This window comes from Meriones unguiculatus, chromosome 4 (genome assembly GCF_030254825.1).
Source record: "Meriones unguiculatus strain TT.TT164.6M chromosome 4, Bangor_MerUng_6.1, whole genome shotgun sequence".
In the NCBI taxonomy this organism is placed as follows: domain Eukaryota; kingdom Metazoa; phylum Chordata; class Mammalia; order Rodentia; family Muridae; genus Meriones; species Meriones unguiculatus.
Genome location: NC_083352.1, coordinates 42328276 through 42400364, shown reverse-complemented (window position 1 = coordinate 42400364; position 72089 = coordinate 42328276).

Here is a 72089-nt window from a genome sequence, read left to right as displayed (position 1 = left end):
ACCATAGCTCCAATTCCTTCTGTCAAACCTTTCTCGGATTTCTTACTTTGTCTGTCATTCAATTTGACATCACTTTCAAACATGGCTGCTTCCTTCTATCAACTAACTCTGAAGTCATTGTTTGGGATTAAAGGTGTGTACTAAGCCTGTCAGTATTTCAAGCAGATCCTGCTGTAATCCAGAGTATGCATGCATTCCAGGAGGTCTTTGGATATGATCCCTTGTCAGAGAAGCCTTGTTGTTGGATTAAAATGCCTTCCTTTAAAATTCCTTAAATTCAGTGAGGGGATGTAACCTGTAAACTGAAATAAATAATTTTTTCTTTAAGTTGTTTTTTGGTCATAGTATTTATCACAACATGAAAGCCACTACCACAGAAGGAATATGGGACAGTGGCTATATTAACAAGAGAAAAAGTTAAGAGTAGAAATCATACAGCAATTAACAAATCAGGACTCCAAGCTCTTTAAGAATTATTTCTTCACACACACACACACACACACACACACACACACACAGCTTCTTTGGTATCTAATCAAACTCACTTATGAGATATGAAATTAATTGAACAATTGTTTCATGGCTCAAGATTCTTCTGTTCTTCATTGTGTACTTCTTCTTTAAATATTTTTATTAATTTATTCAGTTTGTATCCCAGCTATAGCCCTCTCCATTATCCAGACCCAATCCTCCCCTTACTCCCTCTTCTCCTCCCATGCTCCTCCCCAGTACACTGATAGGGAAGGTCCTCCTCCCCTTACATCTAACCCTAGCCTATCAGGTCTCATCAGGACTGGCAGCATTGTTTTCCTCTGTGGACTGGTAAGGCTGCTACCCCCTCAGGGGGAAGTGATCAAAGAACCAGCAACCGAGTTCATGTTAGGGACAGTCCCTGTTCCCCTTACTAGGGAACCCCTCCCTATGTCTCTCTGAAATCTTCCTACCTCCTTACCAATCCAAATTCTATGAGTCCTATTTCTTGAGTTCTCATTCTGTCTGTCTGCCTCCTCTCTCTCTCTGTCTTTCAAAAAATCAAAATAGTATTGGGTAGGATCATAGGATTCTTTTGGGAGAAATACTAATATTAGTCATTCAGAAATACAGAAGTCCAGGTAAATAGCAAATCAGTAGCAAGCTGTCCTCCAAGAAGCTGCTCCTTCTTCCTCTGGGCTGTCATATTTATACTCCTTAAAGTCCTCAGAATTCAACTAATTCCGCCTGGCAAAGACCATGCTCCACAGGAGACACTTAATAGATGTGGGCAAACTAAAAGAGCCAACTTGGAATTTTAACAAAAACATGTTTATATACAATAAACCAAAACATCATCCACACACCAAGCATGAAAAGTCAAAAATTACCGGATAAAAAGGACACTAAAAACATAGAATCTCTTTTGTGTTGGCCAGTTACTCCTGAGAATGGGACTTGTTCTAGCCTGTGGTTGATATACTCAGTGTCACTCATTCAGAAAAAAACTGATTTTTCATCTTCTAGCAGCTGTCCATAGCAAACAACTTTTGGTTAAAGGGTTTTTAGCTAAGCTATACTCACTAAATTCTCTCTCTGGCTTCCCTACTGGAAGCTCTAATATTTCAATAATCCAGGCGTTGGTTGGATTTTCCATTCCATACGTTCTAACTTTTGAAAGCTGATTTTTAATTTTTTTCCTCTGAGATTATATTACCCAGCTTTTCTTGCCTTCTCAATTTCCTCACTCAATGTTTTCAAGTTTTATTGCCAATATCTATTCAAACATCTGCTTTTAAAATATTGTTCCCAAGTCTCTACGTCATATATCTTCTCTATCATATGTCTTGCATGTTACTTATATCTTTATTTCTTTTCTTCCCACTCATTCTGTTCTCTCAATTTGACTACTTTATTCCTACAAATTTTGTGATGATCTCTATAGAAATAGGTTCAATCAATGTTTCAATTCAGAGCTGTATTGAACTTGGCCAATATATGAAGGTGTTATTTACCTGTTTAATTTGATGGGAAGATTTCAAATTCAGCAGCATGTAAACAACTCTCATGTCATTTCTAAATTTTCTTTTTTCTTTTTCTTTTTTTTTTATTTACTACAATTTATTCACTTTGTATCCCAGCTGTAGTCTCCTCCTTTATCCTCTGCCAATCCTGACCCCACTCCCTCTTCTCATTCCATACCCCTCCTTTAGTCCACTAATCGGGGAGGTCCTCCTCCCCTTCCACCTGATCCTGACTAATCAGGTCTCATCAGGAACTGTCTGCATTGTCTATCTTTTCAGCTTGGTAAGGCTGCTCTATAATGTATAGTACACAATTAAAGTAAACTACATTCCTCAAAAATGTTCAAACCAGAAAAATATAAGGATCAATATAACTTACTGATGTAAAATCAATAACAATATAATTGATATTATATGTCAGCTGTCACTTACCTGTGACATATAAACACACATCATCTTTGGGCCTTTAAAACACCTAGCACAGCTTTTGTTTTGCTTTTTAAGTAAATAACATTTCTTTTTTAAAATTATTTTTATTTTTTATATTAATTATAGTTTATTTACTTTGTATCCCAGCTGTACCCCTCTCCCTCATTCCCTCCCAATCCCACCCTCCCTCACTCATCTCCTTCCTGCGCCTCTCTAAATCCACTGATGGGGGAGGTCCTCCTCCCCTTCCATCCTGCATTCTTATAAAATTTAATTATTGGTTATGGAAACTGTTCTTATTAAGGCACCATATCTGAAAAACACAATTTTGTACTTTTAAGTCATTGTGATTTCACAGCATCTGACTGATTCAAACCTCTGCTGAAATTATATAAATAATTATTCAGTGACATCAAGAATAATATATTTTTATATTATATCTTAATATAGCAAACAAAGAAGTATCTTTCTTTTTTAATTTCTTTAGTTCTTTGTTCTTATTCTTCTGATTTATCTACTGAATTTATCTTCTGACCTCTCTCATGTTGGTCCATTTTCTCTCCCTCAGGGATCTGCCTCTGCTTCTTGTCCACATATACTCCATTCCCTCCCTTTGCCTCTTTTCCTCACTTTAGCCCCGCCCCCACCTTTTGCCACATGGTTTCTACTCTTGTTCAAAGAACAATACAAATCATGTACACACGGACACACAGGATTCATATGACATACAGTGTGTTATCTTCCCTTTTATTGAAAATATATTCTTTTCTTATATAATATATCCTGACCACAGTTTCTGTTCCCTCTACTCTTTTCAGATTCCCAATTTTTTTTCCCCTAGATCCACTCCTCCTCAGTCTTCTCTCCAGAAAAGAGCAAGCCTCCAAGAAATGAGAGCTATACAGCAAGAAACAACTACACAAGACAAAAGCCCTCACACAGAGGCTGGACAAACATGGATATCTGTCTTTTTGAGTTTGGCTTAACAACAGTTTCTACTTGCACACATTTTCCTGTAAATTTCATAAGTTGCATAATTTTCTTTGGGCTGAATAAAATTCCACTGTGTGTGTTTGGTACATTTTTGACATGCTTCCCATTGTAGTAGATCTAAGCAGTAGTGCAGGAATAACCACAGATCTGTAAGAACTGCTACGGTAGGGTAGAACCTATAGTCCTCTGTGTTTTTCACCAGGAACTAGTACCAGCGGGGAATATGGTATTTTCTACTTTTTTGGTTCGAAGAGAAACCTTTGTAATATTTCAAAATATTATTCATAGCATCACTAGTTTACACACATATCCCCAGCAAAAATATCCTTGCCAATATGTATCTTTTCCCCTTAATCACATTAGTTATAAGTGAATGATGATAGAATTTCAATTCGGTTTAGTTTGCTATTTCCTGGTGGTAATGATTATTGAACATTTTATCAAAAGTTTATTAGCCATTTGAGTTTCTAAAATCTATTCAACAATTTTTCCATTCATTGAGTACCTTGTATATGTGTATTCATTTTTACATTTCTGTATATATTCAACATATTAATTTTCTGTTGATACATAGTACGTAAATATATTTTGCCATTCAGGAAAATTTTCACTCTGGAGTTTTTTCGCTTTGATATGAGGAAGGTATTTAATTTTCTGAAACTACTGGAGTCCTTTATAAGAGGTTTCTGTTTCTGTTTATATTCTAGAGTGTTTACTTAGATACTCTTCTAGCAACTGATAATTTTCACATCTTTCATTAAGTTCTTTGATCCATTTTGGATTGATTTTTGTATTCTGTAGGCAAGATATACCTAACTTGATTTTTACATGTGAATATACCTTCCTCAAAACTATTTGTTAATGGTTTTGCTTTTTACCCAATGTATACTTTTGACACTTTCTTCAAATATTATGTTAGTATAGCTTGTGTACTTATTTTTTTGGCTACTGTGTTTGATTCCGTTGGTCATGCCTAGTTTTATGACAAAACTATGATACTTTTGTCACTATGGCTCTTTAATATAATTGGTGACGAGACAGTAGCTTTTCTGGTAAAATTTCTTTGCATTATTATTATTATTATCACTAATTATAATTTATTCACTTTGTATCTGGGCTGTAGCTCCATCCATCATCTCCACCCAGTCTCACTCTCCCTTTCTCTTTCCCCATGATGTCTCTCTCCTAGTCCACTGAATGATAATTAAACATCTTCCCTGAAGTCCTCCTTGTTGTTTAGCTTCTTTAGGTCTGTAGATTTTAGTATGCCCAGGTGTAGTAAAGCTGGATCTTGAGGTAGTGCTCTTCCCAATTTTCTGAGAAAGCACCAGATTGATTTCCAAAGTGGTTGTACAAGTTTATATTCCCACCAGCAATGGATAAATGTTCCCCTTTCTCCATATTCTCTCCAGCATATGGTATCTCTTGAGTTTTTGGCTTCAGGCAATCTGATGGGTGTAAAATGGAATCTCAAAGTGGTTTGGATTTGCATTTCCATGCTGACTAAAGATGTTGAACATTTCTTTAACTGTTTCTCTGCCATTCAATATTCCTTTGTTGAGAATTTTCTGTTTAGTTCTGCTGCAATGCTTTGTTGGTGTCTAACTTATTGAGATTATATATATATATACACACACACACACACACACACTCTGGATATTAGCCCTCTGTCAAAAGTAGGGTTGGTGAAGATCTTTTCCAAGCCTGTAGGCTGTTATTTTGTTATGTTGACAGTGTCCTTTGCTTTACAGAAGCTTGTCAGATTCATGAGGTCCCGTTTCTTAATTGTTGTTCTTAGAGCCTGTGCTGTTAGTGTTCTGACCAGGAAGTTGTCTCCTATGCCAGAGAGTATAAGGCACTTCCCCACTTTTCTTCCAATATACGTATTGTGGGGGGTTTTATGTTGATGTAATTGATCCACTTGGAATTTAATTTTGCAGGGTGATAGATATGGTTCTATTTGCATTTTTCTACATCAGTATACTTTTTTCTTTTTTTATTATTAATTACACTTAATTCATTTTGTATCCCCCCATAAGCTCCTCCCTCCTCCCCTCCCGATCCCACCCTTCATCCCCTTTCTGCATGCATGCTCCTCCCCAAGTCCACTGATAGGGGAGGTCCTCCTCTCCTTCCTCCTGATCTTAGTCTATCAGATCACATCAGGAATGGCTGCATTGTCTTCTTCTGTGGCCTGGTAAGGCTGCTCCCCCCTCAGGGGAAGGTGATCAAAGAGCAGGCCAATCAGATTATGTCAGAGGCAGTCCCTCTTCCCATCACTATGTAACCCACTTGGACACTAAACTGCCATGGGCTACATCTGTGCAGGGGTTCTAGGTTATCTCCATGAATAGTCCTTGGTTGGAGTATGAGTCTCTGGGAAGTTCCCTGTGTTAAAATTTTCTTGTTCTGTTGCTCTCCTTGTGGAATTCCTGTCCTCTCCAGCTCTTGCTATTTCCCACTTCTTACATAAAATTCCAATCACTCTGCCCAACAGTTGGCCATCAGGCTCAGCATCTGCATTGATAGTCTGCAGGGCAGAGGCTTTCAGAGGCCCTCTGTGGCAGGTTCCTAGGTTGTTTCCTGTTTTCTTCATCTGGTTTTCAGAGGCCCTCTGTAGCAGGATCCTAGGTTGATTCCTGTTTTCTTCTTCTTCTGATGTCCATCCTCTTTGCCTTTCAGGATGGGGATTGAGCATTTTAGTTAGGGTCCTCTTTTTTGCTTAGTTTGTTTAGGTGTACCGATTTTAGTGGGTTTATCCTATGTTGTATGTTTATATGAGTGAGTATATACCATGTGTGTCTTTTTGCTTCTGGGACAACTCACTCAGGATGATCCTTTCCAGGTCCCACCATTTACCTGCCAATTTCATGATTTCCTTATTTTTCATTGCTGAGTAATTCTCCATTGTATAGATGTACCACAATTTCTGCATCCATTCTTCAGTTGAGGGACATCTGGGCTCTTTCCAGCTTCTGGCTATTACAAATAAAGCTGCTACAAATATGGTTGAACAAATGTCCTTTTTGTGTACTTGAGCCTCTTTGGATATATGCCTAGGAGTTGTATGGCTAGATCTTGAGGAAGCGCTATTCCTAGTTGTCTGAGAAAGCCCACCAGATTGATTTCCAGAGTGGTTGTACAAGTTTACATTCCTACCAGCAGTGGAGAAGGGTTCCCCTTTCTCCACAACCTCTCCAGAATGGATATGTAAACAAAACCCAGCAATCTGTTGCATATAAGAAACACTCCTAAGGCACAAAGATAGACATTACCTGAGGGTAACGAGTTGGAAGATGACTTTCCAAGCAAATAGACCCAAGAACCAAGCAGAAATATCCATTCTAATATCTGATGAAATAGACTTTCAACCAAAATGAATAAAAAGAGATGGGGAAGGACACTTCATACTCATCAAAGGAAAATTCCACCTGGAAGACATCACAAATCCTGAACATTTATGGCCCAAATAAAAGAGCAGCCACATTTGTTAAAGAAACATTGATAAAATTTAAACCACATATAGATCCCCACACATTAATAGTGGGAGACTTCAACACTCCACTCTGAACAATGGATAGGTCAACAAAACAGAAATTAAACAAAGAAACAATGTCTCTGACAGAGGTCATGAATCAAATGGACCTAACAGACATTTACAGAACTTTACATCCAAGCACAAAAGAATTTACCTTCTTCTTAGCACCTCATGGAACCTTCTGCAAAATAGACCATATAGTGGGTCACAAAACAAGCCTCAACAGATACAAGAAGATTGAAATAATCCCTTGTATCTTGTCTGATCACCATGGAATTAAGCTGGACCTCAACAATAACAGAAATAGCAAAAAGCGTACACACACATGGAAACTGAACAACTTGTTACTAAATGACAGCTGGGTCAGGGAAGAAATAAAGAAAGAAATTAAAGTCTTTCTAGAAATCAATGAAAATGAAGAAAACATACCCAAACTTGTGGGACACAATGAAAGCAGTGCTAAGAGGAAAGTTCATAGCACTAAGTGCCTTCAAGAAGAAATTTGAGACAGCCCAATTAAGCAACTTAATGGCTCACTTAAAAACCCTAGAAAAAGAAGAAGCAGACACACCAAGAAGGAGTAGACAGCTGGAAATAATCAAACTCAGGGCTGAAATCAATCAATTAGAAACAAATAAAACAATTCAAAGAATCAATGAAAACAAGAGCTGGTTCTTTGAGAAAATCAACAAGATCAACAAACCCTTAGCCAAGCTAACTAAAAGGCAGAGAGACACCACCCAAATCAACAAAATCAGAAATGAAAAGGGGGACATAACTACAGACACTGAGGAAATCCAAACAATCATTAGGACTTACTTCAAGTCTATATGCCAGAAAATTTGAAAATCTAAATGAAATAGACAATTAATTTTCTTGATCGATTTGACTTAGCAAAGCTGAATCAGGACCAGGTAAATCAACTAAATAGTCCAATATTCCCCAAAGAAATAGAAGTGGTCATCAAAAGTCTCCCATCCAAAAAAAAGCCCAGGACCAGATGGCTTAAGTGCAGAATTCTACCAGACCTTCAAAGAAGAGCTAACAATAATTCTCTTCAAACTATTCCACAAAATAGAAACAGAAGCAACATTACCAAACTCATTCTATGAAGCCACAGTCACCTTGGTACCTAAACCTCACAAAGACTCAACAAAGAAAGAGAATTTCAGGCCAATCTCCCTTATGAACATTGATGCAAAAATACTTAACAAAATACTTGCAAACCGAATCCAGGAACACATCAAAGATATTATCCACTATGACCAAGTAGGCTTCATCCCAGGTATGCAGGGGTGGTTCAATATACGGAAATCAATCAATGTGATCCACCATATTAACACACTGAAAGAAAAAAACCACATTATAATCTCCCTAGATGCTGAAAAAGCATTTGACAAAATCCAACATTCATTCATGTTTAAAGTATTGGAGAGATCAGGGATACAAGGCACATATCTAAACATAGTAAAGGCGATATACAGCAAGCCTATAGCCAACATCAAACTAAACAGAGAGAAACTTAAAGCAATCGCACTAAAATCAGGGACAAGACAAGGCTGCCCACTCTCTCCATATCTCTTTAACATAGTTTTGGAAGTCTTTGCTAGAGCAATAAGACAGTTGAAGGAGATCAAGGGGATACATATTGGAAAAGAAGAAGTCAAATTATCACTATTTGCAGATGATATGATAGTATACATGAGTCACCCCAAAAACTCTACCAGGGAACTCCTACAGCTGACAAACACCTTCAGCAAAGTGGCCAGATACAAAATTAACTCAAAAAAATCAGTAGCACTCCTGTATACAAAAGAAAAAAGGGCTGAGAAAGAAATTAGGGAAAAAACATCCTTCACAATAGCTACAAATGACATAAAGTACCTTGGTGTAACCCTAACCAAGCAAGTCAAAGACTTATATGAAAAAAATTTCAAGCCTCTTAAGAAAGAATTAGAAGAAGATATGGGAAGATGGAAAGATCTCTCATTCTCATGGCTTGGCAGGATTAACATAGTAAAAATGGCCATCTTACCAAAAGCAATCTATAGATTTAATGCAATTCCCATCAAATTGCCAATACAATTCTTTACAGACCTGGAAAGAAAAATTCTCAGCTTCATATGGAATAACAAGAAACCCAGAATTGCTAAAACAATGCTCTACAATAAAAGATCTTCTGGAGGTATCTCCATCCCTGATCTCAAGCTGTACTATAGAGCAACAGTTATAAAAACTTCATGGTACTGGCATAGAAACAAAATGGTGGATCAATGGAACCGAACAGAAGACCCAGAAATAAATCCACACACTTATGGACACCTGATTTTTGACAAAGATGCCAAAACCATACAATGGAAAAAAGATAGCATCTTCAACAAATGGTGCTGGTCTAACTGGATATCTACTGTGGAGAGCCAAGAGAATGCAATCGCCATTACGAGATGGCGCCGACATCCGGCCTCGGCCCTAGTGAACAAGTAATAGAGCGCATGTGCAAGTTGCGAAAGCACTCCAAGTCACTGCCCAGCCTGGGGCATAAGCGCGGCAAGTCACTGCCCAGCCCAGGGCATCATATGGGGCAATGAGCAAGCACCCAACCAGCGGAGTACACACCACCATAGGGTGTATTTAAGCAGCACCATTCTGGGGCTTGGGGTCTTCCTCCCCTCATCGCTTGACTGCAATAATGCTTGCTGCAGAAGGATCCTGTTGTCCGTGTGCATTCTTGCTGGCGAGACGACTACGTGGGTTGCAACAACTGGTGCTGAAACCCGGGATGCCGGGCAGCCTTTCATCGCCAGACCTGAGGAGAACCCCCGCTCGCGGGGAGGATTCAGAACTGCAGCCCTAAGGTAAGTTCTGAGAGGTATGTTTGGTCTTGATTTGTCTCATCTTTCACCCCAGTTGGCAGGAGCACTTCTAGCTTTACCGTTTGTGATCATTGCTCTCATTCTCTTCCTTTTGGTTTCATTTTGTTTTCACAAATATTCATGCTAAAACACCCTATTTCAGTGGGACACAGTTAGACGGATGTAGATAAGCCGCAGTGTCCCCCTTTTGGTGTGCCGTTGGGTACTGTTAGCCAGATGTAGATAAGCCGCGGTGCCCCTCCCTGTGTCAGTTTCTCTCCTAGATAAGGGAGCAACATGGGAGCTACACATTCGGTGATCACGTCACTTCAGTCACTTTTAAAACAGCATGAACTAAAGCTTTCAAAAAGAACGTTGGAAGGATTTATTACGGAAATTGATTGCATCGCTCCCTGGTTTGTATGTTCAGGGTCGCTGATGCTTGCTTCCTGGGATAAGCTAGAAGGTGATTTACAGAGGGAGGAAGAAAATGGAAAGCTAAAAGTTGGAACTAGGTCATTGTGGATTTTAGTAAAATCTTGCTTAGAAGATGAGAAATGCCGCTCATCTGTGGCAGCTGGCCAAGGGGTGTTAGAGGAACTACAAGACAGCATGTCAGAAACAGAAAGGGATAAAAGGTTAGGGGCCCTTAAAGAAAAAGAAAAAGACGTCTCTAAGAAAAAAGGCCCTTCTGTGGACGGTAGGTCTACAGACAGGATAGACAAGGGAAAGGACGCCCTGGGAGAGAAAGGTGAGAAGGGAAAGAAAAATCCAAAAAAGAAGCCTCTTTATCCGATAAAAGAATTGGAGGCTTTGGGGCTTGATAGTTCTGAATCTGAGGAGCTGAGTCCCTCTGAGGAAGAGGACTTAGAGGAGGAAGCGGCTCACTACGAGGAAGAGAGGTACCACCCTGATGAGCAGCCGTTACCACGAAATCGAGAGCAAAAGAGGGGAGGAGCTGGAATTCGAGGGGCTTTCCCATTGACCCCTAGTGCTCCTCCACCTTATGTTGAGAGGCACTGTTTAGATTCCTTCTTTTTGAAAAGGGATAAAAAGAAGCTTTTACAGGCCTTCCCTGTATTTGAGGCCGTGGAAGGGGGCCGTGTTCATGCACCGGTAGAATATCCCCTTGTTAAAGAACTTGCTGAATCGGTTAACAAATACGGGGTAGATGCTAACTTTACAATCATGCAGCTTGAAAGACTTGCTAGCGTGGCCATGACTCCAAATGATTGGCAAAATACCATAAAAGCTGCTCTCCCTAGAATGGGACAGTACTTAGAATGGAAATCCTTGTGGCATGATGCTTCCCAAACTCAGGCAAGGGCCAATGCCCATGCAGAAGACAATCAGCAGCAACAGACCTTTGATTTGCTAATGGGGCAAGGCCAGTTTGTTCATAATCAGACAAATTATGATTGGGGGGCATATGGTCAGATCTCTGCTGCCGTTATTAAAGCATGGAAAGCCCTTTCAAAGAAGGGCAAGGCCGGAGGACACCTGACAAAGATTATACAAGGCCCTCAGGAGCCATTCTCAGATTTTGTGGCCAGAATGACAGAAGCAGCAGGTAGAATATTTGGAGATCCGGAGCGAGTTAGGCCAATGATAGAACAGATGGTATATGAAAATTCTTCCCCAGAATGTAAAACAGTCATTACTCCTAGAAGGAACAAAGGGCTTACAGATTGAATAAAGATCTGCCGAGGACTCGGAGGTCCACTTACCAATGCTGGCCTTGTAGCGGCTATACGACAGAGCAAGAGCCGTTCAAGTCCCGGAGGCAATAAAACCTACTATAGTTGTGGCAAACCAGGCCATTTGAAGCAAGATTGCCGTGCTACTGCACAAAAGAAAGTTCCAGGATTGTGTCCCAAATATAGGAAGGGTAATCATTGGGCCAATGAATGTCGTTCAGTTAGAGATATTCAGGGAAAACTTATTCAGCATGAAACCCCCCCTAATGAGAGGAATGAGAATATTCCAAAAAACGGGTCTCAGGGCCCCAGGTCTCAGGGCCCCAAAAGATATGGGACACAAGCAGGCAACAGGAGGGTCTATCCAGCTGTAGAGCAACAAGAGGATCAGCAGGATTGGACCTCCGTTCCACCTCCCAGTTCTTATTGATGCCCCAATTGGGTGTTCAGCCCGTTCCAGTTGAGTTTGAGGGCCCTCTGCCCGAGGGAAGTGTTGGCCTGATACTCGGACGCTCCTCTCTTACCCTAAAGGGGCTTATTATGCATCCTGGAATAATAGATCAAGATTATACTGGAAGGCTTCGAGTTCTTTGTTCTTGTCCACAAGGAGTATTTTCCATTTCCCCTGGAGATAGGATTGCCCAGTTAGTTCTCCTTCCAAGCTTGCAGGATATTTTCCCATCCACAGGAATAACAAGGGCAACAAAGGGTTCGGTTCTTCAGGAACTGACTTTGCTCACTTGGTGGTTGATTTACAAACTAGGCCCACCTTACAATTACAGATAGAAGGGAAACTTTTCACTGGCATTTTAGATACTGGGGCTGACCGGAGCATTATCTCCTCAAATTGGTGGCCTAAGGCGTGGCCTGTTACAAAATCATCTCATTCCTTGCAAGGGTTAGGATATGAAGCCAGCCCTGCAGTCAGCTCACGCCCGTTGACCTGGCAAGTACCAGAGGGTCAGACAGGAAGTTTCATACCTTATGTACTCCCTCTCCCCGTTAATCTCTGGGGAAGAGACATCTTGCAAGACTTGGAATTGGCATTGACCAATGAGTACTCTCAACAAGCTGTTGATATCATGAAAAGGATGGGTTATAAGGAAGGAAAAGGCCTTGGTAAACAGGAACAAGGGAGATTACACCCGATTTCACAGGAAAGTAATACAGGGAAACAGGCCTGGGTTTTCATTAGCTGCCATTGAGGGTTCCATGCCCATATCTTGGCTCACAGAGGAGGCCATATGGGTTCCTCAATGGCCCCTTTCCTCTGAAAAGCTGGAAGCCGCTACAAGGCTGGTTAAAGAACAGGTACAACTTGATCATTTGGAACCATCTACTTCCCCCTGGAACACACCTATTTTTGTTATTAAAAAGAAGTCTGGAAAATGGAGACTTCTTCATGATTTAAGGGCCATTAATGCACAGATGCGGCTCTTTGGCTCTGTTCAGTGAGCCTTTACTTTCTGCTTTGCCTAAACAATGGAGAGTCATAATTATAGATATCAAGGATTGCTTCTTCTCCATTCCTCTGTGCCCACGAGACAGACAGAGATTTGCCTTTACTCTACCTGCTGTTAATCACCATGAGCCAGACAAAAGATATCAATGGAGAGTTTTACCTCAAGGCATGGCCAATAGCCTCACCATGTGTCAGCTGTATGTTCAAATGGCCCTTGAACCGGTTAGAAAACAATTTTCTTCTTTACTGTTGATCCATTATATGGATGACATTCTTTTGTGCCATAAAGAGTTAGCTGTCTTGCAGACTGCATATCCTCTACTGCAAAAAAACCTTAAGGCAATGAGGCTTACATATTGCTACTGAAAAGGTCCAAATTTCAGAAGTAGGTTCCTTTCTAGGGACTGTTATTTATCCGGAAAAAATAGTTCCTCAGAAAATAGAGATTCGCAGGGACCATTTGCATACCTTAAATGATTTTCAAAACTTATTGGGTGATATAAATTGGTTGAGGCCGTTTCTAAAAATTCTTTCTGCTGAATTAAAACCCCTGTTCGATGTTTTGGAGGGGGATGCTCATATTTTTTCACCCAGAACTTTAACACCGGCGGCAAGCTGTGCTTTGAAATTAGTAAAAGAAGCCTTACAAGATGCCCAGCTGAAACGCATAGATGAAACCAAAGCCTTTGAGCTATGTGTCTTTAAAACCAGAGGTTTACCAACTGCTGTGCTATGGCACCCTTGCTGTGGGTTCATCCCAATGCCTCCCCTGCAAAAATCATTGAATGGTATCCAGATGCAGTTGCTCAACTTGCCCTTCGTGGTTTAAAAGCAGCCACCACTCACTTTGGAAGAGAACCTAAGGCTTTGATAGTGCCTTATACTGCCCACCAAGTCCAAATTTTATCTGCTACTTCAGACGTTTGGGCAGTGCTAGTCACCTCCTTTGGTGGTTTGATAGATAATCATGATCCTAAACATCCCATCTTACAATTTGCTTTGACGCAAGCAGTTGTGTTCCCACGCATCACCTCCGCGGAACCTCTTCGGGATGGGTTAGTAGTGTATACTGATGGATCAAAGACAGGTGTGGGAGCCTATGTGGTTAATAACAAGGTTGTTTCTAAACAATATCATGAAACCTCGCCCCAAATTGTGGAATGTCTAGTGGTATTAGAAGTTTTGGAGAAATTTTTGGGTCCTTTAAACATTGATTCAGATTCCTGTTATGTGGTTAATGCAACAAAGATTTTGGAGGCTGTTGGGTTAATTAAGGCATCTAGTAAACTTGCAAAAATTTTTCAAAAGATTCATTTTGCCTTGATCTTAATAGAAGATCCCCTGTTTTTATTACGCATATTAGAGCCCACTCGGGCCTGTTGGGGCCTATGTCCCATGGGAATGATTTGGCAGATCGAGCCACAAAATTAATTGGGTTCGCCCTCTTATCAAAACTGGAAATGGCTAAGGAGTTTCATAAAAGGTTTCATGTCACAGCTGAGACGCTGCGTCGTCGATTTGACATAACTAGAAAAGAAGCTAGAAATATAGTAACCCAATGTCAACATTGTTGTCAATTCTTACCTGTGCCTCATGTTGGAATTAATCCTAGGGGAATCCGTCCATTACAAATTTGGCAAATGGATGTTACTCACATCCCATCATTTGGTAAATTACAATATTTGCATGTTTCTATTGATACCTGTTCTGGAATTATTTTTGCTTCCCCATTAACTGGGGAGAAAGCAGCTTATGTCATTCAGCATTACCTCGAGGCATGGAGTGGCTGGGGAAAGCCTAAAATCCTTAAAACTGATAATAGACCAGCTTATACTTCCCCAAAATTTGGACAATTCTGTCGCCAGATGGGGGTGACCCATCTGACAGGTCTCCCATATAACCCTCAGGGACAAGGCATCATAGAATGAGCTCATCGCACTCTCAAATCTTATTTATTAAAACAAAAAGGAGGAGTCGAGGAGGCTCTGCCCTTAGTCCCATGAGTGACTATCTCCATAGCACTTTTCACTCTTAATTTTCTAAATTTGGACAGTCAGGGCCACACGGCGGCTGACTGTCATTACTCAGAGCCTGATAGGCCAAAAGAAATGGTTAAATGGAAAGATGTTTTGTCCGGACAATGGAGAGGCCCGGATCCTATTTTAATAAGATCCAGTGGAGCTGTTTGTATTTTTCCACAGGACGAAGACAATCCATTCTGGCTGCCTGAGCGATTGATGCGTCGCCTTATGATATCTGAGAATGACACTTCAACAAATGCATCTACAGAAGACCTTGACCCATGCCTGGATCCTCCTAATTTGGGTTCCTAGTATTCTGGGGGAACAACGTTGGGCCATTTTGTCTGCCTTCCCAAAACCTATGCCGGTTAGCCACAATTCATTAGTCTTTCCCAAAATTTTTACATCCAACAAGACCTTGGGTTTACCTTATTTGCCTTATGATGGGACTCAAGCACCATTGGGGGAAAGTCATATGTTCCCTGAGGTTGGCTCACTTTGTTTTCAACTTGATGATGATGAGGGGAATTGCATTCAACTTGGTAATAGAGCCCTGGGATCATTTGACCATAACCAACAGGGCGATGTAAATATCACTCAGAAGGAACGAAGCTCCAATGAAAATATTACTGATGTTTATTGGACCTTTTGGCAAAAGGTCACTTGGATAAATGGTACCTTTTTAACACCAAATCTTATGGATAGAGATAGGCCTTCACAACCTAGGGTGCCCCCCTCTTGTTTGTGGGAGGATGGAAACGTTATTCCACCTTGGTCTGAATGTCAGTCACGCATCATTCGCTGGGCTGATAAGAGCAAAACCTTTTCCTTCTCCCTTAATATGATGGTAGACCCAAAGAATGGATGGATCATGAAACAAGGGCTTTTTATACAAGATCAAAGAATGGACCCCTTTCATAAGTGGCTACTTTGTGGGATAAACTGAAGCTGCACGGATCTTAACCCCTTGGGATTTATCCGTGGAGGCGCAGTGGGTGTGGCAACATTTACAGTCACTGCGGTGTATACTGAAATAGGAGCAGCCGGTGGAAAAAAGACAACGGTTAATGAAACCGACCAAGTCGTAGCTTGGAATAATACTCTTGTTAATTCAACAAATTTCCCACCTAGCCCTATTTGTGTTTATCCCCCTTTTCTGCTCATACTTTCCAATGCCTCCTTTACTAATTGCAGAAATGAAACTTGCTGGATGTCCCAATGCTGGGATGCAAGGCGCTTTTCTCGTGCTTTGGTTGCTAGAGTGCCACAGTGGATTCCGGTCCCTGTGGAAACCCCATCTACATTATCTTTATTTAGGCAAAAGAGAGATTTTGGTGTAACCGCAGCTGTTGTAACAGCTATATTTATTAGTGCAGGTGCCGCAACTGCGGCTGGATTGGCCATGGCAAATTCTGTACAAACAAGTACTACTATAAATCAGTTATCAGCTGCTGTAGCAGAAGCGATGAGTTTACATTCATCTGCGAGTGCCCAATTAAAGGGTGGCCTTATGATTCTTAATCAACGCCTGGATCTAGTGGAAGAAAGATTAGATATCCTGTTCCACCTGGCGCAGTTAGGTTGTGAAAGAAAGATGGGAGTGCTGTGTATTACCAGCGTACAATATGAAAATTTCACTCGAGCAGCTAATCTGTCCAGAAAATTGTCCTTTTATCTTGCAGGAAACTGGTCAGAAGGGTTTGAGGAAACGCTTGAAGCATTGAGAGCAGCAGTAGTGACGATAAATAGCACCCGAGTAGACCTGTCATTGATGAATGGACTGTCATCTTGGATTTTCTCAGCATTTTCCTTCTTTAAGGAATGAGTGGGGGTAGGGTTGTTTGGTGCCGCCCTATGTTGTGGCTTAGTGTTTCTGCTCTGGTTGGTCTGTAAGCTCAAAGCTCAACAACAACGTGACATGGTCGTGATCCCGCAAGCACTTGTGGCCTTGGAGCAAGGATCATCTCCCGAAATTTGGTTATCCATGTTAAAAAATTAAAACAGACTGTGACACTCAGTCGATGCACCTCAGGGGTTTTACCCATTGCACTGAGTCAATGAGTGATCCAAGTCACAATGTTGCCTTTGCCTAAGCGGCTGCGGTACCAAGATAGGAGGATGACAGCCCTTGTACTCCCTGGAATTTTATTCCATTGCACAGGAATGGGTGTCACCTCCATTTTTAATCTTCTCCCTTAGCCCCTGCACCCAGAGGACTTGTCTCCATTGCACCTGGTGGGGTAAGGGAGTAATCTAAAGCTCTTGATCGCTTCTCCCCAAAGAAGGAGTTCGCTTGATCGAGCTTAGGGCTTTCTTGTGCCTCGCTTACAAGGCTTTGAGGCAGTTTTCATTTATTAAAACAAAAAGGGGGAGATGTGGAGAGCCGAGAGAATGCAATCGCCATTACGAGATGGCACCGACATCTGGCCTCGGCCCTAGTGAACAAATAATAGAGCGCATGTGCAAGTTGCGAAAGCACGCCAAGTCACTGCCCAGCCCGGGGCGTAAGCGGGCCAAGTCACTGCCCAGCCCGGGGCGTCACTGCCCAGCCCAGGGCATCATATGGGGCAATGAGCAAGCAGCCAACCAGCGGAATACATGCCGCCATAGGGTGTATTTAAGCAGCACCATTCTGGGGCTTGGGGTCTTCCTCCTCTCATCGCTTGACTACAATAAAGCTTGCTGCAGAAGAATCCTGTTGTCCGTGTGCGTTCTTGCTAGCAAGACGACTACGCGGGTTGCAACAGTACAGTCTACATGTAGAAAAATGAAAAATGAAAATAGATCCATACTTATCACCCTGCACAAAACTGAAGTCCAAGTAGATCAAAGACCTCAACATAAAACCATACACATTAAATCAGCTAGGAAAAAAGTGGGGAATACCCTAGAACTCATTGGTACAAGAGAGAACTTCCTGAATAGAACACCAACAGCACAGGCTCTAAGAGCAACAATCAATAAATGGGACCTCCTGAAACTGAAAAGCTTCTGTAAAGCAAAGGATATTGTCATCAAAACAAAGCGACTGCTTACAGATTGGGAAAGAATCTTCACCAACCCTTTATCTGACAGAGGACTCATATCCAGTATCTATAAAGAACTAAAGAAGCTGAAAAGCAGCAAACCAAGTAATCCACTTAAAAAATGGGGAACAGAGCTAAACAGAGAATTCTCTGTAGAGGAATATCAAATGGCAGAGAAGCATTTAAAGAAATGCTCAACATCATTAGCCAGTATACTTTCTTAAACAACTAAAGACCACTGGCAGTGAATTAGCACTGTCCATGGTGGAGTGGGACCGTCCATAATGTCCCATTAATCATGAAAATGTCTACACAAACCAAAAAATCTAATCGAGGCATTTTTTTTTAAGTCGGTGTTCCCCTTCCCAGTAGATCCTACTTTTTATCACATTGACAATGAAAACAAAACACACAAATACACTCACACACACACATAAACAACAACAACAACAACAACAAAGTAAGAAGTAAAATGGCCAAATAACACTTATCAGTACAAGAATAATTTTTTTCTGTTTTACAGAAGTAATATTCAAGCTACCAACATTGATAGACTTTACTGCTATAGAGAAGTAAACCAAAATCTAACTTTCTAAATAGAAATTATTTCTTTACAATTCTCATTAAATATTTTTTTAGGATGGGCAGGATGGCTCACAGAGTAAATATGTAGGTTGACAATCCTGCAAATACACCTTGTTTAATCTCCAGGACCTAAGTGATATATATATATATATATATATATATATATATATATATATATATGTATGAGAGATAGATATAGATGACAAATGATAGATAGACAAGTTTATAATAGGTGACAGACAAGTAGACAGATCACAAATAGATATAGATATGTAGATAGATACTTATAGATGATAAGTATATAGATAGATACATACATCATACATATATACATTCATATGTAGATAGATAGACACAAGATAGTTCATTTAAGGGTCTGTGATTGATAGAATATTCTTAAAATCCAGAACATGAGAACTCTTCTAAATATAACTAAAAAGAAAATGAAAATCAGAAGGAACAATTCAAACCAACAATCGCACATAGCCAGAATTTAGAGAATTTGCTCAAATATTTTTCTCACTTGTACTTCAATTAGATATTGATACACAAAACTAGAAGTAGATGCATGGGGTGAAGCAGGGACAAGGAAGGAGAGGAAGACATGCAATGCCATGTTTCTCATCAACAGATCTGGTGGATTAATATTTAAATTCATTTTCATTATAATATTCTTAAATGTAAGACAGATGTTAACATTACAAATAACAACACCAATGATAATAAATTAACTTAACATTGGAATTCTGTATGCTAATACCTATAATGCTAGTAATTAATTTAGTTTCACAAGATCACATCATAAATACTCTCATTTTACGAAAAGGAAAGCATTAAATACTGGCAACCATTAGATTTATCTTAATTAAAATCAATATTAATTTAGGTCACAACTTCATGTATAAATACTTATATGACAAAACTGCATCACATTTAAATAAGAAGTCAAACAGAGTGAAGTTGGAATATCTGTCCTGATCCTTTTTATATTGAAAATCATGGAATCTTTAATATAGTCTTTGACAACCTGACATCACAAAGACTTTAAATGTTAAAACATTGAACTTCTAAGCTCTCAAAGAAAAAAAAAATATTTAACCTTCTAATTTAATGCCCAAATTTTCTGTTATACTGGGCATTGACACATCTTTTCTGTGAATTTATAAAATCAAAGAGTCTTGGAACCTGAGATAATTCAACTTTAGACGGTTTTAAAGGTTAAAGGCATAGAATGATTTAAGTATTTAGAAGAGTAAAGGAGTGTTTTCTGAAGCAAAGAAATCACTCTAAGTTATTCAAAGGCTTCCTTTTCCTCAGGGCAGCTTAAATAATTGGATTCATGGATATCTGAATCACTGGCTGGGTATAGGGAGGAACCAATGTCACTTTCTATATTCATCCTGAAATATTTGCTTCATTTTACCATTTTACTTAAAATGAATTTTTGACAAAAATAAATACTAAATATGACCAAGACCTTGGGGAAGTTATTTCAACAACATGCAAATATATATCAACCACCTAGCAACTTAAACTATAGCCAGTTTAGAGAAATTATCACGTAAGTTACTGTATTTAACAGTCTGTTTGAATAATTATTCCATATCTTTAATTCATGATGAAGAGGTATATTTCTAATCAGAAATAAATACAAATTTAGCACAAATATTAATTACACTGGCATATATATTTTAGGTTAAGGTGATAACTAATAGACAACTTTTACTTCTAAGAAGAGTTAGTAAAAGAGTTATAAAATGAAGACAAAATATAGCAATTTGATTAAACTGATGTTTTATATATAAATGCCAACTACACAAAGAAAAATATATACACATCATAGCTGATTCATATTATACACATTTTTATTTAAGACTTAAATTAGGATATCATGGATGAATGATGAGAACAGAAAATAATGAAGAAGAGTGTGGACTTTAAGAAAGAGAGTGGACTGGCATAGGAAGGGAAGAGTGCATATTACTACAAAGGGATTGCTGTACAAATGTTTCCTAGGTTGATTGGTGATACTATTTTTCAAATAAGAAAGAATGAATTTTTAAAAGTATTGGAGAATATATACGGGTTCGGACATTTGAATTAGAGTATGTGTGGTTGGTGTTCTCCTGAATATTTAGTTGTTAACGCTAGTAATTCTGTTGTAACTGGTCACATCACAAAGAAAATATTGGCCCAGCAATGCATTTATATGCTGCTTACGGATACATGAACCAGAAAAGGAGCATGCACTGCACTGTTCAATCAATCATGCTTGGCCAAGTGGGAAATAAGAGCTAAATAACAAACTGGTGAAGTATCTCTGTGTCTTTGTTACTCTGAGAACTCCAGAGCAGTCATGATTATTCACAAAGGTAATTCTTGTACTATTGAACCTCACTAAAAATCATTATGTCAGACATCAGTCATGTGATTTGGGACAAACATTAACTCTTCACACCTATCATATGTTTCATGCAATGATTTTCACTTACTATGGACAACTAATTGACTGTAATGTGCAGTTACTTTTTATATGTTCATCAATACATAGGCTGATATTAAAAATAACAATATAAAATAAATGTTAAATTTTCATATAAATATAATGAAAGTAATGAAATAAACAGTGACTCTGAATGTAAACTAGAAAAGCCACCGTAGCATATCTTACCACTTAGGATTGATTGGCTGTATGTTTTAATTCCTTATGCGAGAGAAACTGCATTAGGGAAAATATTATAAAGATTGATGGATAGACAGAACAATTTAAATCTGGTAAGCGGCAATATTGATGAGTTCTTCTATCTGACTTGTTGACAATATATTTTCAAAAAACAGAAAAAAATTTTGAAAAGATCTCCTCTCCATGTCAAATAACCTTATTATGTTAGATTCATACAGTATTATCTTTTTAAAAATTATTTATTTTTTATTAATTACAGTTTTATTCATTTTGTATCCCTACTGTAGCCCTCTCCCTCTTTCCTTCCCAATCCCAACCTCCCTCCCTATTCTCTTCCCATCCCCTCCCCCAGGCTACTTATAGGGAAGATCCTCTTCTACTTCCATCTGATCTAGTCTCTCATGTCTCATCAGGACTGGCTGCATTGTCTTCCTCTGTTGCCTGGTAAGGCTGCACACTCCCTCAGGGGGAGATGATCAAAGAGCAGGCCACTGAGTTCATTACAGAGACAGTCGCTGTTTCGCTTACTAGGAAACCCACTAGGACACTGAGCTGTGCAGGGGTTCTAGGTTATATCCAAGAATGATGCTTGGTTGGAATATCAGTCCCAGAAAAGATCCCTGTGCCCAGATTTCTTTTCTCTCCTTGTGGAGCTTCTGTCCCATCCAGGTCTTTCTATCTCTCCTTTCTTTCATAAGATTCCCTGCACTCTGCCCATACTTTGGCTATGAGTCTCAGTCTCTGCTTTGATACCCTGAAGGGCAGAGTCTTTCAGAGTCCCTCTGTGGTAGGCCCCTGACCTATTCCCTGTTTTTTCCCTCGTTGGATGTCCATCCCATTTGCCTTTCTAAGTGAGGATTGATCCTCTTACCCATGGTCTTCCTTCTTGATTAGCTTCTTTAGATGTATGGATTTTAGTATGTTTATCCTATGTTATATGTCTAATATCCACTTATAAGGGAGTATATACCCTGTGTGTCTTTCTGCTTCTGGGATACCTCACTCAGAATTATCTATTCTAGTTCCCACCATTTGCCTGCAAATTTCATGATTTCCTTGCTGAGTAGTATTCCATTGGGTAAATGTACAACACTTTCTGTATCCATTCCTCAATTGAGGGACATCTGGGCTGTATCCAGCTTCTGGATTTTACAAATAAAGCTGCTATGAACATGGTAGAGCAAATGTCCTTGTTATATGCTTGATTATCCTTTTGAATATATGCCTCAGAGTGGTAAAGCTGGATCATGAGTTAGCACTTTTCCTAATTGTCTGAAAAAGTGCTAGATTGTGATTAGAAATTTAAATGCTACAAAATTATCATCTAATTTAATGAAGGTGAATGAAGGAGTATGATTATATGAAATTATGAAAGAAATATAGCCCAAACCAAATATGATCTAAAGGCATTACTACTCTTGCCTGATGCATCTAAAACAAAAAGGGGAACTATAGAGAGCTGTGTAATGCCGCACCTTAAAGATGGAGCTGGTTTCCGCCTTCCACCTTCCCGATGGTGAGTGCTCTGTCACGAACAACTCCACATTTGGCTAAGGCTGAGGGTCTGGCTTGCTTCCATTTATGTGGACCTATCTGCATTGCCCACGTAGCATGCTGGGGTTGGCTACCCAGAGGCTATTTAAGCTGTGGGCTGGCTTTCCCCAGGGTCAGATGATTGTTCAAGGTTCCTGAATAAACTGCATTGAAAAAAAAAAAAAGGCTTTCTGATTTGTATCCCTTTGATCAACTTTAGTTGTATTATTGTACTAGCTATTGTTTCAAGTACAATGTTGAAGAGATACGGAGAGAGAGGGCAGCCTTGCCTTGTCCTTGATTTCAGTGAGATTGATTTAAGTTTTTCTCCATTGAATTTAATGTTGGCTATAGGCTTGCTATATATTGCCTTTACTATGTTTAGGTATGTGCCTTGTATCTTTCCTCTCTCCAAGACTTTAAACAGGAATGGATGTTGGATTTTGTCAAATGTTTTTCAGCATCTAAGGAGATAATCATGTGGTTTTCTCCTTCAGTTTGTTTATATGGTGGATTACATTGATTGGATTTCCATATATTGAACTACCCTTTCATGCTTGGTCATAGTGGATGATATCTTTTATATGTTCTTGGATTTGGTTTACAAGTATTTAAATCAAAATATCACTATTTACAGATGATATGATAGTATATATGAGTGACCACAAAAATGTAACCAGAGAACTCCTTTAGCTGATAAACACCTACAGCAAAGTGGCTAGATACAAAATTAACTCAAAAAAAAAAAAATAACAAGCCCTTCTATATAGCAAAGACAAAAGGGCCAAGAAAGAAATCAGGGAAACAACACCCTTCAAAATAGCCACTAATAGCATAATGTACCTTGGTGTGACTCTAACCAAGCAATTGAAAGACCTGTTTGAAAAAAAAAAAAAAAAAAAAAAAAAAAAAAAAAAAAAAAAAAAACTTCAAGTATCTGAAGAAAGATGTTAAAGAAGATATCAGAAGATAGAAAGATCTCCCGTGATCATGGATCTGTAGGAGTGACAAAGTGAAAATGGCATCTTGCCAAAAGAAATATATAGATTCAATGTATTTCCCATCAAAATAACAACACAATTCTTTATAGACCTTGAAAGAAAAATTATCAAATTCATATGGAAAAACAAAAAAACAGAATTTCTAAAATGATCCTGTACAACAACAGATCATCTGGACGTATCTCTATCCCTGATCTCAAGTTGTGCTACAGAGCAATAATAATAAAAACTGCTTCCTACTGGCATAAAAACAGAATGGTGGATCAATGTAACTGAATGAAGACCCAGAAATAAACCCACACACCTGTGGATACTTGATTTTTGACAAGGAAGCCAAAATCATTCAATGGAAAAAAGACAGCATCTTCAACAAATAGTGCTGGTCCAACTGGATGTCCACATGCAGAAAAATGAAAATAGATCTGTATTCATTACCCTGCACAAAACTAAAGTCCAAGTAGATCAAAGACCTCAAAATAAAACCAGACTCACTAAATCGATTAGAAGAAAAACTGGGTAAGAGCCTTGAACTCATTGGCACAGGAGACAACTTCCTGAACAGAACACCAACAGCACAGGCTCTAAGTGCAACAATCAATAAATGGGACCTCATGAAAATGAAAAGCTTCTGGAAAACAAAGGACACTGTCATCAGAACAAAATGACAGCCTACAGACTGGGAAAGGATCTTCACAAAACCAAAAATATCTGACAGAGGGCTAATATCCAGAATATATAAAGAACAAAAGAAGTTAAAAAGCAACAAATCAAGCAATCCAATTAAAAAATGTGGTACTGAGCTAAACAGAGAATGCTCTGTAGAGGAATATAGAATGGCCAAGAAATACTTAAATGCTCAACATCCTTAGCCATCAGGGAGATGCAAATCAAAATGATGCTGAGATTTCACTGTATACACATCAAAATGGCTAAGATTAAAAACTCAAGTGACACCCAGAAATAAACCCACACACCTATGAATACTCAATATTTGACAAAGAAGCCAAAACCATTCAATGGAAAAAAGATAGCATCTTCGACAAATGGTGCTGGACCAACTGGATGTCTACACGCAGAAAAATGAAAATAGATCCATATTTATCACCCTGCACAAAACTAAAGTCGAAGTGGATCAAGGACCACAACATAAAACCAGATACTCTAAATCAGTTGGAAAAAAAAGTGGGGAACAGCCTAGAACTCATTGGAACAGGGGACAACTTCCTGAACAGAACACCAACAGCACAGGCTCTAAGAGCAACAATCAATAAATGGGACCTCATGGAACTGAAAAGCTTCTGTAAAGCAAAAGACACTGTCATCAAAACAAAATGACAGCCTACAGATTGGGAAAGAATCTTCACCAACCCTTTATCTGACAGAGGGCTAATATCCAGTATATATAAAGAACTAAAGAAGCAGAATAGCAACAAACCAAGTAATCCAGTTAAAAAATGGGGAACAGAACTAAACAGAATTCTCAATAGAGGAACACTGAATGGCAGAGAAACACTTAAAGAAATGCTCAACCTCATTAGCCATTAGGGAAATGCAAATCAAAACGACCCTGAGATTTCACCTTACACCCACCAGAATGGCCAAGATCAAAAACTCAAGTGACAACACATGCTTGAGAGGTTGTGGAGAAAGGGGAACCCTCCTCCATTGCTGGTGGGAATGGAAAGGATAGGAGCTCTACAAGGACCAAATATATCGGGGTGCAGAGTCTTTTCTGAGACTGACACTCAACCAAGGACCATGTATGGATATAACCTAGAACTTCTGCTTGGATGTGGCCCATGGTAGCTCAGTAACCAAGTAGTTTCCCAAAGTAAGGGGAACAAGGACTATTTCTAAAAGGATCTCAAGGGCAGGCTCTTTGACCTCCCCCCCCCGACCCCCAGGAGAGGAGCAGTCCTGTTAGGCCACAGAGGAGGACTTTGCAGCCAGCCCTGAAGATACCTGATAAAACAGGGTCAAATGAAAGAGGAGGAGGTCCTCTTCTATCAGTGGACTTGGAAAGGGGCAGGGAGGAGAAGACGGAGTGAGTGTGGGGTTGGGGAGGGAATGAGGGAGGGGGGTACAGCTGGGACACAAAGTTAACAAAATGTAACTAATAAGAAAAATAAAATTAAAAAAAAACTCAGTGACAACACATGCTGGAGAGGTTGGGGAGAAAGGGGAACCCTCCTCCATTGCTGTTGGGAATGTAAATTCATACAAACACTTTGGAAATCAATCTGGCACTTTTTCAGAATATTAGGAATAATGCTTTCTCGAGATCCAGCCATACCACTCCTAGGCATATGTCCAAAAGGTGCTCCAGTACACAACAAGGACATTTGTTCAACCATGCTTTATAGTAATATCTAGAATATGGGAAAAACCCAGATGTCTATCAATGGAGGAATAGATACAGACACTGTGGTAGATTTACACAATGGGATACTACTCAGCAATTAAAAACAAGGAAATTCTGAATTTTGCAGGGAAAGGATGGGATCTAGAAAAGACCATCCTGAGTGAGGTATCCCAGAAGAAGAAACACATACATGGCATATACTCACTTATAAGTGGGTACTAGACCTATAAGATAGGATAAACATACTAAAATCTATGCACCTAAGGAAGCTAAACAAGAAGGAGGACGTGGGGTAAGATGATCAATCCTCACTTAGAAAGAAAATGGGATGAATCTTGGAAGTAGGAAAAAACAAGAAACAGGACAGGAGACTACCATAGATGGCCGCTGAAAGACTCTACCTAGCAGTGTATCAAAGCAGATGGTGAGACTCATAATCAAACCTTAGGCAGAGTAGAGGAATCATATGAAAGTAGGTGGATTTAGTAAGACCTGGAGAGGACAGGAGCTCCACAAGGACCAAATATATCAAGCACAGTGGTCTTTTCTGAGACTGATTCTTCAACCAAGGACCATGCATGGACATAACCTAGAATCCCTGCTCAGATGTAGTGAATGGTAGCTCAGGATCCAAGTGGGTACCCTAGTAAGGGGAACAAGTACTATCTCTGACATGAACTCAGTGGTTGGCTCTCTAATCTTCCCCATCCCTGAGGGTTGAGCATCCTTTGTAGGCCACAAGAACACAATGCAGCCAGCCCTGATGTGATTTGATAGGCTATTATTAGAGGAAGGGACTTAGCTAGTGGACTTAGAGAGTGGCAGGGGGGAAATGAGGGAGTGTTGGTATGTATTGGGAAGGAATGAGGGAGGGGGCTATAACTGGGATACAAAATGAATAAACTGTAATTAATATAAAAAATAAAAAAGATGCCTAATTAACACATACTAAATGTTTATCAGAGAATGGTCTGAATTGATATCAACCAACTGAAGATTAAAAATATGTGATACAACTTCCATTTACAGTGGGTTCAGAATGTAACATCCTGGTGATGGTTTTAGAATTGTGAAAACAGAACCTCCATCAGATTAAGTAAAATCAGAATGGACCAAGAATTTCTTTGCAATAAATGCTTGGCATACATTGAGTTCTCCTATTCATATACTAGCTCTTGAGAAGCCCCTCTATAAAATATAATTAGAGAATTATGTCAAAAAAGACAGATATTTAATGCAGAGAATAAATTAGCAAATTTTGGTCAAACACCCTAGGGAGACTAAATTTGACTCCCTCAAACATGAAACAGAAAGCAAGGCAGAAGTAGGGAAAGACTACAAGGTCTGAAACCTGACACCTAGCATCTTCAAGTTCCTCCTGCATGTCCACTCTTCCTAAACTTACTCAGATAGTTAGTCTTAGTTAGAATTCTTATTGCTGCAAATAAACAATTATGACCATAGCAATTCTTAAAAAGAAAAATGTTCTATTGGGATTGGCTTACAGTTTCAGAGGTTTAGTATATTATCATCATGGCAGGAAACATGGCAGCATGCAGGCAGATAGTGAATGTGAGGTGCTGACAGTTCTACTTCTTGATCCACAGACATCAGAAGGAGACTTTGCACCACACCACACTGTTCAGAGCCTTCAGCATATGAGATCTCAAAGCCCACTCCATCATGACACTCTTCCTCCAACAAGGCCAAACCTGCTTCAACAAGGCCACATCTACTGTAAAAGTAGTGGCACACCTCCTAATACTGGTACTCACTATGTGCCAAGAATTCTGACACATGAGTCTATGGGGGCCATACCTAATCCAACCACCACAATCATCGACATGGATCGCATGTGCAATACATGAATGATAAACAAACATTCTCATTCAAACCGCCACACTCTCCTTTGGAATATAAAAAGGTCAGAAGATTTTGACACACATATAAACATCAGAGTAGAAGGTTCAGAGAGAACACATAAGGGTGCAGAAAACCACAAGCTACCTACAAGCTGAGAACAGATGCCTTGAACTAAACTAAACTTGCTGTCATCTAAGTTTTGAAATCTAAGCTTCTTTTACTGGAGCTAAATAATTTTCACTCATTTAAGTAAATGTGAAATTGTGTTGTAAAACCCCTAGCCCACTGCTAGTTCTAGAACTGACGCAGGATGTTCCAACGAGGGGTTAAGGCTTCTCATAATATTTCCTATAAGCCCACACCTGTTTGTCTATATCCCCCATTTTTATTCATTATTAGCCAGATAGAGCCAAGTAATTATGGGAATGATACTTGCTTTTTTGCCCAATGCTGGAATGCTAGTAAAGTTAGGTATGCCCTGGTTACTCGCATGCCTCACTGGGTGCCTATGCCCATTGATGCCCCTCACGCTATGACTCTCTTCAGACAGAAAAGGGATCTTGGAACTACAGCCACCATTGTTACTACCATCTCATTGACGGCTGTTGGAGCTACCACCAGGGCATTAGCCATGAGTCATACTGAGCAGACTGCTCAGACCCTGAATAATCATTTAGCCAATGTAGCTCATGCCTTAGTTGTACATAAAGGAATTAATGCTCAACTAAAAGGAAGCTTGATGGTGTTCAATCAGAGGATTGACCTCTTGCAGGAGCAAATTGATACCCTATGGCAAATCGCTCAACCTGGCTGTCAATGAAAGTATGCTGGACTTTGTGTCACTAGCATACAACATGAGAATTTTTCCTGCGCTGCAAATCTGTCTAAACAATTGTCGAGCTATATTTTAGGTAATTGGGACTGGAGAATTCGATACTACGATGGAGCAGCTGAGAGTGGCCATTGTCACAGTAAATTCTACCGGAGTGGACGCAGGACTAGCCACAGGATTATCAACATGGATTGCTGCAGCCATGAATCATCTGAAGGAATGGGCGGGCATGGGAGCGTTAGCAGGCCTTCTGGTGTTGGTCTCCTTGGTTTGCCTGTGGTATATATGCAAGATTAGAGTCTCACAACAGTGTGATGCAGCCATGATCATTCAGGCCTTTACAGCCATTGAAGCAGGACATTCTCCCCAAGCATGGTTGGATACCATAAAAAGCTAAAATGATACGCTCAGGATGCGAGGCTAAGCACTGCACTCAGGGTCAGCCGCTTTGGACCCAGAGAAGAGCATGTCTGATTGCATGCGGGTTGATGCCCCAGGTCCCGCCTCTGAGAAAAAGGTATCAGACGGGTCTGATGCTCTTTGGGTGGATGACACCTAAATGAACATCAGTACAAAGTCCCAATTTATTTCTAATATCAGAGATCAGACCTCTACTCTTGCCTGATGCGTCTAAAACAAAAAGGGGGAACTGTAGAGAGCTGCGGAATGCTATGCCTTAAAGATGGAGCTGGTTTCCGCCTTCCACCTTCCCGATGGTGAGTGCTCTCTGTCACGAACAACTCCACATTTGGCTAAGGCCGAGGATCTGGCTTGCTTCCATGTATGTGGACCTATCTGCATTGCCCCCGTGGCACGCCTGGGTTGGCTACCCAGAGGCTATTTAAGCTGTGGGCTGGCTTTCCCCGGGGTCCGAGGATTGTTCAATGTTCCTGAATAAACTGCATTGAAAAAAAAATTATAAACATTAAAAAATAAATAAATAAATAAATAAATAAATGCAAAAAAAATAGAATATTCAATTATACAATTAATTCAAAATGTTGAGATTGAAAAAATTCTGATAGTCTTATTTTCATTTTGAGACAGGGTTTAATTTTGTAGTCAGTTCTCGCACTTAACTTCTCAATCTTGCCTGAGCCCACCTGTGTTTGGAATGTAGGCTTAAACTACTGTGCTGAAATAGTGCATGTTATTAATGAAAACAGTGCCCTACAAACACTGAATTAGCCAATATTTAGCATCAATTTCAGCAGAAATATATGGATGTCCTATGGCCAGCATCTGAGCATTGTTATGTATAAATCAATGAATAAATTCTATTGCTTAATATGTGTTTCTATTTGAAAACATCTTGGGTGGTATATATTATTGACTCATAGCTTTAAATTCATAGCCAAGAATGCTACAATTATTGCTGGATCCAGGTATATCTACTGTTTTGGTTTTTATTGCATTGATAAAATCACCATGACCACACCAACTTTTAGGTGGGAAGAGTTCATTTAGGACTTACTTTTCCTGATGGATAGGAGTGCATCACCATCATAATGGGGCACATGGCAACAGGCAGGCAGGCATGTTGATTGACCATCACCTAAGTGTTCATATCTCAATCAACAAACAAGAAGCAGAGAGACACTAGAGATATGGAAGGCTTTTGAAACCATAATCCTGCACCAGTAAACAAAAACACAACATATGTTCCTTAACAAATTTCCAACAACTGGGGACCAAGTAGGCAAACTGGGGCCCTCACAGAAGGACTTGAATGAGCATAACGAGGCTGAAACCAGAGAATGCTTTGCCTTATGTCGACCTGTGCATCATTTTTAAAGAAAGGAGGCACACAAGTATCAAAACTACAACTATTGGATTCTTAGAAAACTTCTTGTTACTATAAGCCCTGGTATCCAGGAAAAAAAAAAAAAAGAACCTTTAAAGAAAGAAGTACGTGACAGAGTCAGAAAGAATATTGAAAAAGTCATATAAACAGGGAGAAGAAATCCCCATCCAATTTTGGACCAGTTGGGCATTAATTCAAACTGTTATTAAAATACATAAGGATGAAGAGGAGGGTATTAACCACGATGAAGAGGTGTCTAATTCCTGCAGTGAATATAGACTGGAAGACTGGATGAATAAACCTTAAATTTGGTTTAAAAAAAAAAAAGGAGAAAAGAGGCCAAAAGGACTAGATTTTTCTCCCTTCAAGCAAAATTCAAAGTAAAAACAGCACTGACAGCCTTCCTGGAGCATCCTTTACATACATACCCTCCATTGCCTTAAAATGACCCTGAAGCATGGAGTGAGGAATCTGATAATCAATATTCTTTTAAATATTCTCCACTTGTTGATGAGGAAATAGGAGAGCCTATGAGGAAGTTAGCATAGCAGGAAAAAGAAATTCAAATTCTTCCCCAGCCTAGTGAGCTTCTCTTGGTACTTCCAATGCATGTTCAGGAAAATCAAAATGTATACCATATTATGCCCTAAATATTCTGTGTAAAACTCTAGAAGGAAGTACAGAATTGTAAAATCCTTGTATATTATCTCAAGAGGAAATAAAAGAACTGTAGCTCGTTGAATCCAGCCTGAAACAGGCCTTTGGGTATTGCATGGATCCTTCGCTGCCTTTAAACTTACTTGTTTTTCCCACTAAATTGTCTCCCACAGGAATTATAGCACATGAAAATAAACCTTTTGAATGTATCTATTTAAAATACCAACTGCTTACCTTACTCTTCTTGCTCAATTAGTAAATCAGAGGAAGACCCAATGTTAACAATGTGGATTTAATCCTTTCTTCATGATCATACCCTTAGCGAATAACCAGATTTTAGAAGTGTTATATAACTCTATAGATTTTCAAATTTCATTCACAGATCACTATGGAAGGACAGGAAATCATTATCCAGCTGGCAAACTGCTGCTATTTTCAAGTATGAACTGAATTTGTGACCACAAATATTGTTCAACCTTCTCCCATACCACAGGCAGACCCTTATTTTATTAATGGCTCATTTAAGGGTATTGAAGAAATTCATGGTCCAGAAATTCATTTATGTATTAACACTCCTTGTTTTCTGCAGCCCAACCCTTCAACTGGTTTTAATTCAGCTATTATGGCTAATTTGTAAACCCTTAAATATTGTTTTTAGATTGCCCAGGAAAAGACTCATTCATACTATAACCACCCTAGTTATATTACAGTAGTAAATAAGCAAGCCAAAGTATTAACTTGCCTTATTTTTACTTTACCAGAAGAAAATTGGGAAGGGGTGTGTATGTGTCATTGAAAATGGATTCACTGAAACATTTTGGCTTCTTCTCTGGCTTCTCCAGCCCAGGGCCATTAAGAATGACTCAACCATGTTTGTAGCAGCTTTAATTGTAATAGCGAGAAGATGGAAACAACCCAGATGTCCCTCAACTGAAGAATGGATACAGAAATTGTCATACATCTACACAATGGAATATTACTCAGCAATGAAAAACAAGGAAATCATGAACTTTGCAGGTAAATGTTGAGAACTGGAAAAGATCATCCTGAGTGAGCTATCCCAGAAGCAGAAAGACACACACGGTATATACTTACTCATACAGACATATAATATAGTATAAACCTACTACAATGTGTACACCTAAAGAAACTAATCAAGAGGGAGGACTCTGGCTAAAATGCTCAATCCCCATCCCAAAAGGCAAAGAGGATGGACATCAGAAGAAGAAGAAAATAGGAAACAAGTTAGGAGCCTGCCACAAAGGGCCTCTGAATGGCACTGCCCTGCAGACTATCAAAGCAGATGCTGAGACTTATGGCCAAACTTTGCGCAGAATTCAGGGAATCTTATGAAAGAAGTGGGAAACAGTAAAATCTGGAGAGGACCGGAGCTCCACAAGGAGAGCAACAGAACCAAAAAATTTGAACACAGGGGTCGTTACAGAGACTGATACTCCAACCTAGTAGCATGCATGGAGATAACCTAGAACCCCTGCACAGATGTAGCCCATGGCAGTTCAGTATCACAGTGGCCTCAATAGTAATTAAAACAGGGACTGCCTCTGACATGAACTGATTGGCCTACTCTTTGATCACCTCCCCCTGAGGGGGGATCAGCCTTACCAGGCTACAGAAGATGACAATGTAGCCACTCCTGATGAGATCTGATAGACTAGGATCAGAAGGAAGGAAAAGAAGACCTCCCCTATCAGCGGACTTGGGGAGGGGCATGCGTGGAGAAGGGGGAGGCTCATGGCTTGGTAGGATTAACATAGTAAAAATGGCCATCTTACCAAAAGCAATCTACAGATTCAATGCAATTCCCATCAAATTACCAACACAATTCTTTACAGACCTGGAAAGAAAAATTCTCAACTTCATATGGAATGGTAAGAAACCCAGAATTGCTAAAACAATCCTCTACAATAAAAGATCTTCTGGAGGTATCTCCATCCCTGATCTTAAGTTGTACTATAGAGCAACAGTTTTAAAAACTGCATGGTACTGGCATAGAAACAGAATGGTGGATCAATGGAACCGAACAGAAGACCCAGAAATAAACCCACACACTTATGGACACCTAATCTTTGACAAAGACGCCAAAACCATACAATGGAAAAATGATAGCATCTTCAACAAATGGTGCTGGTCCAACTGGATGTCTACATGTAGAAAAATGAAAATAGATCCATACTTATCACCCTGCACAAAACTGAAGTCCAAGTGGATCAAAGACCTCAACATAAAACTAATGCCTGTTTCTATGACTAGACCTTGGGACCAAAATAGACTCAGTCATTCATCTGAAGAAGGAATTGTGTTTAATTTGGACAAGGAGGGATATTTAAACCATTTCTGATTTGTATAGGATGTCATAACATTTGTATTCCTTTAATGTCAAATATGGGCTTAAATTCTATGTGATACCATAACTGTTAATAATATGGGTCTATTTTAAACCTACTCTCTAAAGTTTTCTGATTAATAATGTAAGTAATAGTACTGCACATAGTTTAGATGTCTGTTCTTAGTGGCACAGTTTTACACACAATGTTTTCACTGTTCAAAGATTATACTTTGCTTGCTTATAGGATAACTATGTATCAAAAGACAGTTAGATTTACCTACAATATCTTAAGTCCAAACTGCTATGGATATTCTGATGTTTAAAATATGTTTATTAATCTGGGCATTGTGGTGCATTCCCTTAATCCAGCACTCAGAGGTAGAGGAAGGTAGATCTCCGTGAGTTCAAAGGCCAGCTTGGTCTACAAAGTGAGTCCAGGACAGCCAGGGCTACACAGAGAAACCCTGTCCCAAAGAATAAAACAAAAACCCAATAATAATAATAATAATAATAATAATAATAATAATTTAAAAAGAAGATGTTGGCACACAGTCCATGTATAAACTGTGTGAGACTTCTGAGAACATTTGAAATTCAAGTAAACAAGGCAGGAGTCTTGAAATCTCTGTTCTTCCATAACATGGGTTGTTATTGGAATGTACTTATATGCTCTACCCACAAGTGTATTAGATAAGAATAAATTTTCTTTAGATTATTCATTACAGCTGGCTATTGCTCTTTGTTTTAGTCCCTCTATGGAAAAACATGTTTTTGCAACGTGCTGCTTATCCTTGGAATAATATACTAAGATGATCTTTCTTAAGACTCAGGGTATAAAATGTCTGATGTGTTGAATAAAGTTGGCTGTTGCATGTGACTGCATTTCTGCCTCATTTGTTTAAGCTCTATTCTTCCAGATTCAACTGTCATTCTAGAATAGTGAAGGGACCATAACTTCATTAGAACTTCGAATGTACACAGGCATATACTACTGAGTTTAGTTTCTTCTGATTTCACAATACATATATACCATGAAAAAAAAGCAAATCATTCAATAATTAGAATCATCAGAAGAGTATCATGTAGGCAAAATTATCAGGGGTAAAGAAAGTAGAGACAAACTCACCACCTTCATCCTATCTCTGTAAATTTTTTGTTAGATTGCTCTTCTCAGTGGAGCTATGTTCTGATGGTCTTTTGTTTGTTTTTCACTTATATTTTTCAAAAAACACCAAATTATTTCATGTGAGCATTACTTTTTGTAAAAGAAGTATTTCTATTTAATCAATTTTTATACCATTAAAAAACAATATGACTACAAAAATCTAGAATGTTCATGTTGTATTATATATTATTTTTCATGGTATAATAGAAATATATCCTATAAAACAAAATATGAACATAAAGTATTTCTACATAAATATCAAAATATTTACATTTACTTATGAGTTAATAAAATACAACCAATATGAAATTTAACTGATTCTCATAATAAATTCTTATGCTTTAAAAAATGAGATTAGAGAAATACTAATTAAAATTAAGTATTTTAATAAATTTCATGTGAATTATTTGCATATTACTTTAGGAGTGATACCTTTCATTATTTTTTTTAGCTCAACTTCTTAACTTAATCAAAACCATACAAATTCACCAACTTTGATTAAACACTCATATTCTTAGAGTCATGAGTTGGTTTGGTGGGTAAGGTACTTTATGTCAGTACTGACAACCTGAGTTCTAATTCGGGAACTGACAGGGTAGAGAAAACCAACTCTCTCAAATTGCCCAGTGACCTCCATATGCAGTGTATTGTGACATGCATGAACATATGCACACAAACACAGCAACACACACGTGTAAGGATAGCACACATTTTTATAACACTAATAAGAATGTGATAATAATAATTATCACAGTCAAATTATCACAGCATCTACAATATTCTCTGTCAATCTCATTCTCCCTATGACTGAGAATATGACAAAGTAAAATAAAACCGCTAAGAAAGAGACAAGAATAATACTTGTCCAGAGCACATTTAGCTGTTTAAGATAAAAAGATAAAAGAATATATTGAAGAATAACACACAAGCCTATTTGAAAATAGGACATCAAAAGCAAAAATCTGTTGCATAGTTTTTTCAACAGTTTCCTATATTCCAATCCTTGTCCCAAACTTAATTTGTAGCTGAGGATTACCTGTTAGTCTGATCTTCCTTCCTCTGCCTCCCAAGGGTTAGAATTACAAGAATTGGAAAGGCCATTACTTTTACATATTGGTGGGAATAAAAAACAAAGTTTGGTAAATCAGGTGATCAATGAAAAATGCCTTTTGATTGTTTTCAATCTTTTCATCATGACTGTTCTCACTCTATTAACACCAATTTTGATGCCATTTATCATACTTAATTCTGAAATGTCTCATTATCTTAATGTTGTGGTTTGAATGAGATTCCCCCCACCCTTAGGCCAATATTTGTACATGCTTAGTACACAGTTGATGCGCTGTCAAGGAAACATTAGAAGGTATAGCTACATTAGACTAGGTGAGGACTTACTGAGAGGCTGTGTCATTAAATTTGGGCTTTGAGTTTTCTCTTTCTTTCATTTGTTTCATTTTGATTTTTAATGCCTACTTCATTTGTGAATCCTTGAGATTCTACCACCCTTCTTATCCCCAAACCCTACGCATTCTATTCTCTTCTATTCTCTTCTCTTCTATTCTCTTCTCTTCTCTTCTCTTCTATTCTATTCTTTTCTTTCTTTCTTTCTTCTTTCCTTCCTCCCTTTCTTTCTTTTCTTTCTTTTTGGAATCATTTCATCTACATTTATTAGAAACAAAGAAATTAGAAATTAATTAGAAATTAACAAGACACTTTTATAAAAGTATAAAAATACTTTTATATCGAATACTTAATTTTAAATTCATGTGTAAACACTGTGAGGAACAATGAAAGACAGTCATGTCAACTTGAGGTATAAAATACAATATAAATATGAGGATTTTTCCACTTTAACAGACTACATGACTACAAGACTCATGATTATTAACGGCTTCACCACACAATTGACTGCTTCTGCTGCTTTACTGCATTAAGCAAGACTTCACAGTAGAATCAAGTGAGGAAACAATATTTCTCCTGTCATAGCCAACAAACATAGAAAAATCAAGTGATTGGAATCTGTCTAAATATCTTTCTGAAAAGCACAGTGACAAGAAAATAACAGACAATCATTGATCTTAGGTTTAATGTTTAATAACATCACAATGGACAGAGCTGAAAATGTCTTTAACATGTGAGCCTTACATATCATCTCAAATTGTAATAAAAGAGTGAGGACTCCTAGAGGAAAGAAAAATATTATGAACCACAAAATGCTTTCCAAATTCTTTAAATGAAGATTAAAGAAATAAATTATATTAAAATAGAAGTCGACCTTTTAAATTTGATTTTCCTTATACTTTTATACAATTCATCTTGATCAATTCTACCTCACCAACTACTCATAATATTCCTGAAATAATCTCAGCACATCTATGTTCAATGTTCAAATTTTTCAAGTTTTCACCCCATGGACTGGACACTTTTTTTTTGTTTTTGTTTTGTTTTACTGTAATCTGGAAAAAAAACTGTTATGAGTGGAAATGAGATGCTCTGGTTGAATCACTTCACAAGTAAAAGGGTCATCATTTCAGAAGGCCAAGTATTAGGTAGAACCAACACAATCTTGTTTTTTGAAATAAAAGTCAATATCAAGGCAGAAATAATCAGAATATGGCTCTGCAAAAGAGTGATTTCTATTATGTTTCTTACTAAGGATATCTATTACCAGCCATTTACACTTAACTTTTCACAGCCTACAGAAATATATTTCTGGGTTTAGGGGAGAGTTGGCATGGGGAAATAGTCTGTAGTATTAATTTATTTTGCCATTAAATTATTTCTTTCTCTATCTCTCCTCTTGTGTGTGTGTGTGTGTGATGAAAATTTGTTGTAGTTGATTTTCTTCTTCTATCATGTAGATTTTAAGTATCAGAAATGGCTCATCAGCATTGGATGAACCACCTTTACTCTGTAATCTAACTAACGCTACTCTACTTTTTTTTTAATTGCCCACAAAAGAAGGAAATGTTAAGAATTAAAATAAATGTTGTAAATTTACTTTTTCCATTTCTATTGGAAATGTAAGTGTGGCACAGTTCAAAGTATAAATGCTCCTCTATATTGATTACTAAAAGCAAAATAATTATGTGGGATAAAGAGAGGAAGGTGAAATATTAACACCACCCAACCAAGATACGTCACCATCAGTTAATGAGATTAATTGTACAAGAGTTCCTGGAGAATCTGGAAGGATAAATACAAGCAGTTTTTGATCCCATCTTATATGGTTTTAAACATCTCCAAGAAAATAAAATATTGGTACTTTTCTTATAATATTTGTATGTAGTAGGGAATTTGAAAACTAAAATTATTTCTCCAGCACATGTCTATCTACTTCCCATAGATCATACGCTAAACCTATAAAACTATAAGCTGCTTTCTTTTATAAGAGTTGCCTTGGTCCTCCCTACAAAGATGTAGCAGATTAGGCTTCATATGGGTCCTCTAGTAAGAACTCATTTGCAACTTTTTGACCACTTCCTCTTGGCAGGACTATCTTGCCAGGCAACAGGAGAAAAGGACATTCTCAGTCCTGATGCAGGTTGATGAGCTGAGGTGGATGGAAAAAGGTGCTCTTCTTTTCTAAGGAATAGGCAGAGGGAAGGGAGGGAGATATGGTGGAACTTGGAGGGGAAGAGAGGTGGGGCTACCACCAGAATGTAAAGTGAGTAAATAATAAATTAAAAAAGAAATAGAATTGCTTTGTTCAAGGAATTTCTTTACATCAATAGAGTAATAACTAATATATATTAATATATAATTAAATTACTTATTTATTTTATTATATAATAAAATAAAAATATATAGACTATTAAATAGAAGCTTTACATCATAATTCATGATAGCTTTTGGAGTAAGAGAGAAATCAGGACTAGAGTGGGTTTTTGGAACCTCAAAGCCCACTTCCATTGACATACCTTCTTCAATCAGGCCATACCTTCTAATCTTCAAAAAGCTCCACAAAGGACCAAATATTCAAATATATTAACCAATGGAAATATTCTAATTCAAACCAGCACACTATATTTTTATAATTAACACACAAATACAGAATTTGTGTTGCTAAGTAAGCACCCACTGAATCCCCACTTCTGCAGCTGGTGGTTTCTAAAGATATTATATTATAATTGTGCAGTCATTTGTACAGCTATAAAACAGCCATTCCCTTCTTTATGTTTTACACCAAATAACAGACATCAAACTCCATACATAAAATTATTATATATTCTATTTCTGATTATCTTCCAAATAAAACTCTCACAGAAGGGGATCCAGGAAGTCCTGAAGGGACCTGTTAGGCTGGGATCAGACAGTTAGGGAGGAGGCCTTCCCTTAGTAGGTGGACTAGACAAGATGGATAGGGAAGGAAGAGAAAGGGATGGTGGGACCGGACTAGAAGATGAGGGAGGGAGCTACAACTTGGTTACAAAGGGAATGAATTGCAAATAATCATAGAAATGATGGTGGTGGTGATGATAAAAATAATAAACAAATACAACTCTGTTTCAGAAAATAATGACATTATTAATCCTGTTGCTTAATGAGGATTCCTTAGCTTTATCTAACCCTATTCACCATAAACTGTCATACTTTTTCATTTGTTATTTTTTTTTACCTCAACTAAGGTAATAGTTTTATAATACTTTGTCCTTATGTGTTCTTGTACATCATCAAATTACTGGTAAAGTACAATAACAGCAGCACTCTTCACCTAAGCTTATTTACTGTAGAGGAATTTTAATTAAGCAACATGATTGCTTAATTTTGGCAAGGGATCACATCCAAAGACCCAGATCTATATGATCTGGCCGAAATGCAGATACACTCTTAGTATACACATTCAGTCCCTCTGGCAGGAATGTAGTATATACCTTTAATCCCCCCAAAAATGATGTGTAATTGAGGGACAGATAAAGTGATGAATCAGAGAAAGATTTGACAGAATAAGTCAGAGATAAGATATACACAACTCTCACGGGAGATAAACTATCTAAGATCAGTGTAGAGAGAAAGATAGTGAGATAGTACAGTGTAACAGGAAAGAGTACATTTTAGGAATACAGTAGAGTATATGCAGCCAGTATAGTTCAGTGCAGTTGGGTGCAGTTAGGTATGTTGAGTTCAGAATAAGTCTCAAGCAGAGCAATTCAGTGAGAATCAGAGAGACTCCAGTTAGAATAACTAAGCTTGGAGAGGAGTTTTGATCAAGAACAGCTGAGTTAAATCTGCCAACCAGAGTTCAGTAAGTAACAGAAAGGGTGAGCTTACTCAGCAGTAACTCTCAAATGCTGAAAACATTATAAGACTAGATTTGCAGATGGATGGTAGAGGTTGAAGTCTTAAAGGTCTGGGCTTGAAGAATAATAGATTTATGAAGGCTAGAAGCTTCCAGGCCTATGCCTAGGGATAACTAGATAGAAATGTTCTGGGTTCAGCCCAAGCCATGAATTAATAAAGCTTCAATACAGCTATCATCTTATCTCATCATCTGAGGACATAAAAACAACATCTACAATTTACCATTGCTTATGAGATTGGAATGTAATTTCCTGACCCTTTCCATTAACTATTTGTTATTTATTTCTTATTGCAAAATTCCTCTTCCATAAAAGAATTCTTGATTGTTCTCTTTGGTTAAATTACTCTCATAGAAATATAAACCAGTAGTTAAAGATATTCCATGTATACTTTTTAATAATCAACCCAACTGAGTAATATTTATCTTTCCCATCATATTCATCACATTAAATTTCATAATATTAAGGTCATGTTAATATTTTATTAATTTCTAAAATTACCAAGTCCCAATGAATATTTTATTACTATGGATGAAAAAGGTAGATGTGTAATCATTTTGACATTTTTTATTAGTTAGTATTTTTTATTACAATTTATTTTATTTGTATGCCAGCTGTGGCCCCCTCCAGTAATCTCCTCCCAATCTCACCCTCATCTACTTCCAATCCTACCCTTCCTCCCTCTCCCCCTTTGCTCCTCCCCCAATCCAATGATAGGGTAGGACTCCTTCCCCTGACCCAAGCCTTGTCAGGTCTCATCAGGAATGACTGCATTGACTTTCTCTCTGACCTGGAAAAGTTGCCCCAACATCAAGGGAAGGTTATTTAGAAAGCCTGCCACTGAGTTTATGCAAGAGTCAGCTATTCCTCCCCTTACTAGGAAAATCATTTGGAGACTACATCAATGGGCTACAGCTGAGCAGGGGAAGGGCAAAAAACAATAGACATTGGAAGCAGGAGAAAACAGGTAACAGGACAGGAACTTACCATAGAGGACCCCTAAAAAACTCCACTCATTGAGGTATAGAAGCAGAGTCTGAGACTCATAGCCAAACTTAGGACAGAGTGCAGGGAAATTTATGAAAGAAAGGGGAGAGAGAAACACCTAGAGAACACCTAATAAATTAGACCAGAAAAGAAAATCCTCCTGCCACATAATAATCAAAATAATAAGTATACAGAACAAAGAAAAAAACACTAAAAGATGCAAGGGAAAAAGGTCAAATAACATATACTGACAAACCCATAAAAATCACTCCTGACTTCTCCACAGAGACTATGAAAACCAGAAGGGCCTGGACAGATATTATGCAGACCCTAAGAGAACACAGATGTCAGCCTAGGCTTCTATACCCAGCAAAACTCTCAGTCCTCATAGACAGAGAAAACAAGATATTCAACTACAAAAACAAATTTCAACAATACCTACACACAAATCCATCGTTACAGAAGATACTAGAAGGAAAAATACAACCCAAGAAAACTAACTACTTCCAAAAAAACACAGGAAATAAATAACCTCACTACAGCAAAAGAAAAAAGTAGCCAAGCACACAAACACACTACCATAGCCAACATCAAAATCAAAGGATCTAACAACCACTGGTCATTAATCTCCCTCAACATCAGTGGACTCAATTCTCTAATAAAAAGGCACAGACTAACATAATAGATGAGTAAACAAGACCCAACAATATGTTGCATACACGAAACACACCTAAGTCACAAAGATAGACATTACCTGAGGGTAAAGGGATGGAAGACGGCTTTTCAAGCAAATGGACGCAGGAAGCAAGCAGGAGTAGCCATTCTAATATCTGATAAAATAGTCTTTCAACCAAAATTAATCAAAAGAGATGGGGAAGGACACTTTATACTCATCAAGGGAAAAGTCCACCAGAAAGATGGACAATGTACAATCCTGAACATCTATGCCCTCAATACAAGGGCATTTGTAAAAGAAAGGCATACTTCTTGAAGACATATGACTAGCACACAATGGTTCACATGTCAGTTTTTCTGTTGTCTTGTCTACTTTAGCCACATCATTGTCTTTCAATTAGGAAAAATTTCCATCTTGGAATAGTTAAATACTATTAATTATATTGGGACTATTTCTTATTTTTACTGGTGACTTATTCTTACCCTTATAAATGAGCTTAAATAATTTTTGTAGAATTCCCCCACAACTTCATGCATTGGATCTATTTACTATTCTAAGTCAATAATATATTTTCTTCCCAGGTTCATCAGAACTGTATGCCTTTGTGTCTCTTATATGTTTTCTATGAAACAACAACAACACCCTTTTATATACCGACATATTCTCAAAATCAGCTCCGGTTTTAGGTAAACAGGAACTTCATGCTTCTTCTAGTAGGCAGAAAATTCTTATGACATTAAGAAATGTTATAATTCAGTTCAAGAATTTATTCATTACATTTTTTTTGAATCTCCTTTGCTTAATGGACAAGGATTAGTGGAATGAGAAAATCACAAACCAAGATTACGGTTGAAAGGCTTAAGTGTAAATAAATTCAATATAAGTTTGAGCAAATGCCACTGTAGCCATTTAAGAAGACCACAGAGTTCCTATGTCTCCCACTACACAAGGAGACCTTTGAGAGAATGTTACAAGGCAGACTAAGTGGAGAAATAGTCTGGTCCTAGATCTGCAAATGCAAATGGCTGCACCACAGGTTTTGAGCTAAAAACTTATTTAAAATTTTAAGAAATCAGAGTAGTTGCTGGAATGGTTTCTTTAAGGTATTTCTTTATAGGAAGACATATGGCAATTTATTTCATTGTGAAAATTCTGTCCATATCATATATCTTTAAAGAATATATCATGTGAATGCAGACAGAATTGAGTTTTAATAATATTACTATTATAATAAATGCCTACGTAAGTTTAGAAGTGTTAAATTTTGCCTAATTAAAATATAAAATATAATTATTTACTTTTTATTTCTTCCTCCTATTATTATTATTTAAAATGGATTTGCTTTTTATTCCAATTGTAGCCCCTTTTCTCATCTCTTCCAGCTCTCATTCTCCCTCCCTCTTACTCCCCTATCCCTCTTCCCTAGTTCATTGATAGGGGAGTTCCTCCTCCCCTACAATCTGACCTTACCTTATCAGTTTTCATCAGGACTGGCTGGATCCTCTTTCTCTGTGGAAGGGCTAGGCAACCCACCAGGAAAACTGAACAAGGAGACAATCAGGAACTGAGTTCCTGCTAGATACTGTCTCTTCCCCCCTTACTTGAGGACTCATATGGAGACTGAACTGTCTATGGACTGCATCTGAGCAAGGGTTCTAGTTCTTCTCTATGTATGGTGTTTGGTTGGTGCATCAGTCTCTGTAATCCACCCTGACCATGCGATTTTTTTTATTTATTCTTTTTCCATTGTTGGGCTCCTTGAGTGGCTCCTGCCTCCAACAGGACTTTTTATATCACTGTTCTTCAATAAGACTTCCAATGATTTCTCCAAAGTTTGGCTGTGAGTCTCTGCATCTGTTGTGATCCCCTGTAGGATGGAACCTTTTAGAGGACATTTGTGGTAGGCTCCAGTCCTCTTCACTCTCTCCTACAGCTTCTAGTAGTGTCTGTCCTGTTTTCTCTTCTGAATGAGACTTAAGCATTTTCCTTGGGATCCTTCTTGTTGTTTATCTTCTTTAGATCTGTAGATTTTAGTATGTCTACCCTATATAATATGGCTAATATCCACTTACAAGTGAGTATATACCATGCTTGTCTTTCTGCTTCTAGGATAACACTCAGGATGATCTTTTCTAGTTCCATCGAAGTAACTTGGTGTAATTGTAGCCAAGCAAGTTAAAGACTAGTGTGAAAGCAAAACAAGAAAACAAACAAGCAAAAATCCACTACGAATCTCTGAATAAATAAATTGAAGAAGATATCAGAAGATGTAAAGATCCCCCATGATTATGGATCAGAAGGATTAACAGTAAAAATGGTCATCATACCAAAAGCAGTTTACAGGTTCAATGCAATTCCCATCAAAATACTAACACAACACAATATTTTACATACCTTGAAAGAAAAATTTTCACATTCATATGGAAAAAACAAAAACAAAACACAATGGGATATTACTCAGCAATTAAAAAAAAAGAAAAGTCATAAAATTTGTAGGCAAATTATTTACTTCTTGAGTAAAAATGATATCTTAATTCTTAGAACCACAAATTATGTATTTAATAAGTGTTACTTTACTTTTTATCCATTTTTTATTTATTGAATGATCCAAGAAGAGAAAAAGCAAACAGCACGTCCACTGGACAGCCTCCCAAGATGTCTGTAGTAGGCAGTACTGCTTCTAAGAGCTCAGTGTTACGAGATGAAGAGCAAGCTATTAATACTTCTCAGCAATACTGGCTTTCTGTCAAGAGATGTTACAGTTTTCCATATTCTTTTTAAAGAAAACTTTATTCATAAACACCAGCAGAACATAATAAATATATCAATAGACTTGCTCTGTACTTAATTTCCACCCATTAAGCATGTGAGAAAGACAATGACAATCTCAATTTGGTGATGTTGCATTGATTTGAAGAATGACAATAGCCAATGAAGTGATTATTATATTTCTACTTTTTTAAATATTAGCCTGAAAACCTTCTGATTATCAAGGCAACAAAAAAGGAAACTCAGAACTTTATGAGGAACAGGATTTAAAAGTAGATTTATGATTTGAAGAAAGTAAAACTGTATATATCATGAATTGATCTTACAATTATTTGCTTGCATATGTTTTCCTGAGGAAGTACATGAGGATATATCTCTTAGAAATCTATTACAATTAGTTTCAGATATGTCTGTCATCTCTAAAAATTTAAAATAATTAAAATAAGGGATTTGTTTTCTTTTTGGAGTTTTTATTTTTTTGAGGGGGAGCTGTGTGTATATATCTAAATTAATATCTATTTAATTTAAACTTTACTGGTTGTCAAATTGTTATAATTTATTAGTAAACAACAGTTTATACATCAGTATAACATAACATTATTAAAGGAAGTATAAACAGAATTCCCATAATAAAATATCTCCCTATAGAATACAAATACTATAGTAATATTACTTATGATTTCACTTAATATGCTATTTTAGTTTACTGGGAAAACAGAAATAAGTTAATGATAATTCATTGTTGATAATGCCATTATCTATTTGAGTCATTACTAGGATAGTAATTATGATTTATGTTTTCTGAGTTTTGTTTTCTCCAGTGCATTGTTGTGTATAAGCAAATTGGTACAAAGAAGAAAAGCTAGAAATTATTATTTACCCTTGGAAAATAGGAAAGCAATTTTTTGCTGTTTTAAATTCATCCTCCAAGGAGGAGGACCTCCCGTATCAGTGGACTTAGAGAGGGGCAGGGAGGAGATGAAGGAGGAAGGGTGGGATTGGAAGGGAATGAAGGAGGGGCTACAGCTGGGGTGCGAAGTAAATAAACTGTAAATAACATAAAAAATAAAAATTTAATAAAAAAATTCATCCCTTCAAATAGCAATTAAATGACCAAAAGAGATGCTAACAGATATTATTTCATGACCATGCAATTAATCTATTAGTCACTTACTCTTAATTAAGGTATCATACCACAGTTTAAATTTTTGTGAAAGTATTTTTTTACATGTAGCATATATAATAAACATATTTTAATTTCTCGATAATTTGCCATGAAATTCCACTACAATATATGTATAAAATATATAAACTATATTATTTCATTCCTATGTTTATATTTAATAGTTTTAGTTTTAAACCGACTAGTTTCATAAGGTACACAGCATACCTAGAGTTGCAGCCACGGACTTTTTTTCTCATGAGTCACTTGTATCGAGTATTAAGAAAACACTCAAAATACAAAACTGCAACATCTACAGATGATCACAGACATGTAATTTCATGACATTTTAAGTAGCTCTTGACCATTCGTAATAAAAATTGGATGCAAATTCCTCAAATTGTAACCAGCCAATTTTGTGATCCAAATTATTAGTTACATTGATAAAGGTATTTTTCCCACTAAAAAAGAAAAAAAAAAGAGAATACTCAAAATTAGAAAATATTTTTAAGACTTTGTGTGGTCTCTGCATACATCTACCTCTCTGTGCTGATGTATACACAGAGCAAAAGCAGGCAGAGGATTCCCTGGAGAAATATACCTTGTGTCTCAGAAGATTGTATGAGATCCCAAGTACGTACTGGGGACCCTGGGTCCTTCGAAGGATAAGCACTATCAACCAGGCACTATCTCTCTGGCAACTAAAATACTTTGAAAAGAAATCCTTTAAAACAAATTTGGAAAATGTTTCTTATAAATACACGTACATGTCATTGAACTACTCTAGTGACTATTACAAAGTGATTTTTAGAACATAAAATTTGAGGAAAAATAGTCACATAACACCTGCGATTCATACCATTAAATCACTGTGTACTTTTTGCCACTTCTTATGTGTTTTAATTTACAATTAACTAATTCATCAAACTAGAGAAAGCCCTCATGATATGAATTATAAATTAAAATCTTTGGATACAGTCTCCAAACATTAAGATTAAGGCAATATTCATTCATGATGAAGGAAGACAGAAAAAAATGGTCTTCCTATATTCATTATAAGCGAGGCTTTATAAATGATGAGAGTATGCTTTAAAAACTGCATGCAATTTTGACCTCAAAATTACAAACCGTTAACTTTAAGAACTGTGTTGAATAACCTCTTTGAGAACTCTCAAAATTCCTGGGCATCATCCAGAAAAGCAATTAAAAAATGGCATATGTGGGAGTGGGGGAATAAAGGGGCCCATAAACTTATGCTGCTAAAACCTTTGCTATTGGGAAAAGAGGCATTAGCCGCATTTAATAACCTTCCATATCCTTACTACAATCACCTTAGAAAGTCTTTCTTTTAAACACACGATAAAGGAAATGCTCCATTTTCATTATAGTTCATTTGTATTGATTTAACACCGCATTACCTTTGAGGGTTTTGATACACTGTATTGAATTCATAGAATTATAGAAATTAGAATTGTAAAAGGCCAATTGGCTCATCTTGCTCAACTCATTAGTGAAAGATTATTTGGTGTAGCATATTATTCAGTGTTTAGTCAAATTTTAAATTAGTTAACCAATAGTACTTTGGGGAAATGATCTCAATGATAAGAAAGCTTCGGGCATATATTTTTCATCAAAAAAAATGTTTAACCATATTGTTACCATTGGAATTTTAAATGTGGATAGATTTATTCTGAATATTTGAATCATTCTCCACAAGGCAAATTGCAGCAGAAATATGACTTAAGTAACTGGAAAATATGAACTTTAAAATGTTGCTAATTTGAGAAGAAAGATAATTCAATTCTTAGAAAAAAAAACAACATAACGTTAGAAAGTACTATTGTGCTTATCTTATATTAGATGGTTGATATCCACCTATAAATGAGTATCTATAAATGTGTGTCTTTCTGCTTCTGAGTGACCTCACTCGGGATGACCTTTTCTAGTTCCATCCATTTTCCTGAAATTTTCATGATTTCCTTGTTTTTAATTGCTGAGTAGTATTCTATTATGTAAATGTACACAAATTCTGTATCCATTCCTCGGTTGAGGGAGGATAAACATATTAAGATCTACAGTCCTAGAGAGCTAAACAACAGGGAGGACCCTAGGGAAGATGCTTAATGCTCTTTCAGAGGAGCAAACAGGAGAGATATCAGCAGTGAGAGAAGATAGGGAATAAGGCAGGAGCCTGCCACAAAAGGCCTCTGAGAGACTCTACCCAGCAGAGTATGGAAGCAGGGGCTGAGACTCATAGCCAAACTTTGAGAAGAGTCCGGGAAATCTTTTTAGAAGACGGGGCAGATAGAAAGAACAGGGGTTTCACAAGGAGAGAAGCAGAGCCAAAATACGTGGGTCCAGGGGTCCTGTAGAGACTGATGAATCAACCAAAGACCATGCATGGAGAGGACCCAAACCCCATGGTCAGTTGTAGCACATGGACAGCTTGGTCTCCAAGGTAAGGGTAGAAGGAACAGTCACAGGTATGAACTTAGTTGCCTGCTCTTTGATCAACTTCCTTCTCGAGGTGGCCTTAGTAGGCCAGAGAAAAAGAGGATCTAGATAATCCTTATGAGACCTGATTAGCTAGGGTCAGATGATAGGGGAGGAGGACTGCCCCCATCAGTGGACTAGGGAAGGTATGTAGGGGTAGAAGACTGAGGAAGGATGGGCTGGGGGAAAGATGGAGGGAGCTACAGATGGGATACAAAGTGAATTAATAATAATGAGAAAGAAAAAATACTATTGTGTGAAAACTGATTCCATTCTAAATCTTTGAATCAGAAGTCTATTATGGCTGCTACATCAGCTCATATATGTATTTATGTGTGCAATATGGTGATTATATATTAGAAACTGCATATCTCTCTATATACTATACATATACATGCGCTTACATAACACAGAATTTTCCTAACAGGCCAAAGCAATTTTCCACAAATGTCATATTTGAGCCATTTTACTTCAGTAAGTTGAATGAATTTCCTCCCAAACCACCCATAAACTCAGTATGTCTTGAAATTTTGAAACAAACTATTTTATCTGTTCTATACATTTATCATGGAAACTAAAGTGGAGAAAATGAGGATCTTTTTAAAATCCAGCTGCAACACATCTTCTAGAAATATACATTGGCTTCTGCCGTTGACTCAATATCATAATTAAAGTCTTCCTCTAACAGAAATTCCATAGTTTCAGAAATAATTTTTATAGAAATAAACTCTTTTTAACCTTTAAGTTTAAATTGCATCAAATAAATTCCTGTAAGTATTTAGCTGATTTACTTATGTATGCTTTATTGTAGTAAAGAAATGCTTTTAAGCAATAGAAAGTTACTATTTCAAATTATATTTCCTTTTGACTAAATATCTTGTGATTTTTACAAAGTCGCATATTTAAAGTTCTCTCCCAATACCTTCATCCTATATCTATAAATCTATACATTAGCTACAAAGTAATCTTCATGCAGCTTAACATTCAATTTTAATCCTCTTCGTTTTGAACTAAATTAATTTTTACTGAGTTCTTTATTTTTCTGTGCCATCATCTGCAGTATCATGTTTGATACTAATTCATGACCTTCTGGGTTTTTGTTTGTTAGTTTGTTTTTGTTTTTCTAGACAGGGTTTCTTGCTTGTCTTGGACTCAGCTTTGTAGACCAGGCTGGTCTTGGACACACATACATCTGCCTGCCTGTCTCCTGGAGTGCTAGAATTACAGGCCATGCCCATCTTTTATTCATGTTCTTCATTTCATGAAGATCATTTCTTTTTCAAATATTTTTTTTTCTGAAACATTTTTTGTTCAGCATAATTCTCCCCTTTTGTTGTTGGGATATTATTTACTGTTTTACTGTGCAATTCATTATTCCAAATACACTGTAAAGAAGTACAGGAAAAATACTATGTCACAATGGGTCAAATAGTTGTCATTCATGTCCCGCATGTCTCTTACATATATTTAATTATTTTCAGTTACTCTAGCTTTCTGTCTTATTACATAATATTTTAAAATTCCCATGTGAGATTGTGTTCAGAAAAGCAGTATTCTATGAACTCGTTATAAAATTGGCCTTTATTTTATAAAATAAAATAATAATGAAGAAAGATGTACTTGTTAATTTTTACAGGACAGTCTTAAGGTCTTCTTGTGATTTTGTAGCATTATTAACTGAGAATGGGAAGTCAAAACTGTATTCCAATAAATGAAAAAGGAAAAAACGGAAGCTCTTGCCAACAAGGAAAAATATTGTATAACTAACAAATATGACTATTCATGCTCATCTATTCTCCTTAAATATGCCATTAGTTGATAACTGAGGAGCCATACTATGCAAATCACTGTGTTAGGTAGTGGTGAAACTTATTTTCTTCTTTTTAAATGTTAAGCAAATGGGACAGATAACACTTCGGCTGAGATATTCAAATGTTTTCAAGTAATGAATAGTTCTCTGCTTCCAATCGCTTAGAGCTTAAACAAAAAGCATATAGAAATTAGAACAATAATGAAATCCAGGAGCATAATAGCCGAGAAAGCATTTCATAAGTGGATGGAAACACACCAGAAGGGACTTATTCAGATGATGAGTACCATCAAATGGTACATAGATGAGCTGTAGGAGGAGATAGGTACACATCTATAATCCCAACATGACGATACAGTCATGAGTTAAAGGAAAATATGGCCTACAGACCTGAAACGTTTTCTCAAAAAAAAAAAAGAAAGCAAACAAAAGTCAATGAGATGTAAGAATGAATACGACACTACCCATCCAACAAAATCCGTATCTTGAATTCACTCAATTGAAAGGACATAATACCAGATAGTAACAAGAGAGATAAAGAAATTCCATGTTTGAATTTTTGATCTTAGCCATTCTGAAGGGTGTAAGGTGAAATCTCAGGGATATTTGATTTGCATTTCCCTGATGACTAAGGACTTTGAGCTTTACTTTAAGTGTTTCTCTGCCATTCAATATTCTTCTAAATTTAGCTTCTATGTTTATTCTTTTATGCTTAGAATTCTTTTTTTATTTTTTAAATATTATTTACAGTTTATTAAATTTGTATCTCAGCTGTAGCCCACTCCCTCATTCCTTCCCAATCGCACCCTCCCTCCCTCATCTCCTCCCTGCCCCTTTGCAAGTCCACAGATAGGGGAGGTCTCCTCCCCTTCCATCTGATCCTAGTTTATCAGGTTTCTTCAAGATTGGCTACAATGTCCACCTCTATGGCCTAGCAAGGCTGCTCTTCCCTTGGGGGCAGTAGGTCAAAGAGCCAGCCATTGATTTCATGTCAGAAATATTCCCTGTTTGCCTTACTAGGGAACCCATTTGGATACTGAGCTACCATGGGCTAATTGGAGCAGAGTTTCTAGGTTATATCCATACATGGTCCTTGGTCGGAAATACAGTCTTATAAAAGACCCCTTGCCTAGATATATTAGGTCCTTTTGGAACTCCTGTCCTCTCCTGGTCATACTAACTCCTCCTTCTTTCATATGATTCCCTGGACTCTGCCGAAGGTTTGGTTATGAGCCTGAGCATCTGCTTTAATAAAGTGCTAAGAAGAGTCTTTCAAAGGCCCTCTGTGTATGGTTAGAATTCTATGTGTAGCTCTGTACCCGATTTTTAAAATTGGATTCCTTGATTTTTTTGCTGTTTAACTTCTTGAGTAATTTATATATTCTGGATATTAGCCCACTGTCAGATATAAAGTTGATGATGATCCTTTCACAGTCTTTAGGCTGTCATTTTCTTCTCATGACAGTGTCCTTTGCTTTACAATACAGGCTGGAGATGTTGTGGAGAAAGGAGAACCCTCCTTCATTGCTTGTAGGAATATAAGCTTGTACAAACACTTTGGAAAATAATCTGGCGGTTTCTCAGAAAATAGGGAATAGTGCTACCTCAAGATCCAGCTATACCACTTCTAGGCACATAGCCAAAATATGCTTAAGTATATAGCAAGGGAATTTGCTCAACCATGTTCACAGCAGCTTTATTCATAATAGCTAGAATCTGGAAACATCCCAGATGTCCTTCAATTGAGGAATGGACACAGACATTGTGATACATTTACACAATGGAATACTACTCAGCAATTAAAAACAAGGAAATCATAAAATTTGCAGTCAATTGGTACAAACTAGAAAATGTCATCTTGAGTGAGGTATTCCAGAAACAGAAAGACACAAAGGGTATATACTCACTTATAAGTGGATATTAGACATAAAATATGGTATAAATATACTATAATCTGCCCATCTAAAGAAACAGGACCCTGGGTAAGATGATCAATCATCATTCAGAAAGACAAACCAGATGGACATCAGAAGAAGGAGAAAACAGGGAACAGTGTAAGAGCATACCACAGAGGGTCTCTGAAAGACTCTACCTAGCAGAGTATCAAAACAGATGGTGAAACTCACAGTAAAACTTTTTGCAGAGTGCAGGGAATCTTATGAAAGAAGCAGGAGATGAAAGACCTGGAGGGGACAGGACCACCACAAGGAGAGCAACAAAACAAAACAAAACAAATCAGGGCTCAGGAGCCTTTTTAGAGACTAATACTACAAGCAAGGACCATGCATGGCAGTTCAGTCTCCAAGTACATGTCCTAGTAAAGAGAAAAGGGGTGTATCTGACATGAACTCAATATCTGGCTCTTTGATCACCTGCCTCTGAGGGGGGAGCAGCCTTTCCAGGCCACAGAGTTAGACGATGTAGCCCGTCCTGATGAGACTTGATAGGCTAGGATCAGATGGAAGGTGAAGAGAATTGCCCCTATCAGTGCACATGGGAGAAGGACAAGAGAGGAGAAGAGGACGGGAAGGTGCATTGTGAGGAAATGAAGGAGGGGGCTACACCTGGGATACAATTTGAATAAATTTTAATTAATTAAAAAATAAAAAAGAAAAAAATTAAATTCCGTGGGGTGTCTTATTCTTTTTTTTTTTTTTTTTTTTTAATGCAGTTTATTCAGGAATCTTGAACAATCTTCTGACCCTGGGGAAAGCCAGCCCACAGCTTAAAATAGCCTCAGCGTAGCCAACCCCAGAGTGCCATGTGGGCAATGCAGATAGGTCCACATACACGGAAGCAAGCCAGATCCTCAGCCTTAGCCAAATATGGAGTTGTTTGTGACAGAGAGCACTCACCATCGGGAAGGTGGAAGGGGGAAACCAGCTCCATCTTTAAGGCGCGGCATTACACAGCTCTCTACAGTTCCCCCTTTTTGTTTTAGATGCATCAGGCAAGAGTAGAGGTCTGATCTCTGATATTAGAAATAAATTGGGACTTTGTACCAATGTTCATTTAGGTGTCATCCACCCAAATAGCATCAGACCCGTCCGATACCTTTTTCTCAGAGGCAGGACCTGGGGCATCAACACGCATGCAATCAGACTTGCTCTTCTCTGGGTCCAAAGCGGCTGACCCTGAGTGCAGAGCTTAGCCTCGCATCCTGAGCATAACATTTTAGCTCCCATGCTTGGGGAGACTGTCCTGCTTCAATGGCTGTAAAGGCCTGAATGGTCATGGCTGCATTACGCTGTTGTGAGACTCTAATCTTGCATAGACACTACACTTGGTTTGCATAGGCAAACCAAGGAGACCAACACCAGAAGGCCTGCTAAGGCTCCCATGCCTGCCTATTCCTTCAGATGATTCATGGCTGCAGCAATCCATGATGATAATCCTGTGGTTAGTCCTGCATCCACTCTGGTAGAATTTACCGTGACAATGGCCACTCTCAGCTGCTCCATCGTAGTATCGAATTCTCCAGTCCAATTACCTAAAATATAGCTAGACAATTGTTTAGACAGATTTGCAGCACAAGAAATATTCTCATATTGTATGCTAGTGACACAAAGTCCAGCATACTTCCATTGACAGCCAAGTTGAGCGATTTGCATAGGGTATCAATTTGCTCCTGCATGAGGTCAATCCTCTGATTGAACACCATCAAGCCTCCTTTTAGTTGAGCATTAATTCCTTTTTGTACATCTAAGGCATGAGCTACATTGGCTAAAAGATTATTCAGGGTCTGAGCAGTCTGCACAGTATGACTCATGGCTAATGCCCCGGTGGTAGCTCCAACAGCCGCAATGAGATGGCAGTAACAATGGCGGCTGTAGTTCCAAGATCCCTTTTCTGTCTGAAGAGAGGCATAGCGTGAGGGGCATCAATGGGCACAGGCACCCAGCAAGGCATGCGAGTAACCAGGGCATACCTAAATTCACTAGCATTCCAGCATTGGGCAAAAAAGCAAATATCATTACCACAATTACTTGGCTCTATCTGACTAACAATGAATAAAAATGGGGGATATAAACAAACAGGTGTGGGCTTATAGGAAATATTATGAGAAGCCTTAACCCCCTTGTTGGAACATCATGCATCAGTTCTAGAACTAGCAGTGGTGGTGTCTGAGGTCTGAGTAGGTTCAGGAGACCATTGCCCCCAGGGGCGAGACGTGCTCCATGTAAATGGACTAACTCCATGTTTTCCTATTATTTGAGAATTTTGCTATTGTTTACAGTAATGATGCTCCATCAGGAATGATTTTATGATCTAATGATCATACTTCAAAAACCTATATGCCACAAAATTTGAAAAGTTTGAAAATCTAAATGAAATGGACAGTTTACTTGACTGATTCCACATGCCAAAGCTGAGTCAAGATAAGGTAAATCAATTAAGTAGTCCTATATCCCTTAAGGAAATAGAAGCAGTTATGAAAATTCTCTCAAAAAAAAAAAAAAAAAAAAAAAAAAAAAAAGACCAGAGCCAGATGGTTTCAGCGCAGATTCTACCAAACCTTCAAAGAAGAGCTAACTCCAGTTTTCTTCAAACTATTCCACAAAATAGAAACAGAAGGAATATTACCAAACTCATTCTATGAAGCCAGAGTCACCTTGGTACCTAAACCTCACAAAGAACCAATAAAGAAATCTCCGTTATGAACATCAATGCAAAAATACTCAACAAAACACTTGCAAACCAAATACAAGAACACATCAAAGATTTTATCCACTACAACCAAGTAGGCTTCATCCCAGACATGCAGGGGTGCTTTGATATATGGAAATCTATCAATGTGATCCACCATATAAACTGAAGGAGAAAAACCACATGATCATCTCCCTAGATGCTGAAAAAGCATTTAACAAAATCCAACATCCATTCATGTTTAAAGTCTTGGGGAGATCAGGGATACAGGGCACATACCCGGACTTAGTAAAGGCAATATACAGCAAGCCTATAGCCAAGATCAAACTCAATGGAGAGAAACTTAAATCAATCCCACTAAAATCGGGGACAAGGAAAGGCTGCCCATGCTCTCTATTTCTCTTCAACATGTCTCTCCATGTCTCTGGAAGTCCTTGCTAGAGCAATAAGAAAATTAAAGGAGATCAAGAGGATACAAATTGGAAAGGAAGAAGTCAAAATATCACTATTTGCAGATGAAATGATAGTATACCTGAGTAATGCCAAAAATTCTACCAGGGAAATTCTATAGCTGATTAACACCTTTAGTAAAGTGGCCGGATACAAAATTAACTAAAAAAAAAAAAAAAAAAAAAAAAAGAAAAATTAGAAGCCCTATATATATAAAAGACAAAAGGGCTAAGAAAGAAATAAAGACATTAAAGAAATCAGGGCAACAACAACCTTCACAATAGCCAAAAGGACATAAAGTACCTTGGTATGAACCTAAACAAACAAGTCAAAGACTTGTATGAAAAAATGTCCAGTCCCTGAAGAAAGAATTAGAAGAAGATATCAGAAGATGGAAAGATCTCCCATGCTCATGGCTTGGTAGGATTAATATAGTAAAAATGGCCACCTTACCAAAAGCAATCGCAATTCCCATCAAATTATCAACACAATTCTTTACACACCTTGAAAAAAAAATTCTCGACTTCATATGGAGTAACAAGAAACCCATAATTCCTAAAACAATCCTCTACAACAAAAATTCTGAGCACAGGGGTGTTTCCTGAGATTGATACTCCAACCAAGGACTATGCATGGAGATAACCTAAGACCCCTGCACAGATGTAGCCCATGGCAGTTCGGTATCTAAGTGGGTTCCATTGTAATAGGAACAGTGACTGTCTCTGACATGAAATGATTGGCCTGCTCTTTAATTACCTCCCCCTGAGGGGCAGGCTGCATTACCAGGCCACAGAAGAAGACAATGCAGCCACTCCTGATGAGACCTAATTGACTAGGTTCAGAAGGAAGGAAAAGAAGACCTCCCTATCAGTGGACTTGTGGAGGGGCATGCATACAGTAGGTGGAGGAACAGAGGGATTGGGACAGGAGGGAATCACAGGGGGACTACAAGTGAATAAAGTGTAATTAATAAAGAATTAAAAAAAAAGAACTTCTGGATGTATCTCCATCCCTGATCTCGAGCTGTACTATAGAGCAACAATACTAAAACTGCATGGTACTGGAATAGTAACTGATTGTTGGATCAATGGAATCGAATAGAAGACTGTGAAATAAATTGATACACTTACGGACACCCAATTTTTGACAAAGATGCCAAAACCATTCAATGGAAAAAAGAGAGCATCTTCCACACATGGTGCTGGTCTAACTGGATGTCTACATGTAGAAAGATGCACATAGATCCATACTTATCACCCTGCACAAAACTAAAGTCCAAGTAGATCAAAGACCTCAATATAAAACCAGACATACTAAACCTCTTAGGAAAAAAAGTGGGGAAGAGCCTTGAACTCATTGGCACAGGAGACAACATCCTGAACAGAACACCATCAGCACAGGCTCTAAGAGCAACAATCAATAAATGGGACCTCATGAAACTGAAAAGCTTCTGTAAAGCAAATACACTCTTGCAAGAACAAAATGACTGCCTGCATATTAGGAAAGGATCTGCACCAACCCTATATCTGACAGAGAGCTGATATCCAGAATATATAAATAACTCAAGAAGTTAAACAGCAACAAATCAAGTAATCCAATTAAAAATGGGGGTACCTAGCTAAACAGAGAATTCTCAATAGAGGAATATCAAATAGCTGAAAAAAACTTAAAGATGCTCAGAGTCCTTAGTCATCAGAGAGATGCAACTCAAAACGACCCTGAGATTTCACCTTACACCCATCAAAATGGCCAAGATGAAAAAGCTAACATGACAACACATGCTGGAGAGGTTGTGGAGAAAGGGGAATCCTCCTTGTCCTCTGGTGGGAATATAAACTTGTACAACCACTCTGGAAATCAATCTGGTGCTCTCTCATACAATTAGGAATAGCGCTTCCTCAAGATCCAACTATACCACTCCTAGGCATATATCCAAAAGATGCTCAAGTACACAATAAGACATCTGCTCAACCATGTTTGTTACAGCTTTATTTGTAATTCCCAGAATCTGGAGACAACCCAGATGTCCCTCAACTGAGGAATGGATACAGAAATTCTGGTACATTTACACAATGAATATTACTCAGCAATAAAAAGCAAGGAACTCATGAAATTTGGGAGTAAATGGTGGGAACTGGGAAAGATCATCCTGAGTGAGGTATCCCAGAAGCAGAAAGATACACAGGGCATATACTCATTCCTAAGTGGATATTAGACATATAATATAGGATAAACCTACTAAAATATGTACACCTAAAGAAACTAATCAAGACCGAGGACGCTGGCTAAAATGTTCAATCCCCATTCAGAAAGGCAAAGAGGATAGACATTAGAAGGTTATATAAGACAGGGAACAGTACAGAAGCCTGCCACAGAAGGCCTCTGAAAGGCTCTACCCTGAAGGGTATCAAAGCAGTTGCTGAGACTTATGGCCAACCTTTAGACACAGGGCAGGGAATCTTATGAAAGAAGTGGGAAATAGTTAAGGGTTGTGAAGGCCGTATTGAGGAGACACAGAGTTGCTGGTGAAAATGGAGCCTGCTTAATGTCATGCTGTAATTGGGAAAATTATCTGTCATGAACAGAGAAAAAACTATCTAGGCAAAATTATGGAAAGAGAGGTGGGAGCTGTTTCTTTTTTCCTTTAAAGATATAGATAGATTAGATAGATAGATAGATAGATAGATAGATAGATAGATAGATAGATAGATAGATAGATAGATAGATAGATGAGTACTCTATCTTCATGTACACCTGCATGCCAGAAGAGAAGACCAGATCTCATTACAAATGGCTGTGAGCCACCATGGGGGTGCTGGGAATTGAATTCAGGAGATCTAGAAGAGCAGACAATGCTCTTAACCACTGAGCCATCTCTCCAGCAGTCTTTATTTTTGCATATCATTTTTTTTAAATTTTTCATCAATTACACTTTATTCATTCTGCATCCCCCCATAAGCCCCTCCCTCATCCCCTCCCAATCCCACCCACCCTCCTCCCTCTGCATGCATGCCACTCCCCAAGTCCACTGATAGGGGAGGTTCTCCTCTCCTTTATGATCTTAGTCTATCAGTTCACATAAAAAGTGGCTGCATTGTCCTCTACTATGGCCTGGTAAGGCTGCTCCTCCCCAGGGGGAGGTGATCAAAGAGCAGGCCAATCAGATTATGTCAGAGGCAGTCCCTCTTCACATTACTATGTAACCCAATTGGACTCTGAACTGCCCTGGGCTACATCTGTGCAGGGGTTCTGGGTTATCTCTATGAATAGTCCTTGGTTGGAGTATGAGTCTCTGGGAAGTTCCCTATGTTCAAATTTTCTGGTTCTGTTGCTCTCCTTGTGGAGACCCTATCCTCTCCAGCTCTTACTATTTCCCAGTTCTTACCTAAAATTTCCTTCACTCTGCCCAACAGTTGCCCATCAGGCTCAGCATCTGCATTGACAGTCTGCAGGGCAGAGGCTTTCAGAGGCCCTCTGTGGTAGGTTCCTAGGTTGTTTTCTGTTTTCTTCTTCTTCTGATGTCCCTCCTCTTTGCCTTTCCAGATGGGGATTGGACATTTTAGTTAGGGTCCTCTCTCTTGCTTTGTTTCTTTAGATGCACAGGTTTTAGTGGATTTGTCCAATGTTGTATGTCTATATGAGTGAGTATATACCATGTGTGTCTTTTTGCTTCTGGGACAACTCATTCAGGATTATCCTTTCCAGATCCCACCATTTACCTGCAAATTTCATGATTTCCTTATTTTTCATTGCTGAGTAATATTCCATTGTGTAGATGTACCACAATTTCTGCATCCATTCTTCAGTTGAGGGGCATCTGGGTTGTTTCCAGCTTCTGGCTATTACAAATAAAGCTGCTACAAACATGGTTGAGCAAATGTCCTTTTTGTGTACTTGAGCCTCTTTTGGATATATGCCCAGGAGTGGTATGGCTGGATCTTGAGGAAGCGCTATTCCTAGTTGTCTGAGAAAGCGCCAGATTGATTTCCAGAGTGGTTGTACAAGTTTACATTCCCACCAGCAGTGGAGAAGGGTTCCCCTTTCTCCACAACCTCTCCAGAATGTTTTGTCACTTGAGTTTTTGATCTTGGCCATTCTCATGGGTGTAAGGTGAAATCTCAGGGTTGTTTTGATTTGCATTTCCCTAATGGCTAGTGAGGTTGAGCATTTCTTTAAGTGCTTCTTTGCCATTCGATATTCCTCTACAGAGAATTCTCTGTTTAGATCTGTTCCCCATTTTTTAAGTGGATTACTTGGTTTGCTGCTTTTCAGCTTCTTTAGTTCTTTATATATACTGGATATGAGTCCTCTGTCAGATAAAGGGTGGGTGAAGATTCTTTCCCAATCTGTAGGCGGTCGCTTTGTTTTGATGACGGTGTCCTTTGCTTTGCAGAAGCTCTTCAGTTTCATGAGGTCCCATTTATTGATTGTTGCTCTTAGAGCCTGTGCTGTTGGTGTTCTGTTCAGGAAGTTTTCTCCTGTACCAATGAGTTCTAGGGTATTTCCCACTTTTTTTCAAGCCAATTTAATGTCTCCAGCAGTCTTGAGGAGACTTTACAAGCTATGTGCAGATGGCAATAGCGGAGAACTCTGCATTTCAGTGGATGAGGGGAAGAGAATAGGAAGAATAGGGAGAGAAGATGAGACTTGTAGGAGTTGAGAGAGGGGCCTTCATTTGGGATAGATATTAAAATATGAAGAAAAATACATCAAAGAGTACAGGGAATCATAAGAAAGAAGAGGAGTTAGTCTGATGGGGAAAGGATAGGAGCTCCACAAGGACCAAATATATCTGGGCACGGGGTCTTTTCTGAGACTGACATTCAACCAAGGACCATGTATGGATATAACCTAGAACCTCCACTCAGATGTAGCCTGTGGTAGCTCAGTAACCAATTGGTTTCCCAAAGTGAGGGGAACAGGGACTATTTCTAACAGGAACTCAATGACTGGCTCTTTGGTCTCCCCACTCCCGAAGGGAGAAGCAGTCCTGTTAGGCCACAGAGGAGGGCTTTGCAGCCAGTCCTGAAGATACCTGATAAAACAGGATCAGATGAATGGGGAGGAGGTCCCCCCTATCAGTGGACTTGGAAAGGGGCATGGTGGAGATGAGGGAGGGAGGGAGGGACTGGGGGGGAATGAGGGATCGGGACACGGATGGGATACAGAGTTAATAAAATGTAACTGATAAAAAAAAAATAAAAAAAATGGAAAAAAAAAGAAAATTAAAAAAAATCTATTGGAAAGTTTTTATTCCAAAGGTAAGCACGCATTTAATATTGAAAGGAATGAAAAAAGGGGGAATACTTTAAACCTATATAATGGGTCCTATTTTTTAAATTATTTTTATTTTTATTAATTACAGTTTATTCTTTTTGTATCCCCCCTGTAGCTCCCTCCTCCTCCCTTCCCAATCCCATCTTCCGTCCCTCTTCTCCATCAATGCCCCTCCCCAAGTCCCCTGATAGGGGAGGTCTTCCTCTGCTTCCTTCTGATCCTAGTCTATCAGGTCTCATCAGGAGTGGCTGCATTGTCTTCCTCTGTGAACTTGAAAGGCTCCTCCCCTCTCAGGGGGGGTCCTACTTTTTATACTGAAATCTTAGCAGTGAAAATAGATTTGAAGCCATAGTTGAAATGTGAGAAAAATGAAAGGATTCTAGGAAGAATTATATCAAGAGACAAAGTAAAGGCAAATCACTCTGCTCCTAATTGAACATTTACCACTGTAGACTCCAGAAAGCTGAAAGTTTTTTGATGATTTCAATTTTGGATACTCTGCTAAGACCCTAGAACTGTGTGTCTCAGAGGTTACATCTAAATAAAAGAGTAAACAAACAATGGTCTGTAATGTAATGTGTATGATACTAGGAACCATATAGGAGTAATTTGCACTGGTACTAGGCTAGAAGTCAGTGGATCCCAGGAATCAAGAAGAATTTAGAAAGGGAAAATGGTCTTGATAATTTCACATTCATTGTATATCTGTCTAAAAATCTGTCAAGAATTTGTGCACTCAGATTTTTTAATTATTGCTGACTCTTATCAACTAATATCTACTCCTCACTGTAATGCAGAAAGAAGTTAGTAGGGGCAGAAAAAAGTTAGTAGGGGCCGACAGAATTAATGTAAATGCATCCCTCTCTCTTCCAAGAATGTTTCATCTTCCTTTAATAAAAAAATGAAAGCATCCATCCTCAGAGCTGTTGCATAGATGTTTCCAGAAAATGCTTTGGCTATACTCTTATTTATATACTCATACAACCAGTTTGAATTAGGACTGGCATTGGTGAGAGTTTTAAGTGTGCTACATAAAGAGTCCGGCTAACATGTTTTATTGGCTAAATACTTTTTTTTATTCCTTTCCATGCCTCATCAAAGGCAGTTATTAATAGGAGAATGACAGTGGATCTTTGGCCAGTTGGAGTTACTTATTGAGAACCTGTGTCACACACCCACACCCCTCCACACATAAAGAACAAAACAAACAAACCTGAAAAACAAAAGAGGGGTCAGATAATGTTTGAGATATCATTGTTTTACCATTCCTGCGACTTACACTCCCATTATTCTAATGCTATAAGCTAGGTAGAGAAATCTCTACCTTGACATCTTTATTGTATGAACTGTATATCCTGAACAACTACATTTTTGTTTTATTGCAAATGTTCTTATTCCTCTATTCAGGATAGGACTCTGTGCAATTGAATTCATTTGTGTGCCCTCATTGCATTTTATATAGCCTTTTCTCCAATGCAGCCAGCTAACTAATACCACGCCAATGCAGTCAATGCAAACTAAATGTTATAGACAAAGGTCAAAGTCCTTAAAATGGTCATTATGCCATCATAATTTTGGGCTTTTCTTTTATCTTTCTTTTACTCTTTCTAATCATTTTTATTGTTATTGTTTACTATTTATGTAATGTCCAAATGAACTCAAAATTGCTCTACAAAATCAAGGCAAAATATTACAAATTTATTTTGAATACCACTTCACAACTATGAACATAAAAATTGCATCACGTTTCTGTGTCTAATCTTTCTCATTCTCTACCTTATTACTCTTAGAATCATACAAAAGTTTCAAATCCTGAAGTTGTAATAAATATTGAAAGTGGATAAAAAAGCAGCTGGATTATTTAATTATTTCAATTTTGTGTTTACGATAATAAAACTGCAGCAATCACATCAGAGGTTAGATACATAGCACTTCTCTAAGAAGCAGAATATCCTAAGCACCCCAAATTATCAGCCATCTGCTCATGTGAATAGCCACTAATAGGTAACATTCTTCCTCACTTCTACCCAAGGACCAGTGACAAAAGACTGCCGAGCTGTACAGCATCCTGCTTTCAAGAACTGCATTCATTTTCTAGTTTTACAAGTACAAATTAATGCACTCTCAGTGGATTAGAAACACATCATTCATTTTCCCTCGCTCCCACCAAAATGAAATGTGACTAGAAATGTGAAATTAATTGGTTTGCATTCTCTTTTTTTAAAGGTTACGGTGAAGAATCCTTTTCTGCAGCATGCAGAGTCCCTGCAGCATACCTTACCTTATAGCAACAGTTTATATATGACTTCAATTATAGTTTATACTTGGATTTTTACATGACCTTCTTCTATCTGCTTTATATCCAATCTCACTCTCTTTTCAGGTACGAGTAAACAGCCTACTGGAATCAATCCTGATCCTCAAGTTTTTGGTTAATTTCACCCACAAAGAAACTATCTCTACATCAGCTTTTATACAAATCTGTCAAGGTTAATATTTGGATAATACTTGGATATAAATAAATAACATCTTATATACTACCCACATAGTACATATGTATGATATATTTTATAGAGTATAGTATATATTACTCATAATATATAGCCATATAGCATATATATTATATGTATTATATATATTCTTATATAATATACAATAAAAATTCCTGTATTCATGCAGGGGTCAAATTGAGTTATAATTAACTACTATAATTCCTTATTTTTCTTATTAAAATATGTCACTTCAGGGCTAGAGAGATGGTTTAGACGTTAAGAGCATGTGTTGCTCTTATAATGGTCCTGGGTTTGGCTAACTGTACAAGAAAGTGTCCCACAACCAATTGTGACTCCAGTTCCAAGGGTTCAAGGCTCTGTTCTGGATTCTATAGACACCAATTACTCATTTGTTGTATGCACACACATGTACAAATCATTCAAACATAAAATGGAAAAAATATTATTAAAAACATCTCATTACACATTGTCAGCTGTTATCAACTAGTATTATCTTGTAACATTTTAATACACTATGATTATAACATATTAACATTTGTCCCATAGTTCTTTTTTATTAATTTTTATTTTTTTATATTAATCACAGTTTATTTACTTTGTATCCCAGCAGTAGATCCCTCCCTCATTTTCTTCCAGTCCCACCCACCAGCCCTCAACTCCTTCCTGCCCCCTTCCAAGTCCACTGATAGGGAGGACCTCCTCCCTTTCCATCTGATCCCAGCTTATCAGGTATCTTCAGGACTGGCTGCAAAGTCCTCCTCTGTGGTCTAGCAAGGTTGTTCCTCCCTTGGGGGCTGGGGAGGGGTAGGTAAAGATCCAGTAATTGAGTTCATGTCAGAAATAAATCCTGTCCTCCTTACTAGGGAAACACACTTGGATACTGAGCTACCACAGGCTACATCAGAGCAGGGGTTCTAGGTTATATCCATACATGGTCCTTGGTTGGAGAAACAGTCTCTTACAGGACCCCATGTCCTGATATATTTTGTCCTTGTGGAGCTCCTGTCCTCTCCCGGTCATATTAACTCCCCTTTTATCTTATGATTCCCTGCACTCTGCCGAAGGTTTGGTTATGAGTCACTGCATCTGCTTTGATACTCTGCTAGGTAGAGTCTTTCAGAGGCCCTCTGCGGTAAGTTCCTGGCCTGTTACGTGTTTGGATTTGCTGAAGGAGACAGAGACAGGAGGATCCCGAGTATCACATAGTTCTTATGGCTTATTATTGTTTGTTCATTACTAAATATTTTGATTTACAAAATTCCAGCAATTTATATATAAACATAAATATGTATGCTTTCTAGAAGCACTTATTTTTGATGGAGCAAAAACCAAAGGATTTTTCCATTTTGATAAAAACATACTAAACATTAATCCAATTTAATTTATATCCTTAGGATGTTTTAAATCTGCTTACTAAGAAACATTATATTCCATAAACTTTTCATTTTTTGCTAAAATACCTATATTATTAGTCCTTGTTTCAAAAAAGCAATACCTGCTTATCACTTTTGTGTCTTTCCTTGGACCTACAGTGGAAGCATATCATTGTTTAACTACGTCTCTGGGTAGCATCTCAGCTACCCAGCTATCTCAGCTATAGGAAATTGATTGTTTCAATGTCACTGTTCAGTATTCCTTTATGCTAAAGTAGAAACAAGTGTTTGTTTCACGATGTCACTTTGCAGTATACCTTGATGCTATAACAGAAACAGGTGATTTTGTTGCATTGTGTGGTACACTTGATCTATTTTATGTCAAGTCTCCAGAGAGATCGACACAGATTTATGGATATGGAGAACTTTTATTGCGTAACTGTTTTAACAGAGAAATCCTGACCCAAGACTACAGTAAGAGAGATGTGATATGTGGTAATTTCTCTGTTAGGACAGTAATGTGACATTTGTATTCCTTTCCTGTGGTTATGGATACTATTCTAGGGATGTAACCTTAAGGTTGTTGTTATACCTTAATAGAAATTTTAAGTTCACAGATGATAACCTCATAGAAAGAAAGCAGAGTATTTTCTGTATAGCAATGGTAGATACCAGGAAACAAACAGTTATCAATAAAGCTTCTAATTCAGAGGCTTGTTTATAAGACCATAGAAGTTGCAGTAAGGCATAGAGATGTGAGCTGGTCAGTCCAGTAAACCCACTTCTGAGGTCACTAAGTGGTTCTCAGCTTAGACATATCTCACTTATATTACTTACAACTATGAGATGATGTTAAAGAAAAAAAATCTGGTAACAAAAAGCCAGACAGGAAGCACAGCTATCGCCTGGCTCTTCTGAACTTTGAATGAAAAAGAATCAAGGACATTCTTCAGTTTCTGGACAAGTAATAGACTTAGAATTGCTGCTTTTTAGACACTGAGACTCATAGCCAAACTTTGGGCAGAGTGCAAGAAATCTTATGAAAGAAGGGGGAGATTGGAAGACCTGGAGGAAACAAGACTCAGAGGTCTTTACTGAGACCTCTGAACACCCCAAGGGTCTTTTCTGAGACTGATACTGCAACCATGAACCTTGCATGGAGATAACTTAGAATACTTGCACAGATGTGGCCATGGCAGCTCAGTCTCCAAGTGCTTTCCGAGTAATGGCAACAGAACCAGTCTCCGACATGAACTCAGTGGCTCACTCTTTGATCACCTCCCCCTGATGGGGGAGCAGCCTTACCTGGCCACAGAGGAAGACAATGCAGACAGTACTGATAAGACCTGATAGGCTGGGGTCAGATGGATAGGGGAGGAGGACTTCCTCTATCAGTAGACTTGGAGAGGGGCATGGGAGGACATGAGGGAGGGAGAGTGGAATTGGGAGGGGATGAAGGAGGAGGCTAGAGCTGGGATACAAAGTGAATAAATTGTAATAAATAAAAGTAAATAAAAGGAAAAAATACCCCCTAAAAAGAAGTGCTGCTTTCATAGTTTATGCTCTATTCTGTCTGACTAGTTTCTGTCTCCTGATCTCATCAGAAATATTATGTAGTCTTAGTCACATAGTGAAACAATATTATGAAAATAAATGAAATAAATTGAACTAATTTCTTTTTAAAAAATATTTTTTATATTTGTATATATTAATTACAGTTAATTCATTTTGTATCCCAGCTGTAGCTGGCATATTACTTTTTAGAGAACTTTTTAAAATTTTAAAATAGATATTTCCATATTATGTATTCTGATTATGGTTTTCTTTCTTCCAAATTCTTCAAGTCCACATCTAAACAAATTCATATCTTACTGTCCCTTCCCTCATTGAAATACAAACAGTACTTAGGACACTTTTAATCTAAAGATACACTTCAAAATACATATGTTTATCTAAACCATGTATTTCTCACACAATTCTGATTATAAAATTCTGAGATGAACTGTGAGAATATTGTCTATAATAAACAAAGTGTGTCAATGGAAATGTGGCCTGTAATAAGAATAATACACCAATGGATATGAGACAAAGCACAAAAAAAAAAGAAATACAAACAGTCATCCCAAAATATAATAAAATAAAATAGTAACAATCAAATAGGAGTTGAATAAATAAAGAAACAGGAGAAAAAATCCATATGAAAGTAGAAAAAAAACACAAATGGGCTTAGAGACACTCATGTATGCATGAAGAGAAATCCCAAACAAACACAACACTGGAAGCCATAATATGTACACAAGAGACCACTAAGAAAAAAAAAACACATAAAAATTATGCCCAGGCAAAGCATTATCAGACAAGGAACTTCTTTAGCTTTGAGTGGTTTTGTGTTGGTCTTCTGATACCAAGGGAGTCTTTTCTTCTTGAGAGTAGTTCCTGCATACAATGAGACCCCTGAAGCAGAAATTTCTGGTTTCTTTGAAGACTCACTTTTGTGATATTTTGCTGCAAGCTGTGCAAGTGATGTTTTGCTGTGCATTGGCTTGTGCGAGGGCATGTGATGCTTGCTGCAACCTCTCACATGTGGGGGACATGACCTTGGCCAGCTGAAAAGATCTGTGGATGGACTCTGAGCATAGGAGATATGTAGAGGCCCATGCACAGTGAGGCATCACTTTTTGGATAGACATTGCTGTGCTGATTTTCATCCTTTGACACTTAATTTTGCAGACAGAAACACTCCAGATAACTTCTTGGAGCAATCCAACTGAGTCTCGAAGCTTTCTCTGACTATGTGTTGCTGCTTAGTGTTGGCCTTTGGACTGGACTGCCGATGTCCTGATGACTGTGTTTGGTAATCCCCTAAAGACCCATTGACCACAATCAGCAAGAGGTAGATCAAAAAGTTCTGAAGCCCCTTTCCCTACTAATCTCCTTCCTAAGATCAGGGGTTTGGAAGGAAGATAAAGGTGTTTAAGAACCTTAAATAAAGTAGGTTTGGTGAAAAATCTAAGCCTACAGACTCCATTAAAAGGAGATGGTTCCTGGGTTATAAATGGGTTTTGTGACTACTTTCCTTCCAGTGTTGAAATTCCATCTAGCTTGGGTCAGTGTTATTCCTCTGCATGCTGTCACAAACCTTGTGAGTTCAAATGTGTGTTAGCCCTGCTATGTTTGGAAGTCCTTGGTTCCTTGGTATCCTCCATCTCCACTGACTCTTACAGTACTTTTATCTCTTCTTCCACAGGGTTCCCTGTGCTCTGAGGGAAGAGATTTTACCCCATTTAGGACTGAGTGTTCCAAGCTGTCTTACTCTCTGGACAACTGAGAGTCTCTGTTTTTGTTCTACTGGAGAGGAAAGTTTCTCTGGTGATGGCTGAAAAAAAATACTCTCTATGCACATAGAAGAATGTTTCTAGGAATGATTTACTTGCTATGTTTCTGCAGCAGGACTGTAGCATATCATATTCTCATAGGTTACTAGCCTATCTACTTTCAGGTTGTTGGGAGTGTTGAAAGTGGGTTCCATGACATGGTGTGATCCTGAAGTCCAGTCATATAGCTGCTTGTTACTGCCAGACGACTTGAGCCTCTTAAAGACAGGGTATCACTGTATAACAAAGGGTTTGCAGCTAGCCTGGTGTTTAGCTTTTTCCTCTGGTGGCATGCAGAGCGACTTCCAGAGCTGGCAACACTAGTCCATAGGGGCAACGGCTCTGCATAGGCACCAACTATACTTTCCCATGTTCAAGAAATTGTGTAGATATTGTCTTCAGCAATGCTGCTCTTCCCATCAGTTTGTGAGAAACAACAAACAGTCTTGGAAATTTCATGAGTTGTTTGGGGGTTTCCATGGTACACCTTTGGCCTGTAACTCAATTAGACTTAATCCATTACCAGAAGGGAGGTTTCACTTGGTAACAAGTGTTGTTTAGCTATGACTGTGTCTTTCCGATTCTTTGCTCATTCCATTTATATTTCTTTCATACATGCACATATTTTAAGAATATTGTATTGTATTGTATTTATTTTTTGTACAACCCTAAAAAATACCCTTAGTTTTTGCTATCAGTTCCCGAATTTCCTCCCTTACCTATCCCTTCCTTATTACTCTACGTCCATCTATAAACATCTATTTTATTTATCCTTCTTAGGAAGAAAAATCCCCTTTCCAAGTCCCTTACTCTATACTTAACCTATATGATTTGTTTTTAATTATGATCTGTTTACTGAAAACTTAAGAGCTAACATCCGCATACAAGTGAATACATGCTATATTTGTCTTTTTAGGTATGAGTTAGCTCAGGATTACTTTTTTTTAGCTCCATTTATTTACCTATGATTTTCATGACTTCAGTTTTTAAACAGCTGAGTAATGTTCCATTGTGTAAGTGAATCACATATGTTTTATCCATTCATCCATTCATTGACATCTAGTCTGTTTTCCAATTTCTGGATATCTTGAATAGAGCAGCCATGAGGATGTTTGAAATAGTGTCTCTGTGTAAGGATGAAGCATCCTTCATGTATATGCTCAAGAGTGGTATAAGGAGGTTTTTAGGTAGATATTTCCTGATCCTCTTAGGAAACTGCCACATGGATTTCCATACTGGTTGTACATACTTACACTTCTACTAGCAATGGTGAGTGTTAACCTTCCTCCATGTTTTCACCAACATGACCTCCCATTTGTTTTATTGATTTTGGTCATTCTGACCAGGGTAAGACAAGAGTCAAAGTAGTTTTGATTTCTGTTTCATCGGTAAGAATGTTGAATCTTTCTTTAAGTATCTCTTGACCATTTCAGTTTTCTCACTTAGAATATTTTTACAACCAAATATTTGTGTGAAAATACACAAAATTAACCCTAAACGTTAGGAATACTATCAATATTGTCATTACTTTTAAATTTATTATCATTATTAAGCTTTCCAAGTTTTTTTATAAACTTACAAATTCTATTTAAATTTATTTTTTAAAAGCAGTAAAATTTTCAACTGCTTGTAGAAATACAGAAATATCTAGTAAGTATCTGCATAACAGTGAGTCAATGCTTACTTATTTACATGTACATATAGGTATGTACAGGTGATTAAATAAACATTATAGACATATGTGTAGAGAAAATATAGATAGTAGGTTTTATTTTAATATTCCTAATATTTTGCCACAAATTTTACACATATTGTCTATTTTTATAATGTAATATGATTAAATAAAATTTAAATATTATTTTCAATCATGTGAGGGAGTAGTGCATAATGAGAAATTCTAACAAAATCACTATTCTATATGTATGTGTGCAAAAGATGTATTAAAGCCATTAAATTTATCAATCAATATTTGTTATAATAAATTTCTGTAAATAAATATCTTAATATAAATACAGGTTCTAAATTTCAACGGATCAACATATATACACATATATATTTAATTCAATATGAACTACATTAATTGACTAAACACCTCTTGTAACTAAAGTAATATGAATTAAAAGTGATTGCATACTATCACAGTATATTGTGATTGAAAGTCAGAAGCAAATTCTATATAGCTGATTAGAAGCGCATTCAAGGACAAACTATGAAAATTGCATTTTTAATTCTTGGATTTTATTTTGTAAATTCTATGACATATGACACATTGTTATAAAATATGCAATCACACAGAAAATGTAAGCATGAACTATAAAACAGTAAAACTTTTTTGTTTGATTGTTAATTGTCTGATAATAAACATGAATTTAATTTTAAAAACTGTAAGAGATAATTTATGTGATAAAATCACTAATGAAAAAAAGAGTCACTGTGATTCTATTCTTACAGTTACAGTCTGCACTCACAAAGAAATCCACTCTGCTACAGTCTGAATCAATGGCTCATTAAGAACCTTTTAAGGAGAAAATCAATGCATTTTAACCACTCAGTCACTGAAATTGCATAGGCCACCACCACAACCACTTTCAGTTCTTTTATAACACTCATGTTTACGTTTCTTTCTTGCCTTGCTACTTATTATTTGAGATAAAGAGAATGATGCTACTGTTCCTACATTGGATTTAGCTTTTGAACATTTTAATATTTACATTTATGTAAACATGTATTTATTGAACAAAATTAGACTGAATATGTTATTTTATTCACAATTCAAATCATATAAAGCTTTCCTTTGCCATATATTTGCAAACACAAATCTTTTCTTCGTAAAGATACCAGAAAGTAAAATAGCTATAATAAAAGTATATTTAAACGAATAAAAAGGAGAATTTGAATTTAAGCTGTTTAACACTTCTAAATTCAAACTTTGTTTTTGTATTTACTTTTAATTTATATATTTTCTTTACATCCCAATTGTAACGCTCTTACTCCTTTCACTCCATCCCTCCATTCCACCCTCTTTACCCTATCCTCTTTCCCCTTGTCCTTAGAGAAGCAGAGCTCCCTAACCCCACCAACCCACCCCAGCACAACAAGTCCCATCTGGACTAAGTTCCTCCTCATCAGATATACCAGGCAAGGCAGCCCAGTTAGGGCAAGGTGATGAAAATCAAGCGATGGAGTCCATGTCATTGACAGCACCCATTCAACTTAGTAGGAAGCCCACATGAAGATCAAACTGCCCATTGTTTAAATATGTGTATGAGGCTCAGGTCCATCCAATTCATGTATGCTCTTCAGTTAGTGATTCCATCTCTGTAAGGCCCCATAGGTCTAGGTTAGTTGACTCTGTTGGTCTTCTTGCAGCATTCTTGTCCCCTCTGCGTCCTTCTATTCTTTCTTTCCACTCTTCCACAGGAGTCCCCAAAGTCTGCCTTGGTTGTGAGTCTCAGGAGCTGCTGTGGTCACCTCTCAGAAAACAGTTAGGCTCCTGTCTGTAATATAGCAAAATATCATTAATGGTGTCAGGAGTTGGCTTTTTACCATAGAGTAAGTATCAGGTTGGGCCAAGCATTGGTTGGTCATTTCCTCAATCTCTATTCTATCTTTATCTTTGCCCATCTTGTATACAGGGTAAATGTTGGTCCAAAGGTTTTATAGGTGGATTGGTGTTCCCCTTCCATCACTACAGGACCTGCCTGGGGCCAAAGGTATTCTGCTCAAATTTCATGTTTACCACTGCTAAGAGGCTCAGCTAGAGACACCCCCATATCCTCCCTGTAACAAGCCCTGACACAGGTCTCCAGTTTTTCTCAGTGATATTGCAGCCTTCAGTTTTCCTTCCCAGAGAAGGCTCTCCTTGTTACTTAGCTTCTTTGTGTCCATATAGCTATCCTGTAATATATCCACTTATAAGTGAGTACATATGTGCATTTTTCTGGGCCTGGGTTGCCTCACTCAGGATGATCCTTTCTAGTTCCATCAATTTTCCTGAAATGTTTATGTTTCCTTGTTTTTAATATCTGAGTAGTATTCCATGGTGTAAATGTATCATATTTTCTTCATCTGTTTTTTTGTTGAGGAACATCTAGGTTGTTTCCAGTTTCTGGCTATTTAGAATAAAGCTATTAGGACAATAGTTGAACAAATTTCATTTCAGGTATGATGGAACATCTTCTGGGTATAGCTGGGTCTTGAGGTAGTACTATTTCTAATTTTCTAAGAAAGCAACAAATTGATGTCCAAAATTGTTATATAAGTTTGCACTCTCATCAACAATGGAGATTTCCCCTTTCTCCATACCATCACCAGTATGTGGTGTCACTCAATTATCAGTATTATCCATACGGACAGGTGTAAAATGAAAACTCAAAGTCATTTTGATTTGCATTTCACTGATGATTTAAAAACA